We start from the raw sequence: 72,089 nt of genomic DNA, 5'->3' as shown, positions 1-72,089 counted from the left end.
TCTTTTCAAAACGCGCTAAATTACAATAAACTGAATGTAACTATTTAAACAATCTATACCTAATTTGATCCGACTTTTACTTCTCTATAATGTTACATGTTCAATATCCTAGTGTTCATGTCAATTAAAAAATTTAATATAAATCGAGAAGGAAAAAAGGAAAATACTCCGCAGCAAAAATGAGCTTAAATCCAACTTTACATATCTACATTTTAAGCCACAGTGCATCTCTTATCGTAATTATTGTTCTCGCTTATACGAAGTAACATTTAGTCCATATGCGTTGAATGTCAGGAGTTAATTAATTCCCCCATTTATGAGTTATCCAATCGTGAAATCGGCCGCAGATTCAAATGTGATGAGAAAACGGTACAAAAAAAAACTGTGCAAAAGCAGCCATACACCGGCTATGTTCATGATGCCTCAAAATCTGGTCATCCTAGAGTTACTTTTTACAGGAAAGACAATGCTATCAAAGCCTGCGGCCTCAGAAACAGATAAAAAAACGGCTCCCCAAATACAACAATAGTTCAAATTTGTTTAAAAGCGCTATCTTTCTACAGTTAAAAACAGATAAAAGGAATTTAATTTGCGAGATTGTGTTGCAAAATGCAAACCAAGAACAGAAAATGGTATATGGATTCATCAGATGCAATGAAGATTATAACTCTTAATATTGGTCGCAAGTGACTTTTTAACGGCGAAATCAAGGTCAATAGGCTGGGCAGTGGTGGTATGCAATACGCCCATTGAAGGAACGACAAAGAATTTAATCCTAAGTGCACAGTTTCAACGCTGCAAGGCAGTGGTCGTTCAGTTTTATTGTGGGGCGTTATTAGTGCCAATGGTCCAGTGCTTATAGTACGCTTGCAAGTACAGCTATGTGATGACTGAACATTTTCTATCCTACGTTAGCCAGAATTTGGAGAATAACCTATCTTCCTGAAAGATAATTTTCTCATTCACACAGCTGGCAACGTCAAGAGGTTCCATGAAGAGCATACTATTCCGTGTTTGGGTTAGCCTAATAATCTTGCTTGCTTTGAACACGTCAGCATCCCCCACTCCCAGTGAAGGGGAGGGAACAGCTATTAAGCCGTCCGTCTTCTTCAAAGCCCAAATCCAGTCTCACTGATCTAGGCAACCTGACCACGTCACTCATACGTAATCTGGTCAGCTGACCCTCGGTTCTGGTAAACGTGTCTACACTCCACATTTACTCACCTCTCTCTCTCTCTCTCTCTCTTTATCTCTCAAAATCTATTCTGTAACAAATAGACTTGGTTTTAACTCGATACAAACAACTTCCACAACAATAAAACAGATATTAAAAACTACCAAGCACTCTCCCCAAACCCTCACATCCGACGCCGGTATATATTCCATCCCATGTAACAACTGTCAACAAGCGTACATAGGTGAGACACAGCGTAAATTTAAACTAAGACTTTACGAACACAGAAGATATATAAGGAATGATAACGCCCTAAATGCACCCTTTTGCTATTGTGCAGAACACGATTATTCATTTAATTTAGATCATGGCTTTGTTATTGTTATTCTATTATTTATATTGTTTAAAACATTTTGTGACCTGCTCTTTCGCGCGAGGACTAATATATGATGTTACTCTAGTCTTTTTTCTTACAACTTTCCCAGAACTGTGATCATCAACCGTTCTGTCTCCATTGAGATATTCCGAGAACAGTTGTCTCCATCAAAGCAAACACAAACTTTAATAAACCATTATGTACCTCTCGATCGTACTATATATCAATACTCTACGGCTGATTTTGATAACTTCCGAAGATTAGCATGATATATACCTCTGTATTCCATGTTTAAAACAGAACGTGTCCTCCATAGTACCAGACCTGACTGAATGGTTAAATGTCAGTGTAGACCACTTCATACCTAGCCAAAATCCGGCCCAAACTAAACACCAAGACTACTTCACTTCAGAATGTGCCGCTGCCATTGCACACTGAATCACTATTTCCATTGGTATTAACCTTATAACTGTTGTGAAAATACCGCCATTTTGCGGACTATCAGCAACGATTGTAAACTACTAATAAAGAATGCAAGAGATTCGTATGCTTAGTATGTCCACTATTGGATTAGCTGAACAGCGGCTTGGTTCCGACTAGTTTTGGCGAATAACAAACAGGGTCTCGAATAGAAGCGTGTCTTCTATCTGGACTATCATCAACAGACCTGAGTTAACGTCGTTAGCATCTAACAAAGAAATCTCTTTGACAAGAACTCAGCAGTAAATTCTACCTTTTCCATCATTGCTGTTTCTTTAAAAATAAGTTCAATTTCTTTGACTTTAGATATTTAAGTTATACCTTAAAACTTTCTCTGTGTTCCTAAAAGTACAGAATTTTGAAAAATTTGAAAAAAAACTGTCTCATCAAGCCATTTAAGCAATCTATATTAAACTCTTATTGAGGTCCCAATACTAGTCTATGCATTTGGATGTTTTTGTCATCAGCTTCTTTAAAATCACGTAAATTCTGTCAACTTTAGACATTTTACCTAGACCTTTATAGTTAAACCGTTACTAGTATATAAGCGGCCCACCAGATTTGAAAAGAAATGCTATTTTTTATGCATTCAGAGTGGATTTTTTGTTATTGTTTCCAGCCTTCTAATTACGACGGACATGCATTTACAAGTGTGCATATCTATAATCTAACTATCAATATAATCTAATTCATTATAATTTTAGATCTTAATATTTATTCTTATTCAAGACTTTTCTAATTCTACTGTAATATTCCATGAGCAGACTAGGTAAATGATTTGTTAAGTTCTTATGTTTTATATTGAATGGTGAAGGTCAATTAAATTTGCAATGTCTCCAAAAGTTTTTCATACTTTATCTTGTCACGGGTATTCATATTGTCGTGCTAGCTAAAACCATTTTGATAGAATATCAGTTAAGGTTTTTTTTCTTTTTCACAATCTGCACGTCAGTACTTTTGCAGTTTTGTCAATCTAGTACTTGACACATATAGTGTGAATAGTTCCCTTTTAAGTTAATATTAATGTTCTTTCGGAAAGTTTCTAAAGCCCCACTGACAACATAATTCCAGCTTTGATTGTCTATCAATTCAATAATTTTAACGATGCACTGTGTGAATTCTTTATCGCCTCTTTTTGTAAATTTTGAAACTCACGTTCTTCATATTTATTCCGATTTTCTAATTTAGTAACATTATTTCATTACATAAATTAGATAGACAAGGATCCTCTATATTCAAAGCATCAGTAACATTAAGTTAACTATGATTACCGCCGTTTCTATGAAGGCGTACTCGATTTTCATCTATTTTATTTGCTAAAGCTTCATAAATTGAAAGCCTATTTTGTGTTCTGATGTCGAAATATTTTATTTCATCTGCATCTCACTCAAGTATATCAACAGTGTATCAAATGATATCTACTACTCTGCTATTGATAGCATACATTTTTATCGACTATTCAGGTACGATGTAAGAATAAAACTTATTTTTCTGTTGTACTCGTCTCTGATATGGCTTTTCATTTTGTTTTGTTTTTAATCCTATTAGCGTCTAATATTCTCAAGTATTTTTAGCCCCTCTTACTCAAAACCTTTTTCATCATATTTGTTGCAGCGAGTTAAAGACAATCTAGATATATGAGTTTACGTTATTAGATAACAAGAATAAAACATTATGTGATTCTAAATTCATGAATTAATTAATGTATATCTTACCATTCATATTATTATTATTATCATTATTATTTACTTACTTACTAAGTGTTCTCACACGCGTTTACATTATATATTGCTCACTGCCAACAATCGATGTTCCCTGTAGTGTGTGAGAAAAATTATCTCCAGATTTCCAGCACTGTTCAATAACATTTACAAATGAATTTGTATCATCGTTATATCCGCATGCTTATCAGATAAATCAATGTAGCGATAATTTCTCTAAAGGTTAAGTTAGTTTATTACACGCATCGAGCAGAGAGTAAGTTATTGCTCTCTTTCCTCATTTTTCCATCGATCTGATCTCGATCCTTCAACTAGTATGTGTGTGGGTCAGTCAATGCCTACTAAATTTTTGAATGCAGTGATTAATTTGCATTGTTTTGGACAAGTTTACCTGGTTTCATATGAACTTCCTCAGGATTATATTTTACTTCTGTTGAAGTTTCCTCATGGGCAGCTATTTTTTGCAGCCTATCTTAATTAGTTTATGTATTTGAAAGACTTCAGCCGACTTTAATACTGTTATCTGTTATATTTTCACCAATCCGCCTGATTCCAATTTTGGGGTTTATTTTATTGCAGTTTCTAGTTCTTTTACGATTAATTGTGTTGTATTTGTTTTCTTCAAGCTCCACATAACTTCTATATCTTTGCCTACTTTCTTGTATTTTTTCGCTTCTCCGTCTATAGCGTTCGTCATGTGAACTGCTAGCACGGCGAAATCTACGATCTAGCAGGAGTTTGCATACTTGTTTACATATATGGAATCCGATCTTCTTGCTTGAATGCGTTTATGTTTGAACATCCATGGCTCATATAATTCGATGATTTCAGTTTTTCAGATTTGTTACCGATTTTTATATGTATTGTTTGTCTGTGAGTTCAAGATATATTTGCATAGTTAAGAGTTTATCATGTTCTTCGCTTGCTGTAGTGTATGTTTAGGTTCTCTTCGGGCTAGTTGATTGCATTAACATATCATATGAATTATTATGTCTGTATTTACAGTTATATTGTGTCTTGTCCGATTTGATTTGATATAGCTGTTCTTAAATTGTATTATCTTGTGTGGCTATTATTGTGAATTTAGTTTCTAGATTTATGTGTCCTTTTCGATAATATATTCATGTGTTACGTAGGAGCCATCATTTGTTATTTTTTTTTAATCATCCGCGGAGCTATTTCTTGTTGGGTTTTCCTTTCATTCCTCCTAGTGCCTCTCCGCTCCGTTTATTTTATAGCATTTTGGGTACGGTTATTAGCCTTTCTCTGGTTTGCTTCTGTAAATGTTTTATTATGTGTGTGTCTTTCACGTGGTTTCCAATAATAACCAACTCTATTTATCTTCCTTTCCTGTTTTGGTAGTCGATCAATCATTTTTTTATGTAGAGCACTGTGCATAGTAATACTTTTCCAGGTACTCTGTTATTCCCAGTTCTTATTTTGTCCAGGGTACAGAGTATCGTTCTAGTGTTACTGCACATCTTTCTATGCAATTTTTCAGTTGTCACTCTAAAATATACTTTTTTAGTATTCTCCTACTCTTCTTAAACATGTTATTGAAAATTTCTTTTTAATTTCTGTTTAATTGCTGTATCTGCTTTCAGAACGTTTGAATATTTATTTATTGCATGATACGCATAATTTTATGTGCATTAACATTCTTCAACATTTTTGTTTAATTTCGTTTTCTGTATATTGCTTTCGTTCTAAAATCGTATGTATTCAGTATTAATTACAGATAAAATGAAAAAAAAATTTTTTTTTCATTTTGGGTGAATTTACATGAATAAACATTGTTTTTTCTCCTGATTTATTTTCTAATGTCAACCGCATTGTTAACTTCTAATGAGCATTTTCCTTTGTTACCGCTTGATATTCATGCAACATTTAATTGTTCCATCGATAAAACTGCTTTGCTGTCTGAAGCAATTATTTACACAGTCTGCTAAATTTTTTTACACATAACAAATGAGTCATGTTTTATATATTTTTATATTTTTATTCAAAAGTTTATTATATGAACTAATGCACACGTCGTTGTGATTGTTCTAACACATAGTCTTGGTGTAAATATGGAGCGAATGGGTAATATTTCATTTAAATGTATGCAGAATGAAGAACAAGCTCGATGTGCTTCTAAAAAATTCAGATAAATATGTATGAAAATTTAACAATACGTATTAGAAATCAAATAAGTGGTATTCCATAAAGTAATTACGTTTAATTATTTAAAGGAGCTTTTAAAGGAATAATAGTAGGCAGATCTTTACGTTTAAAAATGATAAAAAAAGATTTTGAGTAAATTTAATTAATTGCTATCAAACAGTAACTGAGGAAAACCCCCTAAATTTAAAATTCTTCGTGAACAAATTTCATTTTAATTTGCGTCTGTGTGCATCTATCATTTACCTTCGCTAACTTATTTTAAAACAGAGATGAGGAGTTTACGTGTAGATATATTTTTTTACATTTATTCACTTTCATATAATTGTATACAACAGAGACACATGGGGAAAAGCTTTGCGTATATAGCAATCTTTATTTGTCATCAATTAATGATCATTCTCTAAATTTAATTAATTTTTTTTATTTTAAATGCATTAAAATAAAATATGGTGAAACAACCTTCCATTTAATAATTGCGAATTTGAAAATTTTAAATTATAGCTGTTACAAAAATAAAATTTGATTTCATTAATTTCACTTTTTTATTCGTGAGGTGTTCTAAATGTAATGCCTTCTAGTTTATTTGCGTCGTAACAGATCAAAAGGGAATGTAAATTGTATTGTTATGATGACTCCACTTATACATTCATGTCCTGAAAACTTTATCTCCTTCTTGTAGGTACTGGCCGTGCAGGACTATAATAAAGCAACCTCTGAACATATGTAAGAAACAGATGTGCGTCATTAAAATTCATGGCAAAAATGTGCATTGCGAATTACAGTGACTAAGTAGAAGAATAATATCGGAGCAGAAACGTTAACTCGTTTTAATTGTCCAACTTTCGGCTTCGTAGCTCTAATTTTTTTTAGTTAAAAAAGCTCTACTATTGGTATAACCTTTGTAAATTTGATATTTGTGCGCGTTCACGGCACGACGCTTGATCGTCCATTGATTGTAAACATGTGAATAACATGATCGATTCTAACACCTGTCACTGTGTAAACTATGTAAACTTTGTGGTCTCTGTCACTCTATAAAATAATCCCTCACCTGGGGAAAACAGTGACGATGTTTTATGCTACATTTTATGCGTACAATGATATTTTTCAACCAAACGACTGATCGAAATTCCAAACACGATAAACTAAAAAATAAGTCCAACGAAAAAAGAATATTAGCATTGTGTCAAGAAAATAATCTGTCATACGAGGGGCGTACAATAAGTAATGCCCCTGGCCCACTTCCAGTTGCTTATATACCTGAAGTTTTGCATGTGCAATGATTTATATCTATACGGGTTATGTGGCAAATTACAGCTCAGAACTAATTGCGGTTTCTGTTTTGCAGGTTTTTGAACTGAGTCAGGTGGGAAATGGAGCCTGTTGAATGTCGAACAGTGATCCGGTTTTTGTATTTGAAAGGACACACACCACAGGAGACATTTGATGAAATAAAAGAAACGTATTGTGTCAATGCCTCATCACATGACCTTGTAAAACGCTGGTATCGTGAATTCAAACATGGCCTGAAGTCTGTAGAAAAACCTCCCAGACCTGCCCCCCTTCGGCCATTGATGAGGCATCTGTCCGTCAAGTTGAGGCTGCCATTTTGGAAGATCGGCACATTACTATTCGCCAAATAGCCCAAGATATCATGATTAGTACAGGGTCCGTGGAAACTATCATTCATGACCATTTCCATATGCATAAAGTGTCTGCCAGATAGATTCCCAGGTTGCTCACACCATTCCAGAAGCGAGAACGCGTCGAGTGCTCGAGGATTAATTTGGGGATGTGCCAAGATGATGAAGTTTTTCAAAAGACGGATTACACGGGGTTAAAAGTGCGTCATTACTATGATCCAAAGACCAAAGACCAGTCAATGCAGTAAAAGCACTTGGACTCATGACCTCCAAAGAAGGGAAGTCTGCAGCCCTCCACATTCTTCTGGGACAAAGACGGAGTAACGATGACAGATTTCATGGCAAAGGGTACCACAATTACAGGAGCCTAGTATGCTTCACTTTTGAGGAAATAAAGAGAAGCTATCAAAATCAAGAGGCGGGACAAGATCTGCAAATGACCCCTCCTCCTGCAGGACAACAGTCCGGTCCACAACTCGCATGTCGCCAGTTCAGAAGCACGGGCGTGCGGTTATGAAATCCTCTCCTATCCTCCCTACTCTCCTGACCTTGAACCCTCTGACTTTCACCTATTTCCATCGCTGAAGTTGTTTTTGAAAGGAAAGAGTTTCCCAGATGATGCAGCCTTGATTTCTGAAGTCATGAAGTCATGTCGTGGTTGGAGGACTAACCTGGGGTGGTCTACATAAACGGTCTTTAGTGCTGCATCAAACGATAGGATAAATGCATAACTCTGGGTGGGTCCTATGTAGAGAAAGACTAATAACTGTGCCAAGTTTTTTTGCTCTAATCCGATGGGAAGTCGGTCAGAGGCATTACTTATTGCACGACCCTCGTAGAGGATACAGAATACAACTAGCTGTTTTACCAATCAGTTCGAATATACATAGATACTTGTGCCATTTTAAGAACAGACAATACAGTCAGCCACTTTCAAACGTTAATCTGCTTTATTCAATATATAACACTTTTTTATGAGGATTCTAAAAGATAAGCATAGTTATGCTATATATTTATATTAGCGGAGGTACCCGGCGTTGCCCGGGTGTGATGAGGTGTGGGCTAAAACTTTGTTTTAATCCGTAAAACAAAAACAAAAACAACAGTCAACGTGATGGAAAGATATAAAAAACGAACAAAAAAATGGCAGTAATAACGTTGTTTCAATATTAAAACTCAAAATCAAAAAAAAAAATATATCTGATATCTCGGCTCACACGTGCAATCTTAAGATAACGATGCTGCTACGATAAGGACTGATCTATCATCGCGTGTGCAAAGTTAGGTCGTTGTTTTTATTAAAACGAATTCAAGAAAGAACTTTTTTTCGGATGCGTGTTTAGCTAAATTGTCATAAAGGAACGTTTTTTACTTCCCCTCCTTGTAGAAATGTGTCCAGTTGAGGATGAAGGAATTAATGTTTTAACGAAGTCTACGATATTTTTCACCCGATGCCAATTTCGTGGAAATCCGTCATTTTTGTCGAAAGTTTTCAGCAGACATACAAACACATACATTTAAACAGTTGTTTGCCGTTTTAATTAATATTGATAAGGAGAGAAAATAGCAACACAAAGCAGTTTTGTTCGTCCAATGTATTTCCCCATTCATAGGACGGGTATTCTTCTAGCATATATACGCGAAAGTCGCTCAAAAAATAAAACATCTTATGTATTTACTAAACGACTTAAACATCTACGAAGACAGACGTGATACCAGTAAAAAATCGACCGTCTTTTTCATCTAGAATTTAGTTTTCTACTAAGTCACTAGCATTCTTAATGCAGTTTGTATGGAATTCAATGATGCAGCCATGTTTCTGACGTATTTCTACAACATCAATATCTGCAACAGAGAGATAAAACTTTAAAGTCTCATAAGATTTTCGATTTAATTTCATACGAATAAGATCTTTATTATTCAACAAAGTTGTAGTATTAATAATGCCAGCAACATTATTATATTAACTAAGGTTGTCATTACTGGGATTTTTCTATAAAAATAATTCTTATTAAATTTCCCTGCTATTCTTTCAGTGATTCCGTCGAGAATATATACAATCTTTAAAATTTATATTTTCTTTCTATTATTACTATAATTATTGCAAACGAAGTAATAAATATGTATTCTCCAATAAATAGCATCATCCTTACCATTTCTGTCTTTATTATTGTTGTTGTCGTCAATACCAATGCTATTGTTACCTGGATTAGTATTATAGTCGCTGGCGTGTGTTCGCAGCAGTTGAATGGTACGTATCACAATTGCCAAGCTTGTGCGTGACGTGATGTCTCAAAAGAAAAAGAAAGGTAATTGGGAGAGAAAATTAATGTTAGGACTGAGGTAATGAGTGAAGAATGTCGTGGTATTTGATGAGTGAAGAATGTCGTGGTTTGTGATGCATGAGAAAATTAAAAAAACATGCATAGGAAAATGGGAGAGAATCCATGAGAAAATGCAAAAAAAATGCATAAGAAAATGAGAAAGACTGTATAGGAAAATTAGACAACATTCATAAGAAAATGAGAAAGAATGCATAAGACAATGAGAAAAGAATGGATAAAAACATGAGATAGACATCATCCAAAAATGAAAGAATGCATGAGAAAATGAAGAAAGAATGCATCCAAAGATGAGAAAGAATGCATAAGAAAATAAGAAAGAATGCATTAGATAATGTGAACGAATGTATGAGAAAATGTGAAAGAAAGCATAAAGAATGAGAAAGAAGGCATCAGAAAATGCGAAAGAATGCATAAGAACATACGAAAGAATGCATAAGAAAATGAGAAAGAATGCATGTGAAAACGAGAAAAGAATGCATGAGAAAATTAGAAAGAATGCATAACAACATCAGAAAAAGAAATCAAAAATGTGAAATAATGCATGAGAAAATAAGAAAGAATGCATAAAAAATGAGAAATGGTGCATAAAAAAATGAGAAAGAATGCATAAGAAAATTAGAAAGAATGCATGAGAAAATGGGAATAACTGCTTCAGAAAATGAGGGAGAATATATAATAAAATGCGAAAAAATTCATATAAAAATGAGTAAAAATTATTAAGAAAACGAGAGACAAAAAATGAATGCATAAGAAAATGAAAAAATGCATAAAAATGAGAAAACTGCAAAGGAAAATTAAAAAAAATGCAAAAGAAAATGTGACAGAATGCATACCACAATGAGAAAGAATGCATAAATAAATGAGAAAGAATGTATGAGAAAATGAAACAGAATGCATCAGAGAATTAGTAAGAATGCATAAAAAATTGGAGAACTGCATATGAAAATGAGAAAGAATGCAACCAAGAATGAGAACAAATGTATAGGAAAATTAGAAAGAACGCGTCTGAAGATGAAAAATAACTCATCCAAACATGAGGAGCAATCCATATGAAAATGAAAAATTATGCATCAAGAATTAAAAAGAATGCATCAGAAATTGAGAAAAATTGCATAGGAAAATGAGAAAGAATGCATCAGTAAATAAGAAAGAATGCATAGAATATGAAAAAGAATGCATCAGAAAATAAGAAAAAATGCATCACACATTGAGTAGGAATGTATTAGAAAATGAGAAAGATTACATAAGAACATGAAAAAGTATGCATGAGAAAATGAGGAAGAATGCATAAATATGAGAAAAAAAATATGAAAAAATGAGAAAGAATGCAGGAAAACATAAGAAGGACAGCGTGAGAAAATGAGAAAGAAGGGATAAAAAATGACAAAGAACGCATAAAACATTGAGAAAGTATGCATAACTTTATGAGAAAGAATTCATAAGAAAATGAGAAAGAATGCATAATACATTGAGAAAGAATGCATAAGAAAATGGGAAAGAATGCATAAGAATATGAGTAAGAATGCATTAGAAAATGAGAAAACATGAAAAAAAATGAAAAACTGTACAGGAAAATTAGAAAAAATGCAAAAGAAAATAAGAAAGAATGCACCAGAATATGAGAAAAATGCACATGGCAATCAGAAAGAATGCATAAGAAAATTAGAAAGAATGAATAACAAAAAAATGAGAAAGAATGCATGAAAAATGAGAAATCATCCATTAAAATTAGAAACACTGCAAAAGAAAATGAGACAGAATGCCTCAGAAAATGAGTAAATGCATAACACAATGAGAAAGCATGCATCAATAAATGAGAAAGAATGCATCAATAAATGAGAAAGAATGCATCAATAAATGAGAAAGAACGCATCAGAAAATGAGAAAAATTTATAAAAAATCAGAAAATATGCATAAGAAAATTAGAATTAATGCATAAGAGCATGACAAAAAATGCAAAAAAAATTAGAAAGAATGCATCAGAAAATCAGAAAGAATGCATAAAAAAATGAGAAAAAATGCGGGGGGAAAGGAGAAAGAATGCCTAAAAAATGAGAAAAATGACAAATGAATGCATTAAACATTGAGAAAGAATACATGAGAAAACGTGGAAGAAGGCATCAAACATTCAGAATGAATGCATGAGAAAATTTGAAAAAATGCATAGAAAATGAGAATAATGCATAAGAAAATGAGAAAAATGCATATGACAATAAGCAAGAATAAATAATAAATGAAAAACAATGCATATGACAATTAAAAAGAATGTATGACAAAATAGGAAGGAAGGCATACGATAATATGAAAGAATGCATGAGAAAATTAGTAAGAACGCATAAGAAAATTAGAAACAATGGATCAAAAATGAGAAAATTTCATATAAAAATGAGAAAGAATGCATAAAAAATGAGAAATAATGCAATAAAAAATGGGAAACAATGCCTACGGTAATTAGAGAGAATCAAAATTGGAAAGAATGCATCAAACATTGAGGAAGAATGCATAAGACAATGAGAAAGAATGAATAAGAAAAGGAGAAAGAATGCATAAGAAAATGAGAAAGAATGCATAAGAAAATGAGAAAGAATGCATGAGAAAATGAGAAAGAATGCATCAGAAAATGAGAAAGAATGCATAAGAAAATGAGAAAGTAAGTATAAGAAAATGAGAAAGAATGCATAAGAAAATGAGAAAGAATGCATAAGAACATGAGAAAGTAAGTATGAGAAAATGAGAAAGAATGAATAAGAAAATGAGAAAGAATGCATGAGAAAATGAGAAAGAATGCATAAGAAAATGAGTAAGAATGCATAAGAAAATGAGAAAGTAAGTATAAGAAAATGAGAAAGAATGCATAAGAAAATGAGAAAGAATGCATAAGAACATGAGAAAGAATGCATAAGAAAATGAGAAAGTAAGTATAAGAAAATGAGAAAGAATGCATAAGAAAATAAGAAAGAATGCATAAGAAAATGAGAAAGAAAGCTTAAATAAATGAGAAAGAATGCATAAGAAAATGAGAAAGAATGCATAAGAAACAAAGAAAGAATGCATAAGAAAATGAGAAAGAATTCATAAGAAAATGAGAAAGAATGCAAAAGAAAATGAGAAAGAATGCATAAGAAAATGAGAAAGAATGCATAAGAAAATGAGAAAGAAATCATAAGAAAATGAGAAAGAATGCATAAGAAAATAAAAAAGAATGCATAAGAAAATGAGAAAGAATTCATAAGAAAATGAAAAAGAATGCATAAGAAAATGAGAAAGTAAGTATAAGAAAATGAGAAAGAATTTATAAGAAAATGAGAAAGAATTCATAAGAAAATGAAAAAGAATGCATAAGAAAATGAGAAAGAATGCATGAGAAAATGAGAAAGAATTCATAAGAAAATGAGAAAGAATGCATGAGAAAATGAGAAAGAATGCATAAGAAAATGAGAAAGAATGTATGAGAAAATGAGAAAGAATGCATCAGAAAATGAGACAGAATGCATAAGAAAATGACAAAGAATTCATAAGAAAATGAGAAAGAATGCATAAGAAAATGAAAAAGAATGCATAAGAACATGAGAAAGAATGTATAAGAAAATGAGAAAGAATGCATAAGAAAATGAGAAAGAATGTATGAGAAAATGAGAAAGAATGCATAAGAAAATGAGACAGAATGCATAAGAAAATGACAAAGAATTCATACGAACATGAGAAAGAATGCATAAGAAAAGGAGAAAGAATGCATAAGAACATGAGAAAGAATGTAAAAGAAAATGAGAAAGAATGCATAAGCAAATGATAAAGAATGCATGAGAAAATGAGAAAGAATGCATAAGAAAATGAGAAAGAATGCATAAGAAAATGAAAAAGAATGCATAAGAAAATGAGACAGAATGTATAAGAAAATGAGAAAGAATGCATAAGAAAATGAGAAAGAATGCATAAGAAAATGAGAAAGAAAGCTTAAATAAATGAAAAAGAACACATAAGAAAATTAAAAAGAATGAATAAGAAAATGAGAAAGAATGCATAAGAAAATGAGAAAGAAAGCTTAAATTAATGAGAAAGAATGCATAAGAAAATGAGAAAGAATGCATAAGAAAATGAGATAGAATGCATAAGAAAATAAGAAAGAAAGCTTAAATAAATGAGAAAGAATGCATAAGAAAATGAGAAAACATGCATAAGAAAATGAGAAAGAATGCATAAGAAAATGAGCAAGAAATCTTAAGTAAATGAAAAAGAACACATAAGAAAATGAGAAAGAATGAATAAGAAAATGAGAAAGAATGCATAAGAAAATGAGAAAGAAAGCTTAAATTAATGAGAAAGAATGCATAAGAAAATGAGAAAGAATGCATAAGAAAATGAGAAAGAATGCATAAGAAAATAAGAAAGAAAGCTTAAATAAATGAGAAAGAATGCATAAGAAAATGAGAAAGAATGCATAAGAAAATGAGAAAGAATGCATAAGAAAATGAGAAAGAATGTATAAGAAAATGAGAAAGAATGCATAAGAAAATGAGAAAGAATGCATAACACAATGAGAAAGAATGCATAAGAAAATGAGAAAGAATGCATAAGAAAATGAGAAAGAATGCAAAAAAAAATGAGAAAGAAAGCTTAAATAAATGAGAAAGAATGCACAAGAAAATGAGAAAGAATGCATAAGAAAATGTGAAAGAACACATAAGAAAATGAGAAAGATTGCATAAGAAAATGAGAAAGAATTCAAAAGAAAATGAGAAAGAATGCATAAGAAAATGACGAAGAATGCATAAGATAATGAGAAAGAATGCATAAGACAATGAGAAAGTAAGCTAAAATAAATGAGAAAGAATGCATAAGAAAATGAGGAAGAATGCATGAGAAAATTAGAAAGAATGCATGAGAAAATGAGAAAGAAAGCTTAAATAAATGAGAAAGAATGCATAAGAAAATGAGAAAGACATCTTAAATAAATGAAAAAGAATGCATAAGAAAATGAGAAAGAATGCATAAGAAAATGAGAAAGAATGCATAAGAAAATTAGTAAGAATGCATAAGAAAATGACGAAAAATGCCTAAGAAAATGAGAAAGAAAGCTTAAATAAATGAGAAAGAATGCATAAGAAAATGAGGAAGACTGCATGAGAAAATGAGAAAGAAATCTAAAATAAATGAGACAGAATGAATAAGAAAATGAGAAAGAATGCATAAGAAAATGAGAAAGAATGCATAAGAAAATGAGAAAGAATTCATAAGAAAATGAGAAAGAATGCATAAGAAAATGAGGAAGAATGCATGAGAAAATGAGTAAGAATGCATAAGGAAAGTAGAAAGTATGCAAAAGAAAATGAGAAAGAATGTATAAGAAAATGAGAAAGAACGCATAAGAAAATGAGAAAGAATGCATAAGAACATGAGAAAGAATGCATAAGAAAATGAAAAAGAATGCATAAGAAAATGAGAAAGAATGCATAAGAAAATGAGAAAGAATGCATAAGACAATGAGAGAGAATGCATGAGACGATTAGAAAGAATTCATAAGAAAATAAGAAAGACCGCAAAAGAAAATGAAAAAGAATGCATAAGAAAATGAGCCATAATGTATAAGAAAATGAGAAAGAATGCATAAGAAAATGAGAAAGAATGCATGAGAAAATGAGAAAGAATTCATAAGAAAATGAGAAAGAATGCATAAGAAAATGGAGAAGAATGCATAAGAAAATGAGGAAGAATGTATAAGAAAATGAGAAAGATTGCATAAGAAAATTAGACAGAATGCATAAGAAAATGAGAAAGAATGCATAAGAAAATGAGAAAGAATGCATCAGAAAATGAGAAAGAATGCATAACAAAATGAGAAAGAATGCATGAGAAAATGAGAAAGAATTCATAAGAAAATGAGAAAGAATGCATAAGAAAATGAAAAAGAATATATAAGAAAATTAGACAGAATGTATAAGAAAATGAGAAAGAATGAATCAGAAAATGAGAAAGAATGCATAAGAAAATGTGAAAGAACGCATAAGAAAATTCGAAAGAATGCATAAGAAAATGAGAAAGAATTAAAAAAAAAATGAGAAAGAATGCATAAGAAAATGACTAAGAATGCATAAGATAATGAGAAAGAATGCATAAGACAATGAGAAAGTAAGCTTAAATAAATGAGAAAGAATGCATAAGAAAATGAGGAAGAATGCATGAGAAAATTAGAAAGAATGCATGAGAAAATGAGAAAGAAAGCTTAAATAAATGAGAAAGAATGCATAAGAAAATGAGAAAGACATCTAAAATAAATGAAAAAGAATGCATAAGAAAATGAGAAAGAATGCATAAGAAAATGAGAAAGAATGCATAAGAAAATGAGAAAGAATGCATAAGAAAATCACGAAAAATGCCTAAGAAAATGAGAAAGAAAGCTTAAATAAATGAGAAAGAATGCATAAGAAAATGAGGAAGAATGCATGAGAAAATGAGAAAGAAATCTAAAATAAATGAGACAGAATGAATAAGAAAATGAGAAAGAATGCATAAGAAAATGAGAAAGAATGCATAAGAAAATGAGAAAGAATGCATAAGAAAATGAGAAAGAATTCATTAGAAAATGAGAAAGAATGCATAAGACAATGAGAAAGAAACCTTAAATAAATGAGAAAGAATGCATAAGAAAATGAGAAAGAATGCATAAGACAATGAGAAAAAATTCATACGAAAATGAGAAAGAATGCATAAGAAAATGAGAAAGAATTCATAAGAAAATGAGAAAGAAAGCTTAAATAAATGAGAAAGAATGCATAAGAAAATGAGAAAGAAATCTAATATAAATGAGACAGAATGAATAAGAAAATGAGAAAGAATGCATAAGAAAATGAGAAAGAATGCATAAGAAAATGAGAAAGAATGTATGAGAAAATGAGAAAGAATGCATAAGAAAATGAGACAGAATGCATAAGAAAATGACAAAGAATTCATACGAACATGAGAAAGAATGCATAAGAAAATGAGAAAGAATGCATAAGAACATGAGAAAGAATGTAAAAGAAAATGAGAAAGAATGCATAAGCAAATGATAAAGAATGCATGAGAAAATGAGAAAGAATGCATAAGAAAATGAGAAAGAATGCATAAGAAAATGAAAAAGAATGCATAAGAAAATGAGACAGAATGTATAAGAAAATGAGAAAGAATGCATAAGAAAATGAGAAAGAATGCAAAAGAAAATGAGAAAGAAAGCTTAAATAAATGAAAAAGAACACATAAGAAAATGAGAAAGAATGAATAAGAAAATGAGAAAGAATGCATAAGAAAATGAGAAAGAAAGCTTAAATTAATGAGAAAGAATGCATAAGAAAATGAGAAAGAATGCATAAGAAAATGAGATAGAATGCATAAGAAAATAAGAAAGAAAGCTTAAATAAATGAGAAAGAATGCATAAGAAAATGAGAAAACATGCATAAGAAAATGAGAAAGAATGCATAAGAAAATGAGAAAGAAATCTTAAGTAAATGAAAAAGAACACATAAGAAAATGAGAAAGAATGAATAAGAAAATGAGAAAGAATGCATAAGAAAATGAGAAAGAAAGCTTAAATTAATGAGAAAGAATGCATAAGAAAATGAGAAAGAATGCATAAGAAAATGAGAAAGAATGCATAAGAAAATAAGAAAGAAAGCTTAAATAAATGAGAAAGAATGCATAAGAAAATGAGAAAGAATGCATAAGAAAATGAGAAAGAATGCATAAGAAAATGAGAAAGAATGTATAAGAAAATGAGAAAGAATGCATAAGAAAATGAGAAAGAATGCATAACACAATGAGAAAGAATGCATAAGAAAATGAGAAAGAATGCATAAGAAAATGAGAAAGAATGCAAAAAAAAATGAGAAAGAAAGCTTAAATAAATGAGAAAGAATGCACAAGAAAATGAGAAAGAATGCATAAGAAAATGTGAAAGAACACATAAGAAAATGAGAAAGATTGCATAAGAAAATGAGAAAGAATTCAAAAGAAAATGAGAAAGAATGCATAAGAAAATGACGAAGAATGCATAAGATAATGAGAAAGAATGCATAAGACAATGAGAAAGTAAGCTAAAATAAATGAGAAAGAATGCATAAGAAAATGAGGAAGAATGCATGAGAAAATTAGAAAGAATGCATGAGAAAATGAGAAAGAAAGCTTAAATAAATGAGAAAGAATGCATAAGAAAATGAGAAAGACATCTTAAATAAATGAAAAAGAATGCATAAGAAAATGAGAAAGAATGCATAAGAAAATGAGAAAGAATGCATAAGAAAATTAGAAAGAATGCATAAGAAAATGACGAAAAATGCCTAAGAAAATGAGAAAGAAAGCTTAAATAAATGAGAAAGAATGCATAAGAAAATGAGGAAGACTGCATGAGAAAATGAGAAAGAAATCTAAAATAAATGAGACAGAATGAATAAGAAAATGAGAAAGAATGCATAAGAAAATGAGAAAGAATGCATAAGAAAATGAGAAAGAATTCATAAGAAAATGAGAAAGAATGCATAAGAAAATGAGGAAGAATGCATGAGAAAATGAGTAAGAATGCATAAGGAAAGTAGAAAGTATGCAAAAGAAAATGAGAAAGAATGTATAAGAAAATGAGAAAGAACGCATAAGAAAATGAGAAAGAATGCATAAGAACATGAGAAAGAATGCATAAGAAAATGAAAAAGAATGCATAAGAAAATGAGAAAGAATGCATAAGAAAATGAGAAAGAATGCATAAGACAATGAGAGAGAATGCATGAGACGATTAGAATGAATTCATAAGAAAACAAGAAAGACCGCAAAAGAAAATGAAAAATAATGCATAAGAAAATGAGCCAGAATGTATAAGAAAATGAGAAAGAATGCATAAGAAAATGAGAAAGAATGCATGAGAAAATGAGAAAGAATTCATAAGAAAATGAGAAAGAATGCATAAGAAAATGGAGAAGAATGCATAAGAAAATGAGGAAGAATGTATAAGAAAATGAGAAAGATTGCATAAGAAAATTAGACAGAATGCATAAGAAAATGAGAAAGAATGCATAAGAAAATGAGAAAGAATGCATCAGAAAATGAGAAAGAATGCATAACAAAATGAGAAAGAATGCATGAGAAAATGAGAAAGAATTCATAAGAAAATGAGAAAGAATGCATAAGAAAATGAAAAAGAATATATAAGAAAATTAGACAGAATGTATAAGAAAATGAGAAAGAATGAATCAGAAAATGAGAAAGAATGCATAAGAAAATGTGAAAGAACGCATAAGAAAATGCGAAAGAATGCATAAGAAAATGAGAAAGAATTCAAAAGAAAATGAGAAAGAATGCATAAGAAAATGACGAAGAATGCATAAGATAATGAGAAAGAATGCATAAGACAATGAGAAAGTAAGCTTAAATAAATGAGAAAGAATGCATAAGAAAATGAGGAAGAATGCATGAGAAAATTAGAAAGAATGCATGAGAAAATGAGAAAGAAAGCTTAAATAAATGAGAAAGAATGCATAAGAAAATGAGAAAGACATCTAAAATAAATGAAAAAGAATGCATAAGAAAATGAGAAAGAATGCATAAGAAAATGAGAAAGAATGCATAAGAAAATGAGAAAGAATGCATAAGAAAATGACGAAAAATGCCTAAGAAAATGAGAAAGAAAGCTTAAATAAATGAGAAAGAATGCATAAGAAAATGAGGAAGAATGCATGAGAAAATGAGAAAGAAATCTAAAATAAATGAGACAGAATGAATAAGAAAATGAGAAAGAATGCATGAGAAAATGAGAAAGAATGCATAAGAAAATGAGAAAGAATGCATAAGAAAATGAGAAAGAATTCATTAGAAAATGAGAAAGAATGCATAAGACAATGAGAAAGAAACCTTTAATAAATGAGAAAGAATGCATAAGAAAATGAGAAAGAATGCATAAGACAATGAGAAAAAATTCATACGAAAATGAGAAAGAATGCATAAGAAAATGAGAAAGAATTCATAAGAAAATGAGAAAGAAAGCTTAAATAAATGAGAAAGAATGCATAAGAAAATGAGAAAGAAATCTAATATAAATGAGACAGAATGAATAAGAAAATGAGAAAGAATGCATAAGAAAATGAGAAAGAATGCATCAGAAAATGAGAAAGAATTCATAAGAAAATGAGAAAGAATTTATAAGAAAATGAGAAAGAATGCATAAGAAAATGAGAAAGAATGTATAAGAAAATGAGAAAGAATGCATAAGAAAATGAGAAAGAATTCATAAGAAAATGAGAAAGAAAGCTTAAATAAATGAGAAAGAATGCATAAGAAAATGAGAAAGAAAGCTTAAATAAATGAGAAAGAATGAATAAGAAAATGAGAAAAGAATGCATAAGAAAATGAGAAAGAATGCATAAGAAAATGAGAAAGAATGCATAAGAAAATGAGAAAGAATTCATAAGAAAATGAGAAAGAATGCATAAGAAAATGAGAAAGAATGCATAACCAAATGAGAAAAATGCATACTAAAATGAGAAAGAATTCATAAGAAAATGAGAAAGAATGCATAAGAAAATGAGAAAGAATTCATAAGAAAATGAGAAAGAATGCATAATAAAATGAGAAAGAATGCATAAGAAAATGGGAAAGAATGCATGAGAAAATGAGAAAGAATTCATAAGAAAATGAGAAAGAATGCATGAGAAAATGAGAAAGAATGCAACCAAGAATGAGAACAAATGTATAGGAAAATTAGAAAGAACGCGTCTGAAGATGAAAAATAACTCATCCAAACATGAGGAGCAATCCATATGAAAATGAAAAAGTATGCATCAAGAATTAAAAAGAATGCTATAGAAATTGAGAAAAATTGCATAGGAAAATGAGAAAGAATGCATCAGTAAATAAGAAAGAATGCATAGAATATGAAAAAGAATGCATCAGAAAATAAGAAAAAATGCATTACACATTGAGTAGGAATGTATTAGAAAATGAGAAAGATTACATAAGAACATGAAAAAGTATGCATGAGAAAATGAGGAAGAATGCATAAATATGAGAAAAAAAATTATGAAAAAATGAGAAAGAATGCAGGAAAACATAAGAATGACAGCGTAAGAAAATAAGAAAGAAGGGATAAAAAATGACAAAGAACGCATCAAACATTGAGAAAGTATGCATAACTTTATGAGAAAGAATTCATAAGAAAATGAGAAAGAATGCATCAGAAAATGAGAAAGAATGCATCAAACATTGAGAAAGAATGCATAAGAAAATGGGAAAGAATGCATAAGAATATGAGTAAGAATGCATTAGAAAATGAGAAAACATGAAAAAAAATGAAAAACTGTACAGGAAAATTAGAAAAAATGCAAAAGAAAATAAGAAAGAATGCACCAGAATATGAGAAAAATGCACATGGCAATCAGAAAGAATGTATAAGAAAATTAGAAAGAATGAATAACAAAAAAATGAGAAAGAATGCATGAAAAATGAGAAATCATCCATTAAAATTAGAAACACTGCAAAAGAAAATGAGACAGAATGCCTCAGAAAATGAGTAAATGCATAACACAATGAGAAAGCATGCATCAATAAATGAGAAAGAATGCATCAATAAATGAGAAAGAATGCATCAATAAATGAGAAAGAACGCATCAGAAAATGAGAAAAATTTATAAAAACTCAGAAAATATGCATAAGAAAATTAGAATTAATGCATAAGAGCATGACAAAAAATGCAAAAAAAATTAGAAAGAATGCATCAGAAAATCAGAAAGAATGCATAAAAAAATGAGAAAAAATGCGGGGGGAAGGGAGAAAGAATGCCTAAAAAATGAGAACAATGACAACGAATGCATTAAACATTGAGAAAGAATACATGAGAAAACGTGGAAGAAGGCATCAAACATTCAGAATGAATGCATGAGAAAATTTGAAAAAATGCATAGAAAATGAGAATAATGCATAAGAAAATGAGAAAAATGCATATGACAATAAGCAAGAATAAATAATAAATGAAAAACAATGCATATGACAATTAAAAAGAATGTATGACAAAATAGGAAGGAAGGCATACGATAATATGAAAGAATGCATGAGAAAATTAGTAAGAACGCATAAGAAAATTAGAAACAATGGATAAAAAATGAGAAAATTTCATATAAAAATGAGAAAGAATGCATAAAAAATGAGAAATAATGCAATAAAAAATGGAAAACAATGCCTACGGTAATTAGAAAGAATCAAAATTAGAAAGAATGCATCAAACATTGAGGAAGAATGCATAAGACAATGAGAAAGAATGAATAAGAAAAGGAGAAAGAATGCATAAGAAAATGAGAAAGAATGCATGAGAAAATGAGAAAGAATGCATGAGAAAATGAGAAAGAATGCATAAGAAAATAAGAAAGAATGCATAAGAAAATGAGAAAGTAAGTATAAGAAAATGAGAAAGAATGCACAAGAAAAGGAGAAAGAATGCATAAGAACATGAGAAAGTAAGTATAAGAAAATGAGAAAGAATGCATAAGAAAATGAGAAAGAATGCATGAGAAAATGAGAAAGAATGCATAAGAAAATGAGAAAGAATGCATAAGAAAATGAGAAAGTAAGTATAAGAAAATGAGAAAGAATGCATAAGAAAAGGAGAAAGAATGCATAAGAACATGAGAAAGAATGCATAAGAAAATGAGAAAGTAAGTATAAGAAAATGAGAAAGAATGCATAAGAAAATAAGAAAGAATGCATAAGAAAATGAGAAAGAAAGCTTAAATAAATGAGAAAGAGTGCATAAGAAAATGAGAAAGAATGCATAAGAAACAAAGAAAGAATGCATAAGAAAATGAGAAAGCATTCATAAGAAAATGAGAAAGTATGCAATAGAAAATGAGAAAGAATGCATAAGAAAATGAGAAAGAATGCATAAGAAAATGAGAAAGAAATCATAAGAAAATTAGAAAGAATGCATAAGAAAATAAAAAAGAATGCATAAGAAAATGAGAAAGAATTCATAAGAAAATGAAAAAGAATACATAAGAAAATGAGAAAGTAAGTATAAGAAAATGAGAAAGAATTTATAAGAAAATGAGAAAGAATTCATAAGAAAATGAAAAAGAATGCATAAGAAAATGAGAAAGAATGCATGAGAAAATGAGAAAGACTTCATAAGAAAATGAGAAAGAATGCATGAGAAAATGAGAAAGAATGCATAAGAAAATGAGAAAGAATGTATGAGAAAATGAGAAAGAATGCATCAGAAAATGAGACAGAATGCATAAGAAAATGAGAAAGAATTCATAAGAAAATGAGAAAGAATGCATAAGAAAATGAAAAAGAATGTATAAGAAAATGAGAAAGAATGTATAAGAAAATGAGAAAGAATGCATAAGAAAATGAGAAAGAATGTATGAGAAAATGAGAAAGAATGCATAAGAAAATGAGACAGAATGCATAAGAAAATGACAAAGAATTCATAAGAACATGAGAAAGAATGCATAAGAAAATGAAAAAGAATGCATAAGAACATGAGAAAGAATGTATTAGAAAATGAGAAAGAATGCATAAGCAAATGATAAAGAATGCATGAGAAAATGAGAAAGAATGCATAAGAAAATGAGAAAGAATGCATAAGAAAATGAAAAAGAATGCATAAGAAAATGAGACAGAATGTATAAGAAAATGAGAAAGAATGCATAAGAAAATGAGAAAGAATGCATAAGAAAATGAGAAAGAAAGCTTAAATAAATGAAAAAGAACACATAAGAAAATGAGAAAGAATGAATAAGAAAATGAGAAAGAATGCATAAGAAAATGAGAAAGAAAGCTTAAATTAATGAGAAAGAATGCATAAGAAAATGAGAAAGAATGCATAAGAAAATGAGAAAGAATGCATAAGAAAATAAGAAAGAAAGCTTAAATAAATGAGAAAGAATGCATAAGAAAATGAGAAAGAATGCATAAGAAAATGAGAAAGAATGCATAAGAAAATGAGAAAGAAATCTAAAGTAAATGAAAAAGAACACATAAGAAAATGAGAAAGAATGAATAAGAAAATGAGAAAGAATGCATAAGAAAATGAGAAAGAAAGCTTAAATTAATGAGAAAGAATGCATAAGAAAATGAGAAAGAATGCATAAGAAAATGAGAAAGAATGCATAAGAAAATAAGAAAGAAAGCTTAAATAAATGAGAAAGAATGCATAAGAAAATGAGAAAGAATGCATAAGAAAATGAGAAAGAATGCATAAGATAATGAGAAAGAAATCTTAAGTAAATGAAAAAGAACACATAAGAAAATGAGAAAGAATGAATAAGAAAATGAGACAGAATGTATAAGAAAATGAGAAAGAATGCATAAGAAAATGAGAAAGAATGCATAAGAAAATGAGAAAGAAATCTCAAGTAAATGAAAAAGAACACATAAGAAAATGAGAAAGAATGAATAAGAAAATGAGAAAGAATGCATAAGACAATGAGAAAGAATGAATAAGAAAATGAGAAAGAATGCATAAGAAAATGAGAAAGAATGAATAAGAAAATGAGAAAGAATGAATAAGAAAATGAGAAAGAATGCATAAGAAAATGAGAAAGAAAGCTTAAATTAATGAGAAAGAATGCATAAGAAAATGAGAAAGAATGCCTAAGAAAATGAGAAAGAATGCATAAGAAAATAAGAAAGAAAGCTTAAATAAATGAGAAAGAATGCATAAGAAAATGAGAAAGAATGCATAAGAAAATGAGAAAGAATGCATAAGAAAATGAGAAAGAAATCTTAAGTAAATGAAAAAGAACACATAAGAAAATGAGAAAGAATGAATAAGAAAATGAGAAAGAATGCATAAGAAAATGAGAAAGAAAGCTTAAATTAATGAGAAAGAATGCATAAGAAAATGAGAAAGAATGCATAAGAAAATGAGAAAGAATGCATAAGAAAATAAGAAAGAAAGCTTAAATAAATGAGAAAGAATGCATAAGACAATGAGAGAGAATGCATAAGAAAATGAGAAAGAATGCATAAGAAAATGAGAAAGAAATCTTAAGTAAATGAAAAAGAACTCATAAGAAAATGAGAAAGAATGAATAAGAAAATGAGAAAGAATGCATAAGAAAATGAGAAAGAAAGCTTAAATTAATGAGAAAGAATGCATAAGAAAATGAGAAAGAATGCATAAGAAAATGAGAAAGAATGCATAAGAAAATAAGAAAGAAAGCTTAAATAAATGAGAAAGAATGCATAAGAAAATGAGAAAGAATGCATAAGAAAATAAGAAAGAATGCATAAGAAAATGAGAAAGAATGTATAAGAAAATGAGAAAGAATGCATAAGAAAATGAGAAAGAATGCATAACACAATGAGAAAGAATGCATAATAAAATGAGAAAGAATGCATAAGAAAATGAGAAAGAATGCAAAAAAATGAGAAAGAAAGCTTAAATAAATGAGAAAGAATGCACAAGAAAATGAGAAAGAATGCATAAGAAAATGTGAAAGAACGCATAAGAAAATGAGAAAGAATTCATAAGAAAATGAGAAAGAATTCAAAAGAAAATGAGAAAGAATGCATAAGAAAATGACGAAGAATGCATAAGATAATGAGAAAGAATGCATAAGACAATGAGAATGTAAGCTTAAATAAATGAGAAAGAATGCATAAGAAAATGAGGAAGAATGCATGAGAAAATTAGAAAGAATGCATGAGAAAATGAGAAAGAAAGCTTAAATAAATGAGAAAGAATGCATAAGAAAATGAGAAAGGCATCTTAAATAAATGAAAAAGTATGCATAAGAAAATGAGAAAGAATGCATAAGAAAATGAGAAAGAATGCATAAGAAAATGAGAAAGAATGCATAAGAAAATGACGGAAAATGCCTAAGAAAATGAGAAAGAAAGCTTAAATAAATGAGAAAGAATGCATAAGAAAATGAGGAAGAATTCATGAGAAAATGAGAAAGAAATCTAAAATAAATGAGACAGAATGAATAAGAAAATGAGAAAGAATGCATAAGAAAATGAGAAAGAATGCATAAGAAAATGAGAAAGAATTCATAAGAAAATGAGAAAAATTCATAAGAAAATGAGGAAGAATGCATGAGAAAATGAGTAAGAATGCATAAGGAAAGTAGAAAGAATGCATAAGAAAATGAGAAAGAATGTATAAGAACATGAGAAAGAACGCATAAGAAAATGAGAAAGAATGCATAAGAACATGAGAAAGAATGCATAAGAAAATGAAAAAGAATGCATAAGAAAATGAGAAAGAATGCATAAGAAAATGAGAAAGAATGCATAAGACAATGAGAGAGAATGCATGAGACGATTAGAAAGAATTCATAAGAAAATGAGAAAGACCGCAAAAGAAAATGAAAAAGAATGCATAAGAAAATGAGCCAGAATGTATAAGAAAATGAGAAAGAATGCATAAGAAAATGAGAAAGAATGCATGAGAAAATGAGAAAGACTTCATAAGAAAATGAGAAAGAATGCATAAGAAAATGGAGAAGAATGCATAAGAAAATGAGGAAGAATGTATAAGAAAATGAGAAAGAATGCATAAGAAAATTAGACAGAATGCATAAGAAAATGAGAAAGAATGCATAAGAAAATGAGAAAGAATGCATCAGAAAATGAGAAAGAATGCATAACAATATGAGAAAGAATGCATGAGAAAATGAGAAAGAATTCATAAGAAAATGAGAAAGAATCCATAAGAAAATGAAAAAGAATGCATAAGAAAATTAGAGAGAATGTATAAGAAAATGAGAAATAATGAATAAGAAAATGAGAAAGAATGCATAAGAAAATGAGAAAGAATGCATAAGAAAATAAGAAAGAAAGCTTAAATACATGAGAAAGTACGCATAAGAAAATTAGACAGAATGTATAAGAAAATGAGAAAGAATGAATAAGAAAATTAGAAAGAATGCATAAGAAAATGAGAAAGAATGCATAAGAAAATGAGAAAGAAAGCTTAAATAAATGAGAAAGATTGCACAAGAAAATGAGAAAGAATGCATAAGAAAATGTGAAAGAACGCATAAGAAAATGAGAAACAATGCATAAGAAAATGAGAAAGAATTCAAAAGAAAATGAGAAAGAATGCATAAGAAAATGACGAAGAATGCATAAGATAATGAGAAAGAATGCATAAGACAATGAGAAAGTAAGCTTAAATAAATGAGAAAGAATGCATAAGAAAATGAGGAAGAATGCATGAGAAAATTAGAAAGAATGCATGAGAAAATGAGAAAGAAAGCTTTAATAAATGAGAAAGAATGCATAAGAAAATGAGAAAGACATCTTAAATAAATGAAAAAGAATGCATAAGAAAATGAGAAAGAATGCATAAGAAAATGAGAAAGAATGCATAAGAAAATGAGAAAGAATGCATAAGAAAATGAGAAAGAATGCATAAGAAAATGACGAAAAATGCCTAAGAAAATGAGAAAGAAAGCTTAAATAAATGAGAAAGAATGCATAAGAAAATGAGGAAGAATGCATGAGAAAATGAAAAAGAAATCTAAAATAAATGAGACAGAATTAATAAGAAAATGAGAAAGAATGCATTAGAAAATGAGAAAGAATGCATAAGAAAATGAGAAAGAATTCATAAGAAAATGAGAAAAATTCATAAGAAAATGAGGAAGAATGCATGAGAAAATGAGTAAGAATGCATAAGGAAAGTAGAAAGAATGCATAAGAAAATGAGAAAGAATGTATAAGAAAATGAGAAAGAACGCATAAGAAAATGAGAAAGAATGCATAAGAACATGAGAAAGAATGCATAAGAAAATGAAAAAGAATGCATAAGAAAATGAGAAAGAATGCAAAAGAAAATGAGAAAGAATGCATAAGACAATGAGAGAGAATGCATGAGACGATTAGAAAGAATTCATAAGAAAATGAGAAAGACCGCAAAAGAAAATGAAAAAGAATGCATAAGAAAATGAGCCAGAATGTATAAGAAAATGGGAAAGAATGCATAAGAAAATGAGAAAGAATGCATGAGAAAATGAGAAAGAATTCATAAGAAAATGAGAAAGAATGCATAAGAAAATGGAGAAGAATGCATAAGAAAATGAGAAAGAATGTATAAGAAAATGAGAAAGAATGCATAAGAAAATTAGACAGAATGCATAAGAAAATGAGAAAGAATGCATAAGACAATGAGAAAGAATGCATAAGAAAATGAGAAAAAATGCATAAGAAAATGAGAAAGAATGCATGAGAAAATGAGAAAGAATTCATAAGAAAATGAGAAAGAATGCATAAGAAAATGAAAAAGAATGCATAAGAAAATTAGACAGAATGTATAAGAAACTGAGAAAGAATGAATAAGAAAATGAGAAAGAATGCATAAGAAAATGAGAAAGAATGCATAAGAAAATAAGAAAGAAAGCTTAAATAAATGAGAAAGAACGCATAAGAAAATGAGAAAGAATGCATAAGAAAATGAGAAAGAAAGCTTAAATAAATGAGAAAGAATGCATAAGAAAATGAGAAAGAATGCATGAGAAAATGAGAAAGAAATCTAAAATAAATGAGACAGAATGAATAAGAAAATGAGAAAGAATGCATAAGAAAATGAGAAAGAATGCATAAGAAAATGAGAAAGAATTCATAAGAAAATGAGAAAAATTCATAAGAAAATGAGGAAGAATGCATGAGAAAATGAGTAAGAATGCATAAGGAAAGTAGAAAGAATGCATAAGAAAATGAGAAAGAATGTATAAGAAAATGAGAAAGAACGCATAAGAAAATGAGAAAGAATGCATAAGAACATGAGAAAGAATGCATAAGAAAATGAAAAAGAATGCATGAGAAAATGAGAAAGAATGCAAAAGAAAATGAGAAAGAATGCATAAGACAATGAGAGAGAATGCATGAGACGATTAGAAATAATTCATAAGAAAATGAGAAAGACCGCAAAAGAAAATGAAAAAGAATGCATAAGAAAATGAGCCAGAATGTATAAGAAAATGGGAAAGAATGCATAAGAAAATGAGAAAGAATGCATGAGAAAATGAGAAAGAATTCATAAGAAAATGAGAAAGAATGCATAAGAAAATGGAGAAGAATGCATAAGAAAATGAGAAAGAATGTATAAGAAAATGAGAAAGAACGCATAAGAAAATTAGACAGAATGCATAAGAAAATGAGAAAGAATGCATAAGAAAATGAGAAAGAATGTATAAGAAAATGAGAAAGAATGCATAACAAAATGAGAAAGAATGCATGAGAAAATGAGAAAGAATTCATAAGAAAATGAGAAAGAATGCATAAGAAAATGAAAAAGAATGCATAAGAAAATTAGACAGAATGTATAAGAAAATGAGAAAGAATGCATAAGAAAATGAGAAAGAATGCATAAGAAAATGAGAAAGAATGCATAAGAAAATAAGAAAGAAAGCTTAAATAAATGAGAAAGGACGCATAAGAAAATGAGAAAGAATGCATAAGAAAATGAGAAAGAAAGCTTAAATAAATGAGAAAGAATGCATAAGAAAATGAGAAAGAATGCATGAGAAAATGAGAAAGAATGCATAAGAAAATGAGAAAGAATGTATAAGAAAATGAGAAAGAATGCATAAGAAAATGAGAAAGAATGTATGAGAAAATGAGAAAGAATGCATAAGAAAATGAGAACAAATGCATTACAAAATGAGAAAAAATGCATAAGAAAATGAGAAAGAATGCATAAGAAAATGAGAAAGAATGCAAAAAAATGAGAAAGAAAGCTTAAATAAATGACAAAGGATGCATAAGTAAATGAGAAAGAATGCATAAGAAAATGTGAAAGAATGCAGAAGAAAATGAGAAAGAATGCATAAGAAAATGAGAAAGAATTCAAAAGAAAATGAGAAAGAATGCATAAGAAAATGACGAAGAATGCATAAGAAAATGAGAAAGAACGCATAAGACAATGAGAAAGAAAGCTTAAATAAATGAGAAAGAATGCATAAGAAAATGAGAAAAAAGACATAAGAAAATGACGAAAAATGCATAAGAAAGTGAGAAAGAATGTATAAGAAAATGAGAAAAAATGTATGAGAAAATGAGAAAGAATGCATGAGAAAATTAGAAAGAATGCATGAGAAAATGAGAAAGAAAGCTTAAATAAATTAGAAAGAATGCATAAGAAAATGAGAAAGAAATCTTAAATAAATGAGAAAGAATGCATAAGAACATGAGAAAGAATGCATAAGAAAATGAGAAAAAAGACATAAGAAAATGACGAAAAATGCATAAGAAAGTGAGAAAGAATGTATAAGAAAATAAGAAAGACAGCTTAAATAAATGAGAAAGAATGCATAAGAAAATGAGAAAGAATGCATAAGAAAATGACGGAAAATGCATAAGAAAATGAGAAAGAATGTATAAGAAAATGAGAAAGAAAGCTTAAATAAATGAGAAAGAATGCATAAGTTAATGAGGACGAATGCATGAGAAAATAAGAAAGAATGCATAAGAAAATGAGAAAGAAAGCTTAAATAAATGAGAAAGAATGAATAAATAAATGAGAACGAATGCATAAGAAAATGAGGAAGAATGCATAAGAAAATGAGAAAGAAAGCTTAAATAAATGAGAAAGAATGAATAAATAAATGAGAACGAATGCATAAGAAAATGAGAAAGAATGCATAAGAAAATAAGAAAGAAAGCTTAAATAAATGAGAAAGAATTAATAAATAAATGAGAACGAATGCATAAGAAAATGAGAAAGAATGCATAAGAAAATAAGAAAGAAAGCTTAAATAAATGAGAAAGAATGAATAAATAAATGAGAACGAATGCATAAGAAAATGAGGAAGAATGCATAAGAAAATGAGAAAGAAAGCTTAAATAAATGAGAAAGAATGAATAAATAAATGAGAACGAATGCATAAGAAAATGAGAAAGAATGCATAAAAAATAAGAAAGAAAGCTTAAATAAATGAGAAAGAATGAATAAATAAATGAGAACGAATGCATAAGAAAATGAGGAAGAATGCATAAGAAAATGAGAAAGAAAGCTTAAATAAATGAGAAAGAATGAATAAATAAATGAGAACGAATGCATAAGAAAATGAGAAAGAATGCATAAGAAAATAAGAAAGAATTCATAAGAAAATGAGAAAGAAAGCTTAAATAAATGAGAAAGAATGCATAAGAAAATGAGAAAGAAATCTAATATAAATGAGACAGAATGAATAAGAAAATGAGAAAGAATGCATAAGAAAATGAGAAAGAATGCATAAGAAAATGAGAAAGAATGCATAAGAAAATGAGAAAGAATTCATAAGAAAATGAGAAAGAATTCATAAGAAAATGAGAAAGAATGCATAAGAAAATGAGAAAGAATGTATAAGAAAATGAGAAAGAATGCATAAGAAAATGAGAAAGAAAGCTTAAATAAATGAGAAAGAATGAATAAGAAAATGAGAAAAGAATGCATAAGAAAATGAGAAAGAATGCATAAGGAAATGAGAAAGAATGCATAAGAAAATGAGAAAGAATTCATAAGAAAATGAGAAAGAATGCATAAGAAAATGAGAAAGAATGCATGACCAAATGAGAAAAATGCATACTAAAATGGGAAAGAATGCATAAGAAAATGAGGAAGAATGCATAAGAAAATGAGAAAGAATGTATACGAAAATGAGAAAGAATTCAAAAGAAAATGAGAAAGAATGCATTAGAAAATGAGAAAGAATGTATGAGAAAATGAGAAAGAAAGCTTAAATAAATGAGAAAGAATGCATAATAAAATGAGGAAGAATGCATAAGAAAATGAGAAAGAATGCATGAGATAATTAGAAAGAATGCATAAGACAATGAGGAAGAATGCATGACAAAATGAGAAAGAATGCATGAGAAAATTAGAAAGAATGCATAAGAAAATGAGGAAGAATGCATGAGAAAATGAGAAAGAATGCATGAGAAAATGAGAAAGAATGTATAAGAAAATGAGAAAGAATGCATAAGAAAATGAGAAAAATGCATTAGAAAATGAGGAAGAATTCATAAGAAAATGAGGAAGAATGCATTAGAAAATGAGAAAGAATGCATGAGAAAATAAGGAAGAATGTATAAGAAAATGAGAAAGAATTCATAAGAAAATGAGAAAAATGCATTAGAAAATGAGGAAGAATTCATAAGAAAATGAGGAAGAATGCATTAGAAAATGAGAAAGAATTCATAAGAAAATAAGGAAGAATGTATAAGAAAATGAGAAAGAAAGTTTAAATAAATGAGAAAGAATGCATAACAAAATGAGAAAAATGCATAAAAAATGAGAACATTTCATATAAAAATGAGAAAGAATGCAATAAAAAAAGTGGAACAATGCATACGACAATTAGAGAGAATCAAAATTAGAAAGAATGCATCAAACAATTAAAAAATATTCATAAGAAAACGAGTAACAATGCATGAGAAAATGAGAAAGAAAGCATGAGAAAATGAAAAAAATGCATCAATAAATGAGAAAGACTACATAAGAAAATGAGAAAGAATGGATACAAAATGAAAAAGAATGCATAGCAAAATTAGAGAGAATGCATGGGAGAATAAGAAACAATGAATATGGCAATTAGAAAGAATGTATAAGAAAATGAGAAATAATGCATCAGAAAATGTGAAAAAATGCATAAGAAAATGAGAAAGAATGCATAAGAAAATGAGAAAGAATGCATAAGAAAATGAGAAAGAATGCATAAATTATTAGAAGGAATCCATATGAAAATGAGAAAGTAAGTATAAGAAAATGAGAAAGAATGCATCAGAAAATGAGAAAGAATGCATAAGAAAATGAGAAAGAATGCATAAATTATTAGAAGGAATCCATATGAAAATGAGAAAGTAAGTATAAGAAAATGAGAAAGAATGCATCAGAACATGAGAAGGAATCCATATGAAAATAAGAAAGAATGCATAAGAAAATGAGAAAGAATTCATAAGAAATTGACAAAGAATGCATAAGAAAATGAGAAAGAATGCGGAAAAAATGAGAAAGAATGTAAAAGAAAATGAGAAAGACTGTATATGAAAAGGAGGAAGAATGCATAAGAAAATGAGGAAGAATTCATAAGGAAATGAGGAAGGATGCATAAGAAAATGTGAAAGAATGCGAAAGAAAATGAGAAAGACTGGATAGGAAAACGAGGAAGAATGCATAAGAAAATGAGAAAGAATGCATGAGAAAATGGGAAAGAATGCATAAGAAAATGAGAAAGAATGCATGAGATAATGGGAAAGAATGCATAAGAAAATGAGAAAGAATGCATAAGAAAATGGGAAAGAATGCATAGGAAAATGCGAAAGAATGCATAAGAAAATGAGAAAGAAAGTATAAGAAAATGAGAAAGAATGCATAAGAAAATGAGAAAGAATGCATGAGATAATGGGAAAGAATGCATAAGAAAATGAGAAAGAATGCATAAGAAAATGGGAAAGAATGCATAGGAAAATGCGAAAGAATGCATAAGAAAATGAGAAAGAATGCATTATTAAAATATATATCCAGGAGTTTTGAGAAGATTTATTACTTTCAATATCCAATATCGAGTATTCAAACTTATAATTGGTTGGATTAAAAATATTCTCCTTACTAAGTTATCTTAAATAAGCACAATAAAAGCATTACGCTATGATGATTACAACTATATTTAAAACATGATGATGGTTGAAAAACCGACACAGATATTGGTGAATTATATTTAAACTTTCAATTTCAATCATCAAAATTATTGCCCGACTTTGCATACAGTGGATTCTTTTTAATCTGGTATCCGAATTACCGAAACTGAATGTAATGAAAAAATACCAAAGCCGCATTATAAATTATGTGTGGGAATGCAACGAGATTTTGATTTTCAATTCGCAGAGATCGCATTTCAATTCCATTCTTTAATTATTTAGGTTCATTTTTGGAATGATATGAAATGTTTGTTTGTGTGAGCATCACTCCTAATAACTGGATGCGGAAACACCGAGTAACCTGATTTGATTATGAGTTTCCATCTAGCTCGCAAAAACCTAGCGTCATGGCAGCGATCCATCAATTCTCATTGATCACAAGATCTCCATTTTGAACAAAATTGCCGCTCGTTCCGTTCACTTTCAATTTTTTTGTCGCCTGAATTCAAAATGACCGTTTTAATGGCCGTCATGAATAATCTTTTTAATGAAATGCTCTGTTTTGTTATTCTATGGTCATTTTTTTTTCAATATTTATCGATTTTCCCAATTTTTATCCAATGAAAATAATTGACATAAGAAGGCATTAAAGGATTTCTTTTTAAAAAAGTATTTGAAAAAACGACAATTTATTTCCATTCTGCTTCAATTTCCCAAGTCAGGTGTTCATTTAACCTTCTGGATCACTGATTCGATGTACTAAGTTATAGCATGTTCTATTTCATATTGTTTTACAATCATTTTTTAAAAACAAAAAAAAACGAACACAATTTTACGATGTGTCAACAAATTATCCTTTTTACAATGGCGATTATATTTTAAAAATAAATATGACAGGTCAAAAACAATTATATTTGAACATAGCATGAATGATTAACAAAAACGTCATTTTCTGCGTTAATAAAATTACACAACAATTATTTCAAACGTATGACAGTCGACGCATTACACTAAAACAATAATGATATTCCAACATTAAGTGGGGCATACGAAGAAAATTATATAGATGTATATTTTGCGAGGCAAACATTCGTTCTAATATCGTGAGGGCTTGTCCTGAATAAATAAAGGCACAAAAGTAAAAATAATAATAGATCGACTGATGTTACGTTGGTGAACATGTTTTAATGTTCGTTTTGTATTTGTTGATTATTAATGAGAATGATAGAAAAGTATTAATGTCTGTTAATATGCTTAAAAGTATTAACATTTGTTAAGTTGTGTATGCTTTAATAAATATCCTCTTACTTGAGAATACTCTTTTCGGACACGAATAACAAATATGTAAAAATGCAGTATATGCTATGTATTTTTGACAATCGTAGCTTTAGTATTAAGCAATGAAACACTACTTGCATTCACGAAACATTAAACTATGTCTCGAAAACTTTTAAATTTCATATTTGCATTGCCCATTAATGAACGCCTTAACGAAGCGTGTAGGTCGGAAGAAAACGCAGTTTTTATTAACCCAAAGAAACATACTCTCGATGAATAATATTTGGACTAGTGAAATGACGTTAGTCGATTTTAAAGTATGACAAACTTTCTATCCATTGTAAGAAAACTGAAAAAATGTAGCAAAGATGGAAATTTATTATCGGTTAATCTAGAGCAGCATTTGTTATTACAGATGTACCTGAATTCGAACTATTAATACGTTTACTATACACTTTAATGCTATTATCTATTATGATATAAAATGGAAGTTTGTGGATGTATGTGTGTAAGTTCATTTCCTTAACGACTCGAAAACGGCTTGGCTAATTCTTATGAAATTTTACACAAAGGTGCTCAATGTTACTGGCAGTATTCTTTGTTAGATTTTGAATGTCCTCGAAAATTATCCATGATCGATAATCGAAATAAGACGACGAGAAAAGGAACATGCGATTTATAACACTTTACACAGTCTAATATCGCAAGTGCATCGGTAGGTGTATCAGAAATTTGGAAGAATTTTTGACACCCCTGACAGAAAACTGCGAATAAAATGTAAAAAAGAAAAAAAACTCGTAAGTTTTCTTTTTAAAGTGGCTTCTTTATTTTCTGTATGGAATATACTTCCAAAATAAACTAATAAATTTGTTTAAAAAATAATATTTCTATTATTTTTTATTTTAAAAAGCAGTGTTTACAAAATGTTTACAAAATGCCGGCGTGCCGTCATGCAGCCATTTTTTACGTAATGAAATTAACTGAATTTTACGAGTAAAAATGTTTTAATTCTTAAACTTTAAAATGCGATCCAAATTTTTCTATTGGTTCAATCTTTACAATATTTGTAGGATCAATGTGAAATTGTATGCTCTTTCCAATAAACCAAATATAATATTTTAGACAAACGTTTTATTTTCAAATTTACCCCCCACCCCATTTTGAAATGTCTATTAAAATTTTAATAATTAATTTATGTACCGAAGTTTTATATATCACAAATTGATGCCAAAAGATCAATAAAGAAAATATTCTAATTTAAAACAAAAAAAGAATAGTTTTGGGGGGAAATTTACATGTAAAGTCCAAAGTGTAATACCTTTGTTTTTTCAAACCACGTTGATTTTTTTAATGAAATCTCGCATTATGCTTATATCCTCAAGTAAATACCGGATGCTGACGGATTTTTTTCTATTTCATTAAATGTTTTCTTTTTTTAGATATTTAAAAAAAATCAGTCGATAAATAAGTATTAAAATATAACAATCAAAAAATCGTGTATTTCATTAAGAGAATTTTTAAAAATCGGTGAACTGATTTTTTGTTTTAGGAATAAACTTATAAGTGAATGTGCGTTTCTTTTTAACTACGGAGTACGAAAAATACTAATTTTGGTTGACACACGCAATAAAAAAGAGACATTATTTATGTCCCTTTGACGAATCCATATTTGATAAATTTCATATTAGCAGGAGGATCTCTTTTAAGCTTCGCGCAAAGTACTTTACGAAAATGCGATTTTCTACTACCGTCGCTTTAAAAAATCCTTGTATCAAAAAATACATGGAATTTAAAATATAAATATGGATAAATTCTTAACAATGAAGAATGGAACTACCAATTTTACAGTATTTTTTAAGTAAGTGATTTTTTGGCATTTATATATATACATATATTTATAAGCAAGTCAAAATATGTTGATTTTCTTTATATTTTTTAAAGGTTGCATAATTTGTTATTTAACCTGTTATTTTTTTAAACATTTGGTCTTTGCTCCTTTAATTGAAAAAAGTTAGGGTTTGAATTACATTTTTCAAGTAGTTATAAGCTTCGAAAAATAGTAAGTTGAATTTTTAAAGTGCTGATCATCATTTTTAATGACCACTTTCTGATACACCTAGTGTATCTGACAAGTTTGATTACCACACAAGCGGAACAAACCGACGTATGAAATCAACAAGCGTTACTGATATTACAAGGGGCATCTGAAATGAGTGTTTCTGTTCAAATTGAAACGTGATATTTGCCATTTTCATTTCAAACCAAAATCCAATCTATTATCACCGCTCAACAGTAAGTTTTTTTTTATGACAGGTGCGTTCGAAATAAACGTGTCTGTTTAGAGCACAAATCAAGTTTAATACTTGACTTTTGTATTTAAAACTTTTCAACAATCTCTACCTTTTCGACGATGGTCGACTACCAAATGTATAACGTCCTGTGTCAGAAAATACGCTATCCGACATACAGATACCTCTCCGTTATGTTGCCAAGCTTATCAAACACTTTGATTCCAGTGAAGCAACAGGCCCCAACGGCATTTTAATCATAGTGATAAAAAAGCTCCAACCAGAACTAGCTCTCATACTTACAAAGCTGTTTAAGCATTTCTACCCACGAGCCTGGAAAACTTCATCAGTATGCCCCGTATTTAAATATACTTTAGATCGACCATCAGCCTCTCAATACACACCAATCAGTCTCATGTGTGTTATGAGTAAATCATACGTGATAAATAGTCAACCCCTCTCAGCAAAAATAATTTACACAGTGACATGTTGTATAATTTCCATACTTGTAGACTACAACTAATGTGGTAACTGTAATATATCACAAGATTAGGGCTTTGTTTCTAGAGTAATAGCTCTTGACATACCCAAGGCGTTTGATAGATTATGGCATAAAGGTATACTTGAAAGAATTTCCAGTTATAGAAAAGCTGAAAATGTCCTCCTAATTATTAAATCCTTCTACTCTGATAGTTTTATAAAAGTATTCCTCGATGAGTAGAAATCATTTTACGTTTTTACGCTGGCGTCCCTCAGTGTTCAATCTTGGGCCCAACTCTCTTTTTGATCTTCATAAACGATCTCATAAACCTTATTTATAGATTAATTTAGATCTTTATTACAGATGATACCACAATCTAGGCAACACTTCAAAAGCCAACAATGGCAAAGACCACCTAATTCTCTATGATCTTAAGCACGAAGTGCAATGGAGAAAAATGTGGCTGATTAAGTGTAATGCAGCTAAAACCAAGCTTCTTTTATTTTATCATAATAGCTTTGTTCTCCAACTAGCCCGAATTAAAATGAGTGTCTCTCGGTTTAGAGAAGCATCACGTATTGACAATCTTCTCTAATTGATATTCACTCTTGGTCTGAAATAGAACATATATATATATATATCAACTCTCTTGCCGAGATCGCTGGAAAAATAGTGGATTATTTTTACTGATACAGTAGCTTCGATGCGTTTTGCTTTTCTAAGCAACCCCTTTTTCTGCAGAAGAGACGTTGCGAGCCTAGCTCTGCTCCTTCGTTATTTTCGTAGCAAGTGTTTGACTGGGCTCCAATCTATGTTCTTTTCTCTTGCAAAACTTTCACAAAAAACACCTGATTAGCTATAAACACTAGGAAGAACTTTCCCCACTTCGTATGTCTGCTTAAATCAAAACGCAGACTCTATGAACAAAGTTTTTTTCCTAGAACTGCCTGCATTGTAGGAGCCTGATCTATTTGCCTGCTTCTCGCTTGATTACATTATGGTCGCCTTCAAGTACAATGTAAACAAGTTTTTGTTGCGCCATCTCCTATAATAATCAAAAATTCTACCCAATCTACAATATTAACTACCAGGTTTAGTTCACTAAATGTTATGTTCGAATGACCTACGACCCTCAATAAGTAGTGACTCTCTTTTACAAAAACACTTTAATTCAAGCCATTATATTGAAGAATAATTTTATAGAATCAAGAGTAGGTTTTCTGTAATGCAACGTAAACTTCAATGTACTTTTAACTAACTTATAGCAAAGGTGATTTCAACAGTTTCGATGACAATAAAAATATGCGAGTGTAAAATTTTAATTGATCATAATTCAATTCTGGGTAACGTCAGCTCACCCTATCAATGTAATATATTGCAATGCCTATTTTAGAGAGAAGGTGCGTAATATCTCTTTTTCCTGTCATGAATAAGTATGGAGACAATGTAATACTTATTCTGATATCAGGATGACATCGTCCCAAGCACTATCTCGTGCTTTAGGGGGGAGGGCGTGTGTAGTACATATGCTATTGTTATTAGACACTCATGACTTGGATTAGGATTTTTTGTAAGAATTATTGTCGTTTATTCGATGAAGAAAATAATCTTTAGAGCTCAGCCTTCACCTTTGCAAATTATGATATACTTAGTATCTGATCTGTTTCCATAAGTATACTCCAGATATAATTTATACGTCTACGAAACTGTGTAGTGTCTTGTTTCATCATAATTGCAGACCCCTATTTTGTGAGATTAGTGTAATACATATTTATTTGTCGTGCTTACCTTCGTTATTATTTGACAGAAAATTTTAGACTACATGCGCAATGTCTAATTACAAGGAGATGAAACCTTTACTATATTAGCTTAAATTCCTTTCTAAAACTATTAAATACTTTCACTTATAGAGCGACTATAGTCTTTAGTTTCGATGTTAGGTGGTGTGCGAAAGCTGGTTTATACAGGAGACTTTAAAACTGTAAGTAAAATATAATGATGCGAAAAAGAAACATTTAAACCAGTAAAAATCTAGTAAATCAGTAAGGAAAAATAAAAACAAAATTGATAAAAAATAAAGTGGTACAAAAACCAAAAATAAAATTAAAGCAAAAAGACGATTTGTTGGTTGTTTTTGTTTTACGGCATATCAACCCTTTGCAGGTTATTTAATGCCGACTCCAAAGATTTTGAAGAAAAATTTTTTAATAGAATATATTCGTTGTTTTCAAGTCGGTTTCTATTTAATCCATAGTTGGAACCCTAACAGGTACTACCACTCCGGGTCGGAGTGGACCTGGGAGCAATGGCCATTAAAGGGTGGCTTCACACTCCCCAAAGCCCGCAAGCTTGGTACTCACCACTTCATATAGTTTAAGGTCATATCCAGGACCGTAAAAATATCAACCGAATAATTTGCAACAATATAATACATTCGGTGTTTTTATTAAAAACAAAACAAAGTTTACTTTCAATTTCAACGTTTGGTCATTAAATGTGTATTTTATTCAGTTTGTTATTAAAGTGACGTCGACGGACCGGTTTCCATTACATCACATGAGTTACGAAGCTCAGTATATCTTAATATAAGTAAGCGCTGTATATCATCTATGATTGGAGTATAGTAACAACTCAAGACCGCATGCGAATTTCTTATTTTCTTAAACCTCTTTCCTCGCATATTTTTTCGGCTTGCTTATGCTGAATACTTACCGGATAATCTTAAATAATGTTAATTCAATATTCAATTCTAAACTTTTAATATAAAAATATTTCGTGTAATTTCATGAGAGATACATTCTTCGATAAACAATCAAGCCTGTTACTATTTAGTTACACCCCCAGAGAGTGAGAGATAAAGTAAAAATGTTGGATTTTTATATGAGGAACATTTGGATTCAGAGAAAATTTTTTAAAAACCTCTTAATGATTGTTGTTTTCTGACCGAGTTCAAACAAGATATAATTCTCCGAATACATCATATGTTCTAGCATCTAGTTTGTCCTATTGCATATTTGAATAATATGTTCATCTATTAATGTACAGATTACATTACAGTGTATATTTTTCATTGGTTTATTATTTTAATAACTTCAAATATTTCAGGATGTTATTACTATTAGTAGAGTTATTTTTTAATTATATGTCTTTTAAATTATTACTAGTAATGCTTCTAATACAAGTTTTCGTATTTTATTGATATGTTCAAGTATAGATGTGCTCTCAACATAAATCTTCAGTTTGGACAGAGGACAAGAATGTTGAGTAGTCAATTTGTTAATTAATCCAAAAATATTGGTAAGTACTCGATCTGACGAGAAATATGGAGATTACATAAACCAGTTCGTTGTAGAAGTGAAGACTGTTTTTCGGAAGTTAAAATTATTAAGAAAATTGAATTAATAGACAGAAACGTCTATTTTAATTAAGAAAAAAAATCCTACCTAAATATATATATATTTATGCACGCATATATATATATATATATATATATATATATATATATATATATATATATATATATATATAAACTGTGTGAATTGCTTTACCGCAGACTACTATATTATCAATATTTCACTTAATATACGTCACACGAATATTAAAATTGTATAATTAAATGACTTTTTCAAGGTTAGATATTTCCCCAAATTTTATTCAAATCCATGCGATATTCACGAAGTTATTACATTAACTTATCAAGTAATTTATACTGTTCATCGCTTTATTGCAGGTCTTTTAAAATGTCAAAAGGGGGATATTAATGGTTATCGAAAAGGAAAGGATTGCTGCTGGACTCGCAGAAGGATTGTTCATCAATGAATTAGCTATAGAGCTGGAAAAGGGATCCAGGAAAATTGGCTCCATTCGTGAACAACCCAACACCAAATCCAAAAAGTATAAGGGCACCAGGAGAAACCTTTCACATCGGAAAAATTAGTAGGGAAGTATTTTGACATTTTTGCTAGAGCTGAAATCGCTCCAAGATCCAGACAGGTCCGATGTAATGTGTTGACTGAGATTGCAAGAAACATCAATACTATTCCAAGGCCTCCATTGAGCAAACAATACAGGGAAAAACGAAAGACTTGGACACAGAATTACATGAACATGGATTTCCAACGTGTTCCATTTACAGATGAGACCCATGCTACTCTTGACGGTCAGGATGGATGGGCCAAAATTTAGTACTCGAAAAGAACTTCAACCCCTTACAGAGTTCATTTCCAACGAAGACCTGGAGTCATTATTTTTTTGGCGGGAGTCATTAGAAATTAGTTGGTTGAAACATTCCGAGTTCCAGAGACTAACCAGCAATGCGTACACGACCTTTTTAAATAGTCATTTGTCACCAGGGCTAGATGACCTACCTTTGTCAGGTTGATTGCAGATGATTTTATGCATTATAATGCAGCATCCCATTCTGCTATGGCGACTGCAGCCTTCCTTGAATCTATGGGCTTCTTTGGAGAAATTCTCATGACTTGACCCCCGTGTTGTCCAGACTTTAACCCCATTGAATAAATCTGGTTAATATTTAAAAGAGGAATTCATGAGAGAAGAGAGCAATTTACTTCCAAAGATGGCTTGTGGAGAACATAGTTTATATTGAGACCAAACAATTGACTTCCCTGGGGGACAAAACGTTGTTGGAAGTTATAAATAAATGGTGGATATGTCGATAAATAATTCATTTATTTGAGGCTTAGGACCTAAGACATTTTTTTTTCTCATTATACTTTGACAGAGAAATATAATCAAAATAAACTTTGCATGGTAAGACATTGTATTTTTACCCTATGTTACGGATTTGTTCCTAGTGTTGGTGTATCGGAATATCAATAAAAAGAGAAAAAAAGATAATTTGAAAAGAAAAACAATTTTTTTATTAAAAAAGAAAAAGAAAAACAAAATCAAAAATAGTAACGAAAAACGAATGTCTAACAAGCTGATTATAATCGATTGTGTAAGGAAAATACTTCTGTTTTCTAGTAATTTCCCTTTTCATAGAAGTCAATGTGTTATAGTAATATTTGTTTTTATCGTTAGCCATGAATGCTTCTGAGCAAATATGATTCAGAAAAATCTATATTTACCAGTTTTTGATGAACTAGAGTTGTCTCTGTATCTAGTTAGGTTAATCTGTTATTTTAACGACTCGAGTAGTTTTGTCTTTTCCTTGGGTCGGAGTTATAATAGGCAGTCGCCTCTCATTGCACCCACGCGTGGTGTTATAACTCTGGTTAGAAATAACGATCGTTTGCTATCTATACCTATCGCTACAGAAGGTTCGGGAACAAAACGGTTTAGAATAGTTTTTTTTCCATCTTTTAAAAATCTCCAGAGACGCAAAAACCGTTTTACATTCAAATTCTGAAGCTATGCATTTATATTATTTTATATAAACTTTTATAGTTTTCCCATTAAATTAAATATTTTATTATTTTCATTATTATTATAAAATATGTTACATATTTTTATTTTGTTAAAATTAGTATTATTATTAATAATTATTTTTATTAAATTTTATTTTTATTATGTATTATTATTTGGATAATTAACATTATCTTTTGTTTAATAAATATAATAATGATTTATTCATATCGTAAGAGGAATATGTATTATCCATGACACCCTAAAACTACATTTTAAAAGACACGCAATAAAGCGACGGACAGTGGAAATTCCAGGAATAAAAGTCATAACATCGTGAATATAGAATAAATTGAAATAAAATTTTGGAAAATAACTGACCTTAAAGCAGTCGGTTGATGATATGATTTTCATGTTCTTGTGACGTATATTTAGTGAAATATTGATATTTTACTAATCTGCAAGAGAGCGATTGGCGCAGTTTATTTATATATATATATATATATAATTATATATAAATATATATATATATTCATTTATATTTATGTACTTATATTATCATTAATCTAACAATTCATCCATACACACACACACACACACACACACACACATATATATCGAAAGATATGGTTGCGTATTATGTGGCTTTAAAAAAGTAATGATACTTGAGAAACCATATTATTCATTCGGGTAGATAAATAATAAATCATTTATCTTATAGAAAAAAAATCGCTGCAACGTTATTGGCTTTAACATTTTTGATTCAAATAAAGTAAAATGTTTCCCATGTGTCATGACGTTTCTATTAACACTAGAAGAGTTTACCGGCGTTGCCCGGGTGGACAAGGAAAAGATTTGGTAGGGAGGCAGGCTCGACCCGAAGCCTTGAGCCGAATAGCCTAACAACTTACCACGACGCTAAGCATGTGGTTGTCTAGGTCAAACATGACCCCAGAGTAGTAGAGAAAATTAAATCACAGCGCGGAATTTGTAACATAACAAAAAGTTCAGACGACCTTGTTTGGTAGACAGTACATAACATGTTGTAAGATTCATTCCCCTCCCCGGAATGCCCCCCAAAGCCTTTGACGGACATACAAAAAAAGGCACCCACCGACACAAACACACACATTTTTGCTTTTATATTATAGATAACACGAATGTATATGTGGCAGAATTCATGACATTTTAAAAAACCGTGAATAAAATATCACTGGAACTTTATTCACAGGAGATTTATATCGCAAACAGAAAAGATGATTACTTAAAAATTCGAAAATTTGTTTATTCCCAAAGATAAATAAATAATTTATTTTAGATAAAAACCACACAAATGTAGCCATTTGGCTTTCTACTTTCTATAATTTTTTACAAAGGAGTCACCACTGATCAAGGCCCAGACACTACTCGAGGATATGTGTTAATTATTGTACAGTAGCCGATGAGGCAATACCGTAGTAATGGTTATTAGTGGAAAATTTGTAAAGTGTATTACTAAAGTGACGGCTCATGAAAAACGTGTTTACGATTTAATTGAAAACAACTATATGTAGTCAGCTGGAAAGCATTGAAAGGAAAGAGGGTTCCACAGGCGTGCAGTTCATGCAATCTACGTTTAGGTTTTGGCACAGATAAAGAGTGGGGAGAATTATTGATAGTGGTTCCAGTTAGATGATGTTTTTCGTAGAAGTTTGGCGAGGGAGACCATACATTGAAACTCAAATGCCATGAAAATTATGTCTCGCAACGTCTCCACAGTTGCAAGAGACAGGAAACGGCATCCCTCACTACCCTTAAATTTTGAAAATTGTCAAGCCAGAATATGTGCTACTTTCAGCTCCTGCCCAGATATAGCAACAGTACTCCATCCTTGACTATTATACAAGTAGAGAATGGTATCAGCAGTGAGATATATACTGGATTCCACCATTTCCCCATCAATCTTGACAACGGATTTTATGTACGTGCATCATTTCAGATCAGGAGTAAAGTTCAGACACAGAAGCTTATCAAAACAGGAAGCCTCCCCAAGACGAAGACGTGTGCCTAAACCTAAACGTAGATTCTATGGACAAAGTTTCTTAATTAGAACTGCACGCCTGTGGAACTGTTTTCCGTTTGCCTGTTATTCAGCTGACTAAAATACGGTTGTCTTAAAGTACTACGTAATCAAATTCTTGATTAGCCGTTCCACTAAAGTTAACAAATTTACCGAATTTCCATTTCTAACGATTATTATATTGTCCAATAGACTGATGTACACACTTTAACCCTTATCCTCGAATAGTCTATGGGTCTTGATAAGTGGTGATCCCTATGTAAATAAACATATATTGCATGTTACTAAAGAGGTTATTTTTGCTGAAGCGATTGACTATTTCTCTAACACAGTTTCTAGCAACTTACTTATTACGCACTGGTGATTAATTGTCTATAATGTGAGGGAGATGAGCGATCACTTGAATTCCTAAATACGGGGAATACTGAGGAGATTTTTCAGAGTGTTGGGAAGCAATTCTCTTTAAAAAAAAAGCAGTAAAACTGCTTTGCAGGTATGGGAGCTAGTTCTGGTTTGAATTTTTCAGTACTAAAATTGGAATGCTGTTACAAAATAGATACGGTCAATATATATACCTTGTCTTGCCTCTATTATGCTCATCCTATACATAACCGTTTATTTTGTTCATTGTTATCTTTATTATGCATATATTAAATCTTGTGCAAGAAACCCCCATTATCCCATTACGCTTATTTATACTACTATCTTTATGCGTTAATATCTTTCCGACTCAATGATACATAGGTTACATTTTCTCTATTATGAGTGTATTTAAATAAAATTATCTATTTCATGTATGTTTTCTTTATGTTTTCATGATTCTTTACGTATAATGATAATGATATTTTTAACTAACCTACATGTTTTTATTGCAGCCATATATTTGTTATATCTGAATTTTTAAAGTACTTTTGTATAAACAATATATATTGCGCACTACTTACCTACTATATATATATATATATATATATATATATATATATATATATATATATATATATATATATATATATAATATAATATAAACTTTTGTTGAAAATTCAAAGACTCACATTTTCTTTTTATAACCTCCGTTTATTTCCAGGATTTTTTCCATTACAGCTGTTTCATTGATGAGTAAGCAATTTTACGATTTATGTTTCCATAAAAATATCCTGTCTTCATCAACTTCTTCAGATTTTTATCCATTAGATTTTTACAACAAAAGGTATATTTTAACATGCTGAACATCGTATTTGGGTAAAAGGTTTTCCAAAGCCACGCCTCCTAACTTCCTCCATCTTTTGGGGTTGTGTGAAGATAGTTTTTCGTTTAAACTTGTAGTTTCATGCTTTCCCCTTTCTCAGTTATCATATAATTATATATAATTTAAATTTTATATTTATGCGTGTTTATTTTAATAGTCTTTTTTTACTTGGTGTTTGAATTCGCATTATTACCCGATCCTTCTGTTTAAAGGGAGGTCACACTAATGGTATCATTTTTTTTATATCTAGGATTACCTCCCTTGCATCTTTTTCTTTCCTTATGTTATACGTTTCGTTTTTACTATTTTTCCCTAATCTGCTCTAATTCGTGAAATTAAATATCTGTTGATCTGTTGTGGATTACATCTAGTCGTTTCTTTAATAATGTTTCTTTTGATATAAATATATGGTAATATTGTGACCTTGGAACGTGTGACCTTACAAGTCCTTGACCCCTGATCGCGGCCCAGTTATGATCTGCACCCTGGTCGGTACAGTTATAATATGTCGACTGGGCAACCAGGTCTGCCAACCGTTAGTACGTCGCGTAACCCAGTGAGTTTTTCGTTAAGGCGTTGGGGATTCTTCTCGGATGTTCGGTCCTCAAGGCCTGTTCTCCGTGGATCGTCTAGTTATTCTGGGTGTTCGTTGACGGATACGGTGTCACAAATGGCAAATAAAGAAATATACACATATAGGGTTCAACGCACATCAGCAACAAAACTCCGGAAGTTGGTTAATATAATATATATTTCGGAAATTCATAAAAGAAGTATTTACAGCATATACATATAGTTGACAATTAATTCAAGCAAGCAGTTAGTTCTACAACTGAGCTTCTGTTGTTGAAATCCCTGATCGGTATCGCGGACTTTGCGTAATTCTCGTTAAGTGATCGACACGTTATAAGCGTTGAGTTATCAGGCAACAAGCGAGGGGGAGAGAGAGAGAGAGGAGAGGTGATTCTGCCGAGACTTAGCTCTCTTTGACTCTGATTCCGGACTCTCTCTCTTCTTCTCTTTTGTTCTGACTTACTCTCTGATTTTTCATTTCTTTTATAATACAATTATGGAATGATGACGACACCCATGTTCGTCATCGACCAATCAAATTGCTTGATTATGATTCGACGGGGCCTTTTCTCATTGGTTGATTATACTTCGACAGGGCCCTTTTTCATTGGTCCATTTCCAAAATTGGATTGACTCCTCCTTTAATTAACGCCCAACTTACACGTTGTATTATGTAACTCCTCCCTGGCTTACTAATGGATTTTTTTCCATATCCAGGAAAATTATTTTTCCTTTGACTTAAAGCAAATCACGCGATTTTATTTGTTTTAAAATTAACTATTGATCTCATTTTTCACTTTGATAATTCAAAGGAATTATAGTTTATCTTTGAATTAAGTTCTGGTTGTCGGCCATTCCATTATATCAGACATTTTGTTTACGTCAAAAGACCAAGAATGAATTTGTCGCTTTGAACTTATCGGACAACGCATTTTCCCATCCGAGCAAAAGTATTTCATAACTTCAATTTTCGTTCGACCTGATTCACCAAATGACAATTCTCGATACGTCATATTATTGTTTTGAAATTTCGGACAATTGATTTTTTTCTATTCTTTGTTCTAAAACATAATGCCGAGTCACTGCGTGTGTTTCTCTCAGATCAAAAACAACCCGACTTTTCAGCTTGTCAAATTCACAGATCAACTTGGCTCATAGTTTTGCGAATTGCAGGTGTAAAATCCCCAACCCTCCGGCTACTGCACAACTATGATTTCGGCCATTGTAGATCAAACGCCTATGTATTTTGGCTAAAATATTTTATGCATTCTTTTTCGCTTTTGAAATCTAGTATGTGATTTAACCTCTCGCTACAAAGGCACTCTTGCCGCCGCCATCTCAACAACAGACTAAGCTAAGAATTTATTCACAAAAAAAAATTAATAATAATTTTTATTCCTTCAACCCGATCATCGTCCGGGAACAAAAAAATACTTTTAACCACAAGAACGTAACATCAAACCTACAGGTCGGATGTGGCCTCTCTTTAGTAATACAATATTCTAATGCACATAGGTTGCATCTTTTCGATTTGCTAGGTTTATATTTTCCCCTTTGTCAATTATTGACCATCTTAATTTATATTCAGTTCTTTTTTTCCTTTAATTCCTTAATCCATACTGCTAGAGTGGTTGAGTTTTTCTTTGTTTTTTTTCGGTTGTTTTCTTTATTACTATTGGTTCTGTTTCTATTTTCGTTATAGTAATTGTAATTGTCACTATTGTTATGATCCTTTCTACTGTTGTTTTCATGTTTGTCCACATTGTTGTTGTCGTCGTTATTTGTGGTGTTCTTTTCTTTCTCAGTTTCATTTTTAAACGATGCTAGGTGTTTACAATATCTGTCCTTAAAGCAAGTTCTGCTGTTCCCCAGATAAACTTTAGTTTCATTATTTGTTATAATTTTACATTTGTATACTATGTTTGTAAGTTAAAGAGTTCACCCCATTGGACATTCATTAGGGTCCCGGCAATTTTTCCTTGTATGCCTTTATATACGAAATGAACTATATGAAAAGATTCCAGTACTAAAAGGAGGACTATACCGGGATGATGCATTATTCTACTTGAACTCAACAAATAGGCTATTTGAAAAAAACAAACAAAATATTAAACAATGCTTTAGTAAACTGAATCTAGATATAACAATTGACCCAAACCATAAATGTGTAAACTTCTTAGACATAACCCGGAAGCTAAACAACAACTCCTATGAACCCTAACATACACCCAACAAAACGCTATTCTACATAGATCACAAGTCCAACCATCCAAAAAGTATAAAAAAGCACTTATACCTAGCATCTCAAAGAGAATATCCAAAATATAACTAAATGAAGAAATATTTCTATAAAAACAAGGACTATTATAACCAAGCCGTAGTTATATCAGGATATAAAGAACAAATTAAATTTGTTAAGGAAACTCAAAACAATAACATAGGTACAGAAAGAACAATAAACAATGCAAATGTAATATCTTACAACATGTCGATGAGGAAATATTAAAAAGGAAAAAAAGAGCAAAAACAAAGGAAAAAAGAAAACCTACAATAAACACAAAAATGAAAAATGAAAAGATAGACCATAATAAAACTGAAAGAGTAGTTAAAAACAAAAATAGAAAGAAGAGCCAGACGTGGTGTAATTCACCGTTCAGCCGCCATATAAAAAACATTCCAAGAGAATTTTACCAAATTATAGACAAAAATTTCCCACAAGATAGTAAACTAAGTAAGATGATTAATAAAAACACTGTAAAGCTATCCTTCTCAACGTCTGCTAACTTAAGGAATACCACAATAGGCTCAAATGAGACAAAATTAAACAAATTTTTGAAAAAAAGAGATATAGCAGAAAATGAATCTAACAATGTAAAAGACTGTAACTGCCGGGACTCTAATTAATGTCTAATGGGGGGACATAAACGTAGCAACTCGAAAAGATGCAACCTATGCTTATTAGAATATTACCATATATCAATATCAAAGGAAAAATTATTAAACAAACGACTAGATGTAATCCAGCGTGTTTGAACAGAAACAGATATTGAATTTCACGAACTAGAGCAGATTAGGAAAGAAATAGTAAAAACGAAACGTATAACATAAGGAAAGAAAAAGATGCAAGGGAGGTAATCCTAGATATAAAAAAATGATACCATGAGAGTGATCTCCCTTTAAACAGAAGGATCGGGTAATAATGCGAATTCAAACACCAAGCAAAAAAAAGAATATTAAAATAAACACGCATAAATATAAAAATAAGATTATATACAATTATATGATAATTGAGAAAGGCGAAGTACGAAACTACAGGTTAAAACGGAAAACTATCTTCACATAACACCAAAAGATCGAGGAAGTGAGGAGGCATAGCTTTGGAAAACTTTTTACCCAAATACGATGTTCAGCATGTTTAAATATACCTTTTGTTGTAAAAACCTAATGGATAAACACCTGAAGAAGTAGATGGGGACATGATATTTTTATGGAAACATAAATCGTAAAATTGCTTACTCATCAATGAAATAGCTGTAATGGAAAAATCCTGGAAATAAACGGAGGTTATAAAAAGAAAACGCGAGTCTTTTAATTTTCAACAAAATTTTACACTATATCTGCTCTGCAACTATTTAATAAGTTCATTGAGCTTAATTCAAAATTAACGGTGACTTGTTTTTAAAATGACAATCTAGACCCGTTAAACGAAAGCGAAAACGTTATACATTGAAAGTAACGACATTTCAAAAACAAACTTTAATATATATATATATATATATATATATATATGGATATATATACACATATATATATTTAATTATAAATTATGCATAATTATCGTTATGCCTAGAGACACTATTGTGTCATACTTTCGCAGTCATCAGTGTAGAAGGTGACGATTGCCGCCGGTCAACGTTTCGAACCCCGTCACGACGCCCTCTTTAACTATTAGCAAAAACGTTACTCGTAAATTACCGTTAACCGCTACGAAAAATCAATATAAATGTAACATTTATGAAGCCAAATACAGACGTGACGTTATTAAGAAAATATATAGTGATCGAGTGCCTAGAAGTCGCGATCTCGAACAAGGCTTTTTCACCCCAAAACAATGCTCAACATTTAAATAAATAATTCTTAAAAGAGCACAGTAATTAAAAATTACAAATAATTATTTTTAAATCTACGGACACAAGTTATTCATGAGTTCGTAATAATTAGCGCATGAAGTGAAGATTGACGCTGATCGAAGGATTCGAACCCCTCCAGGACACAATCTTTGACTTCATTAGAAAGGAAGGTTACCCCTGCCATATCGTCAATCGCCACAAATTTCAAAATTAATTTTACATTTATAAAGAAAAATAGAGGTATAACGTTATTGCCGAGCGATCTTTTTAATTTCAGCAGGCATATATTATATAGAATAGCGCCCAGAAATTGGTTGGCGGCCATATTTTCTCAAGGGCTTTCTATTGGGCATACAATTATCGTTAGGAGCAATTGTTGTTGTCTTCTTTTCATATTCTTTTCCTTTGAGGCTTTGTGTGTATATATATATATATATATATATATATATATATATATATATATATATATATATATCTTAATTGGCTATAAAAGGTGGGTGCAGGAGTGTAAGGGTTAGTTATTTTTATTTTATTTTCTGTCTCGATTTTCCTATTTATAGTTTATTAATTTAGTTTTATGTTAGTTATTAAAGACAGTTAGTATATTTGTCCCGGTGTAAAATGAGATCCGGTTTAAAAAGGGGTGTATTTTTTTATAAGTACAGCTTCTAGAAATTTTAGTCATCGTGTGCAATTGTTAATGAGATGTTAGATTCTGTTTTATGGCTCTATTTTCAGCTAAGTGATAAGTTAGTCGTCGAGAGAGTGTTGTTGTTGGCCAATGTATGCGTTGTATGAGTTTTTAGAGTGGGTTCGGAGACATTCTTCGAAGTGGCAAATAAATTCATACACTGCAGTAGTTAGGTTTAGTGTGGTGTTAGTATTGTTATTGTTTTTAATCATTAAATTGCAACTTTTAAATTTAGTATAATATATCATTAGATTAATCTTTTTGTTTTAGTCAGTGGGTTTGATGTATCTTTTAGGTGTGTTATTATTTTTTTGCATTTTTTTCATCTGTTTTTTTTGTGGTTTTCATCTGTATATATATATACATATTTACATATATATATACATGCATACATACACACACACACATATGTATATATATATATATATATATATATATATATATATATATATTAGGCACCGCCAAAAATGGCCGCAAAATCAAGTTGTTATTGTTTTTTAAAACGAAATTACATTTATTAAAATCCATTATTTCTGAGTAACTTTTTTTTTCCAGAAAGATAAAACCCTGAATTTTATCATATAGAAAACAGAATAATGTAAAACTTTTTCTACTATTTTAATTCAATTTTAAATGTTAAATTTTCCCAAAAAGTTAACAATTGACATTTTTTGTCTTGCACAAAAAACGTACTTAAATATTAAAAAAAAGGGTTTTTGAAATAATTAATTAATTTATTTATTGTCTAACTAAGATTTAGGATGATTTTCTAAGAGAATATGCAAAAATATTATAATATAAGTACCTGAATTTCAAATAATTCCACTTATTCATATAGGTAACCAGATATTTCGCATCGTCGTAGAGTTCAGATCGACTCTGTTTACGTTTTCTTTTGATGGGAAGAAAACTATGGAAGACCAAACAGGCCAAAAAAACTTATTTTTCAGTGACGAAAATTTCAATGTATTATTAAGCTGAGGCTGGCCAGTACCAGATGGGTGACCATTTGTATGAGTTTGGTTTTTAATGTGTATGTGTGTGGGGGCCAGGCTCCCCAAAATGGGGGGGGGGGCAATTTAAAGCAGAATAAAAAAAAATTATTTCAGCGCGTTTGGTCCACCGTAGTCGAAAGGCGGCAAACGTTTTCAAACGAGATCGATAAAAATGATGCTATTTTTAACACAAAGGGCACAATATTTATCGAATTTTTTTTTGGTATCGATTATTCAAAGCATGCCCTGTTTAATAATGGTCATGCATTATTCGGCTCGCTAAAAAAAAATTGTTAATTTATTTATCAAAAATTTTGAAATGGCTTTTTTCGTATAAATATTAAAAAATTTTTTTTTTTGTTTTGCTTAACTTAAATTAATTATTTTACTTAACATATTCACCGAATTTCACACTTCAAAACTCAAAAGCGGGATAATTAAACACAATCGAAGTTCTGATATTCAGACGTCAAAATAAGGTATGCAAACGAATTTTTTTTTTTTTTTTTTAATTTATAATTCTGTCCCTTACAACAACACAATATGTTTTATTCAGTTTCAGATGATTATTTTAAGCATATTTGTTCCCACTTCAAAACAAGGGGGGGATTTGTAAGCAAAAAAATATATATATATAAATATCGTTTATGAAAAATAAGTACACTGTTATAAAGTTCATTCTTCTCCTAATAATCGCTGAAAATTTCGTATTGATCGGATAATTACCTGATTTTTGGTAGATTTTTAAAAAGACGGTCCGTCAAAAAGTACTGACCTGCCCCCCCCCCAGTTTTGGCGGTGCCTAATATATATATATATATATATATATATATATATATATATATATATAAGCGTAAGGGTTATTGATTATCTCCGTTATATTACAAGGTGTTTAATACCAAAGCGACAAAGATTTTTCACCTCTCTTTACTTATGGACTACGCATTTTATTATCAATACCATCAGCGTAGCGCGACATTTGCATATAATCATGTATTCCTATCGAACACGATGTAAATATATTTTTATCACTTTCACTTTTTTGATGGTTGGTAATTTTATCGGCTGTCTGCTTGATTTAATGTTCGATCTGGAGTGATATAATAAATTAGTGTTGATTGAACCGGCGTATCTCGATATTCGACGCCATGTCACTGTCTTTTAATAGATTGTCGGGTCGGTATCTTCACTAGTTAGTGAGATCATGAGTGGCGTCAGTCGTTATTTGGAACTTCCGTTGTGGTCAGCATGTGTCTCGCCGTTTGGTTTGTTATCAAAAATATAACTTAATTATTGCCTACCTCTACTCAATTTAAAGAACAGGTTCATATTTGTTACATATCGTGATTAAGAAATTTTTTATCCTCTTTTTCCTTTTAATATATATATATATATATATATATATATATATATATATATATGCGTGTGTATATATATATATGCGTGTATATATATATGCATATATATATGCGTGTATATATATACATATATATATGCGTGTATATATATACATATATATATGCGTGTATATATATACATATATATATGCGTGTATATATATACATATATATATATATATATATATATATATTTCAGATACAGACAGAACTCGTTAACAAAGACTTCTATTTCTTGATTTTGCTCTTGTGTTCGTCCCAGATTGCAGCGGGATCTTATAGATTACTAGCCTGTCTGTATTGGCAAGATTACGAGTTTAGTCAACAGATAGGCGGGTACTACTGAGATCATTGTGTAAAGCAGCTTACCATCTCATATCGAACTTACTTTTGGTCATCTCCAAATTGGGCAAATTTTTAACCTAATTTCACAAATATGCTATCGTCGTCGCGCAGCACATGTCGAAACAAGTAATATTCTACAGGTACACATAATCCTTGCCTGTTAATTTCTCATAACATTTTCTAGTACTATTACCTCATGCTTTCTCTAGCATCGTGTGAAAAACTACTGTTTTCTATATTATGTTTGATTAACGATTTTAATTTTGTTACACCTGGCGTTCATAAATAGTGACACAATAGAAAAAAAGTAAACTATAATAACTGGTAAAAATTGAGAAAGCTACGAGAAAGAAAACATTGATAACTGTGATTTTAATTAAATTACAAGTCGACATGAACCTATCGAGAAAAGTTACCCGTTAAATTTCTGAGTCTAATTCGGTTTACATATATAAGTAAGTAATATATAATAAGTAAGAGGCACGTTATTTTTATATAAGGCGGCTGGAATCCGTTAAATTTTTTTTTAAACAAAAACAAAAAATACAAGGAGTGTACATTGTACAGATCCGCCCTAAACTTTTTGTATCTGTGTGTGTTAACAGCCTTAAAAATATCAGCAAATAATAATTAAGCGATTAAGCCAACCCCCAATATTTCCTCCTGTATCAGAAAACACACTATGTGATATACAAATATCTGTATGTGTCAACAGCCTTAAAAATATCAGCAAATAATAATTAACTGATTAAGCCAACCCCCAATATTTCCTCCTGTATCAGAAAACACACTATGTGATATACAAATATCTGTATGTGTCAACAGCCTTAAAAATATCAGCAAATAATAATTAAGCGATTAAGCCAACCCCCAATATTTCCTCCTGTATCAGAAAACACACTATGTGATATACAAATATCTGTATGTGTCAACAGCCTTAAAAATATCAGCAAATAATAATTAACTGATTAAGCCAACCCCCAATATTTCCTCCTGTATCAGAAAACACACTATGTGATATACAAATATCTGTATGTGTCAACAGCCTTAAAAATATCAGCAAATAATAATTAAGCGATTAAGCCAACCCCCAATATTTCCTCCTGTATCAGAAAACACACTATGTGATATACAAATATCTGTATGTGTCAACAGCCTTAAAAATATCAGCAAATAATAATTAACTGATTAAGCCAACCCCCAATATTTCCTCCTGTATCAGAAAACACACTATGTGATATACAAATATCTGTATGTGTCAACAGCCTAAAAAATATCAGCAAATAATAATTAACTGATTAAGCCAACCCCCAATATTTCCTCCTGTATCAGAAAACACACTATGTGATATACAAATATCTGTATGTGTCAACAGCCTAAAAAATATCAGCAAATAATAATTAACTGATTAAGCCAACCCCCAATATTTCCTCCTGTATCAGAAAACACACTATGTGATATACAAATATCGGTATGTGTCAACAGCCTTAAAAATATCAGCAAATAATAATTAACCGATTAAGCCAACCCCCAATATTTCCTCCTGTATCAGAAAACACACTATGTGATATACAAATATCTGTATGTGTCAACAGCCTTAAAAATATCAGCAAATAATAATTAACCGATTAAGCAAACCCCCAATATTTCCCCCTGTATCAGAAAACACACTATGTGATATACAAATATCTGTATGTGTCAACAGCCTTAAAAATATCAGCAAATAATAATTAACCGATTAAGCAAACCCCCAATATTTCCTCCTGTATCAGAAAACACACTATGTGATATACAAACATCTGTATGTGTCAACAGCCTTAAAAATATCAGCAAATAATAATTAACTGATTAAGCCAACCCCCAATATTTCCTCCTGTATCAGAAAACACACTATGTGATATACAAATATCTGTATGTGTCAACAGCCTTAAAAATATCAGCAAATAATAATTAACCGATTAAGCCAACCCCCAATATTTCCTCCTGTATCAGAAAACACACTATGTGATATACAAATATCTGTATGTGTCAACAGCCTAAAAAATATCAGCAAATAATAATTAACCGATTAAGCCAACCCCCAATATTTCCTCCTGTATCAGAAAACACACTATGTGATATACAAATATCTGTATGTGTCAACAGCCTTAAAAATATCAGCAAATAATAATTAACCGATTAAGCCAACCCCCAATATTTCCTCCTGTATCAGAAAACACACTATGTGATATACAAACATCTGTATGTGTCAACAGCCTTAAAAATATCAGCAAATAATAATTAACTGATTAAGCCAACCCCCAATATTTCCTCCTGTATCAGAAAACACACTATGTGATATACAAATATCTGTATGTGTCAACAGCCTTAAAAATATCAGCAAATAATAATTAACTGATTAAGCCAACCCCCAATATTTCCTCCTGTATCAGAAAACACACTATGTGATATACAAATATCTGTATGTGTCAACAGCCTTAAAAATATCAGCAAATAATAATTAACTAATTAAGCCAACCCCCAATATTTCCTCCTGTATCAGAAAACACACTATGTGATATACAAATATCTGTATGTGTCAACAGCCTTAAAAATATCAGCAAATAATAATTAACCGATTAAGCCAACCCCCAATATTTCCTCCTGTATCAGAAAACACACTATGTGATATACAAACATCTGTATGTGTCAACAGCCTTAAAAATATCAGCAAATAATAATTAACTGATTAAGCCAACCCCCAATATTTCCTCCTGTATCAGAAAACACACTATGTGATATACAAATATCTGTATGTGTCAACAGCCTTAAAAATATCAGCAAATAATAATTAACCGATTAAGCAAACCCCCAATATTTCCTCCTGTATCAGAAAACACACTATGTGATATACAAATATCTGTATGTGTCAACAGCCTTAAAAATATCAGCAAATAATAATTAACTGATTAAGCCAACCCCCAATATTTCCTCCTGTATCAGAAAACACACTATGTGATATACAAATATCTGTATGTGTCAACAGCCTTAAAAATATCAGCAAATAATAATTAACTGATTAAGCCAACCCCCAATATTTCCTCCTGTATCAGAAAACACACTATGTGATATACAAATATATGTATGTGATGTTGCCAAGCTAATCAAATACCTTGATTCCAGTAAAGCAACCGGCCCTGACGGTATTCCAATCATAGTACTAAAAAAACTTCCACCAGAACTAGCACCCATACTTACAAAACTGTTTAAACGTTGTCTTAAGGAAAATTGCTTCCCATAACCCTGGAAATCTCATAAGTATGCGCTGTATTTAAGAATTCAGGTGATCGTTCATCTCCCTCTCAGAAAAGGGCAATAAGTCTCCTGTGCGTTATGAGTAAGTTGCTGGAATCTGTGTTAAATAGAGAAGTAATCAACCATCTCAGCAAAAATAACCTCCTTGGTGACATACAATATGGTTTCCGTTCTGCTAGATCGACAGCAGATGTGCTTACAGTTATATTTCATAGGATTAGCGAATCTCTCGACAGAGGAAACCTTTCTATGGCAATTGCTCTTGACATATCAAAGGCCTTTGATAGGGTATGGCATAAAGGTTTACTTCACAAGATCTCCAGCTATGGTATAGCTGGAAATGTCTTCTCAATTATTAAATCATTTCTCTCTGATAGGCTCATAAGAGTAGTAGTTGGTGGGAAAAAATCAGAAGCTCACAGTATAAATGCTGGAATCCCTTAGGGGTCGATCCTGGGTCACACTTTTTTCCTGATCTACATTAATGATCTTCTAAATTACACCCTTACATCATTCGTAGATATTTTTGCTGACGACACTACCATCTATGGTAGCACATCTAAGACAGTAAACGACTAAGTTCTCTCCGATTCTCTTTCCTCTGATCTTGATCACGTTGTACAATGGAGAAAAGACTGGCTGGTTACTTTTAATGAATCTAAAACTTAGCTTCTATCTTTACATCATCAACGTTCTGATCCCCATCTGGCATCAATTAAAATGAATAGCTCTCGTCTTGGGGAGGCCTCAAGTTTTGACAGGCTTCTGGGCTTGACCTTTACTCCTGATCTTAAATGGAATACGTACACCAAATCTGTTGCCAAGGCCGCTGGAAAAATGGTCGGATCCTTCTATCGACCCAGTAGATATCTCATTGCTGATGCAATTCTCTATCTATATAAGAGCCAGATACGTCCAAGGATGGAATACTGTTGTCACATATGGGCAGGAGCTGCTAGAAAAGACTTGTCCTGCCTTGATATGGTTAAAAATAGACTTCGTGGTCTGGTGGGAGATGTCCTTTTCTCTTCGCTGCAACCTCTATCTCACAGAAGAGATGTTGCGAGTTTGTCTCTGCTTTATCGTTATTTTCATGGAAAGTGTTCGACTGAGCTTCAATCTATGGTCTCCCCTCGCCAAACTTTCACAAGAAACACTAGACTAGCTGAAAACATTATCAATAATTTTCCCCACTCTCTATCTGTGCCTAAACCTAAACATAGATTCCATGATCAAAGCTTCTTTCTTAGAACTGCACGCATGTGGAATTGTCTTCTGTTTTCCTGCTTTCCAGCTGTCTATAATATGGTTGTCTTCAAGTCCAACGTGAACAAGTTTCTGATGAGCCGTTCCGCTTAAGTTAACAAATTTACCGAACTTCCATTACTATCGATTACTATATTGTCGTTTTGACTCCTCTACACTCTTTAACCCTTATCCTTGAGTGGCCGATCGGCCTTGATAAGTGGTGACGCCTATGTAAAAAAAATAATATGAGACCTTTTCAAAGCAAATCTTTTAAGAAAAAATGAAACGTCATCCCACACCCACGTTTTGAAATGTTTCTACGTATTTTAAAAATGTTTAGAACTTATGACACCACCGCCATCTGATATCCCCTTTCCGACCCCAACTCGCCACCACAACTGAAAAAATGCTTACATACTCGCTTCGTCGCCAAGAAGTGAGGTCTCATTTTACGTTAAATTTATAAAGGAGATAATACCCAACGCTAAAATCTTAATTTTAATTATTTAAAATAAATTCCATTTTTTTATATTATCTTTAGAAACCGTCAAAACGTATTAGCCAAAAAAAGTAGATTTTGATTTCTTTTTAGGGGTTACACTGGGTTAGCTCGTAAAGAAAACATTTTTTTAATGTGTAAATTAATCAAGTGTTTTTTTTTTAAACTAAAAAAAACATACTTGTTTGTTTATTTTTATTTGGAAACAATACTGACTTGTAATGAAAAATACAAATATAATAATCTTAAATAAATATTTTTGGAGAGAAAAAAACGTAGGTTTTTAATCAAGTTCTTGTTTTAATCATAGACAAGTTGTGTAAAGAAAATATTTTTTTAAATATGTAGCTGCACGTGAAAAATCAGGCTCCTCATATGTTTCCTTTTTCTCTATTTTTATACTATTTCTGCGGATTATTGGGCACTAAGCTACAAGATTACAAAAAGATTAAAATACTCAATATTTTAAGGTTTAGAAGAGGGTCCCGTTTTTACCTACAATGTTCTATTAAGTCGATCCCCCATTTCAGAACCGATTTAAAGCCTAGATCTGATGTTCGCTCAATAAACCTGCCATTATTATTATTGCGTTTTCTTATTTTTGCGACTTTTCACTTTGAGAAAATTTCGGTCTCCCCACCATCGCTATTTTTTAGTCTGCCCGTTGGCCCTTAAAGGGTAAGATGAATAAGGTTCAAAATAGAAAGTGTCTTTGAGATTATATTGTCGTTTCTTGTGGGTATAATGAGAAAATAAAATCCAGGAAGGCTCCAGAGCACTCTTGTAAGCACTGCTTAACATTAAGGAGGCCGTACTTACAGCACTACAAAAAACAATTTTCTAACCTTCTCTTTGAAGAGAAAATATTTTTTAAGTAAGGCCTGAAAAAATAAATTTTCAGAATCCACAGAAGCGCTACAAAAAGCAGTGAATATGGTTATAAATATGATTATAAATGTGATTATATATTGTAAATTTATATTTAAATCCGTTTTTTAGATATCAACAGGGTAAGGTTCCTTTTTATTTGTAACAAAAACACGTTAATATAAGTTAAAACAAAAATATATTATTGGTCTTGTGTTGACTTTAAATAGCAGCAGTGGCATTTAATATCAGATTTAAGACACAGCGGTAATGAAATAGGTAAGTAGACGAATTTTTTGAAGCCGGAAATCGCAAACACGATGGACGGTTTAAACGCCCAAGCAAGCAAGCTGATCTGAGTTTTATAATTTTATAGATAGATATAGCAAGCCTAGGTTGAATAAAAATATACAGGTAATATCCATAAAAAATATGTCATGTCCCTGACGTTGCGTTCATTTCGCTGTAGACATTGCAGAGAACGTAACGTTTTTTTTGTTGTTATTGTTGTAATATGTGTTTTTAGACAAACTTGAAAATAAGTTGATAGATGCTTTTCTTCATGTCAGGCTGAGGCATCGTTCTGTTCAGTCGTAGACTACCATTATTAGTTTTACTTTCACTCTCAGAAGAGGTGAGTTTATTGTTAATCCCTTTGCGCGCTCCTATTAGAAAAACTTAGCGGGCTGCCCAGGCATTTGCAAAAGGTGAACCAGAGAAGATAATAACGATACACGCAGACACATTGTTGTCTTAAAGGAAAAACTAAATGGCGCTATTTATTGTGAAATATATTCACAATTATGCACTTATATTCAATATCGTCTGTCGCCAAAGTAACGGATAGAATGGTGGGAGATATCTTCTTGTTATCGAAAGTCTATAAATACATTCGACCTTTACTGTTTGGAACATTTACTCGCGATGACGAGGTCTTTGGCTGACCTTTCAACAATGAAGTCTATACTTCGTTTATCAGTTTATCGTAGTAAGCACAGATACGAGAATAGAAACATTATTGGATGAATTGTAAAATTCTGCAGATTTTTATATGGGTTTTCTTTTATTTTAGATGTACTTTTTTAATGGTGTGTGAAGACATTTAATGTTACTTCTATTCATTTATATATATATACCAATTGTGTTCTTGTTTAGAATAATCCCAAGAGGATATGTAAACAATAAGACTCTACTTGTTTGAATCCGTAGTGTAAATTATGAAAACTCCACAGTTGCATTATTACTTTATATTGCTTCTATTTTTGAACAACGTGGAACAATAATATTGTAGGAGCCATTCCAATCTTGAGAGTGAAGTAGCTCCTACAATATTATGGTTACACGTTGGTCAAAAAGAAAGATACTTTGCAGGGTGTTCTGGTTAACATAGTTTCAGAGTGTATCCGGTTAGAGGAATTTATCTTTATAACGTTTCTAAGTGTTTGTAACATTCTCAATTGTCAGTGCGAACAAATATCAACCAACAAATATTGTATAATCATTTGATAGATTTGGAATTACATTGCCATCGTCGTTCAAAGGTCAACAAAGTGCATTTTAATTCCAGTTAAGTTCTGTGCATCAGCTTCATCAGAGTAAGTTTTTTAATAAAGGTTTGGCATTTCACATGCAGCGATTAGAAACCCCTATATGTTTTACAGTAACAAACAGTGAAAAGTGCGTACGAATATTAATTAGCCTTAATGGTTTATGCAAATTACTGTTCTCATATTGAATATTATTCTCACACAATTTCGGTCCGTGTTTCCTCTAGCTTTTTCAAGTGCATTTTACTTTGATTTCCTATTTTTTTTCTTTTTGAACTCAAGTATTTGTACTGAATTTAAAACATAAGATTTTATTAAAACAACCGGACTAAATTTCTCTGGTTTCTTCAACGTGAACGACTCTTACAGAAGTATGATGCATATTATCTTTATCGTCTGTATTCAGCATTAATCGTGAAACTCTCAAAAGATTGATTAGTACTGAGCACTTCATAAGTTATATCACGGGCGAAATATTAGTAAAAGAGATGTAATTACAAAAATAATTGAAACTATCAATCTTAATAATAATAATTTTCAAATATCATATTATTTCTTAAATGGTCTTGATGGAGGTATATTTATTACAATAGTTAATTAATTTTCGGATTTCAAATAGTGGCAGCAGTCAAGTGGTAACTGGTGTAAACTTCGACGCGCGAGGTTTAAACCCTATTCCTACCATAGCGCAACTCTGAATCTCTGCAATCGACATGCCTTTTATCAAAAGTTCAATTGTAAGAAGAAAACTTGAACTATGGAAAGGTTATCGTCGCTGATATTCCAAAGGAGCTAAACAATCGTTTCCATCGCTGATTAGATACATTAAGCGATGAGGTTTCCCTAGAATATTCTTGATTTATAAAATATAACTATACAGTGGACCTGTTTCACTGTTTATCTTCTCTCTCACACATATATATATATATATATATAAATATATATACTCATATATATGCGTGTGTATATATATGTATATATATTATTATTATTATTATTATTATTATTATTATTATTATTATTATTATTTATTAATTTTAACGGAGACACTTTGCTTTATGATTCTTTTATTTTAAGTTTTAAATTTTCTGTATAATCTTTTTTTTATCAAAATCAAAAATTTTAATAAAAGTTCCATAGTTGTCGCTATCACGAGCGCTTTAGGGTGGTCCTTGGACCGACCCTAAGTGAATTCTGCATGCTGATTTAGAGAAGAAGATATTAAATATAATATAACGCCTCCTATATATGTACGCTATATGGACGACATTCTTATTTTAGCTGATAATAATGAAACGATATACCAACTAGAGAACCTAGTTAAAAAAAAAATTAGCCTTAAATTTACAGTACAGTTTACTAATAATAATAAAATTTAATTTCTTGATGTCTTTATTGACACGCCTAATAATACGTTTAACACCTGTGTATATAAAAACAACGAACATAAACTCCAGCCGTCTGAACTTTAAAAGTGAGTGCCTACAAAAGTACAAAAAAGCCATGATAAAAAATGTATTAAACTTCGCCAAAATGATATCATCCACAAGAAGCACTACTCATTGAAATAAAAACATTAAACAAGTACTCATCAATATTCATTTTCTTACTTACATTGTTGATGAACAAATTCGACGAATGCTAAAATCGTTTACAAACCCTAATAATAATATTATCTAGCACAGCAATGCAAACTCCATTAATATATTTTATCAAAATCAAATGACACCTACCTTAAATGATGGAAGAAAATGCGATTAAAAATATCGTACGTCGGTACTTGACGCCTATTGACAGTAACTCAAAATTTAAATTCATTGTTTACTACAAGACGTTTAGAACACAAAATCTTTTAGTTGGAAACAACTCATCACCGGCTATAAAACCGCTGGCACAATCAATGTAGTGTATAGATTCAAATGCTCTATGGGAGAATGTAACTGAAAATAATACATATATTGGTCATACAACGACAACGTTGTCCCGGCGAATAACCATGCATCTAAATAATACTAGTTCTATATATACACATTTGATACAGTAACATAGCTGCCCCCTCCAATCATAGAAAGGTCCTCGTTGAAAACAGAAAAATTGTTCAACATGAAAATAATATTTAAATATTAAAAAATCTTGAAGCGTCATATTATTGCATTCGAGAAAAGAGTAATGTTATAAAATGTCTTGCGTAGTACATAATGGATGGACTTCGTTACTAGTGTTCGCGAACTTGCGAATTTTTAATCGAACTATATTTTTAATCGACTTTTCATCGACTATATATATTGTTCGTTGTTTTGTTTGTTTACAAACAGGCACTGTAAGAGTGGCGGTGGATTTTTACTTAAATAGACATTCCGACGAGTTATTTGCGGGCGTTCCTTCTGTGGTGGAGTGGGAGAACTGCAGCCTGTCAACACGACGGGTCTAGGTTCAATCTTTGGCTTGGAAGAGATGCTAGTCTAGCGGCACTGATGAGTTGTGATACAACGAAACACGACTGTATGTCGATGACTGCATATATATATATATATATATATATATATATATATATATATATATATATATATATATATTTAAACTGATCACCTAAGGCCGTTTACTGCATATTTTAAGTTTCACTTTTAATACGTATTTCCGCTCCTTCGCACTTTTACTTCAACACTTGAAGATGATCCGTGGACAAATTGAAAGCGCTCGTGAGAGCAAGAGCTATGGAACTTTTATCAATATGTTTTATTTTGATGCAAAAAGAGTATACGGAAAATCGAAATATTAAAAAAGAATCATAAAGAAAAGTTTCTCCGTTGTATTTAATAATATTTGCTTGAATATATATATATATATATATATATATATATATATATATATGAGTGTGTGTATGTGTGTGTGCATATATGTAGTCATCCAGGTACAGTTATGTTTCGTTGTATCACAACTTATCAGTTCGACTAGACTAGCACCCTTCCCAAGCCAACGATTTAACCTTGAACCATCGCGTTGACAGTCGGCAGTTCTACTCATCCTCTCAGGGGAGGGGTGCCCGTAAATAAATTCCACAAATGCCCATTTTAAGCAAACATTCGTCCAATACTCATATAGTGCTCAAGCCGCTAGTGTACAAAAACAAAGCAGAAAGCCTCGCATTTTTCAGCCAATAAAAAAGCGATGAGATTATTTACTACAGTACTCTACCAAAAGAAGGGAGGTTAATTCATAAATGTATATATATATATATATATATATATATATATATATATATATATATATAATTCTTGGTTCATTAGTTATCAATAAAACGATATTTCTACATTACCAATTTAATATAAATTTTCAGAAAATCTATCTTTAGAGTCGAGGAATGTTTTTATGTTATTAAAATAAATTAATATTGTAAATATGCAAATTATAAACTTAATAAAAATAAAAATATTTGCCTTAAGTCGATTCTGCGTGACTGCCTGGTTTTTACTTCCGGTAGGTTGCCATTTAGTTGTACGAATAGCCTCGAATACTGTTGGCTTGACACCGGTATAAACAGAAGTTTGTTTATATTTACGTGGTTATTGAAAATGTGATATGTGATTTAATTAAAATTAACCACGTTATTTACAAATTAAACAAAGAGAAATAATGTGAGATGATGTTTTAAATTGATTAAATGTTTTTATTTCATAATTTAAAAATAAAAACATTAAACGATATAAATAAAATGTTTTTTTTCTCGAAAAGAAATAATGAAAGATGAAGAATTCTCGTGGATATGCAGGAACAAGGAAGCAGTGTTTCCGCGCATTTTTTTTTTTACCGTAAATTGTTTGGGGTAAAGTTTTTTGTTTTTATCAAGGAAACTTTATTAACAAAATTGAAATACACATTTTATTTTATAGAAGTAATTTTTAGCCATTATTTCTTCACCCATTCTTACCATGGGGAGGGGGATTGTGTTTTGTAACTATTCTGTGCTTTCAACTAACAATTTATTAAAAACAACAAAAGGTAAATTTTCCTATTAGGTCCACCGCCACAATTCTGAACATAGGTAGGTTGGTTGTGTTTATTCCTAAAGCCGCTCTTAACATGGGAAGAATGGTGGTGTTTATTCCAAAAGCCGTTTTTAACAATGGGAGATAAGGGGTGTTTATTCCGAAAGCCGTCCTTAATATGGGGAGGTTGGAGTGTTTAGTCATGGCCGCCAGTGAAGTATAGTGCATATTCCAGGTCTTTATATCTCGAAAACAACTTGCCTCTGACAATTTTAATGAGAATTTCTAATTCAGCATAAGCGAAAACTTTTAAAAGTAGTCATTTTAAAGAAAATTGTGAATGTGGACCTGGTGTATTAAAAATACAAAAAAAAAAAAGAAATTTAAATTTAACTTGGAAAAATATTTTTAAATAGCGCGGTACTAAAATATAAAATACTTTTTATATTTTTTATTATATAAAAAAAAGACAGAAAAATACTCCCTTCGGGTTTGTACTGGCACAAAGATTTGAAAAAACTTGTCACTAAAAACAAATTTATAACAAGTAAATGCTTTCAAAGGCAAGATAAGTCGCTTTTCTACCGAACTGGATAATTTTTAGTGTTTTTATTGGGTTTGTATTTGTAGTGTCAAGAATCGTATATCTCTCTCTATGTATATATTTATATATATTAATATATATATCAATAATATAAAGCCGAATGTCTGTATGTGTGTGACTGATCAAAAAAGGGCCCTATATGGTTGCGTATTTTAAAAAAACTGATTACATATAATGATAGATGTATCGAGACACAGGAATGGTTATGTTTGATCTGGCAGAACGGTGGTTCATTAAAATTGGGAGTCTGCGTTCGCGCCTGGTCCACAAAGTATGGAAATAAAAAATTGAAAAATTAACAAAAAAACGTTTACAAATGTTGTTATATAGATGTACATAAGAATACTTTGATAAGTATGTTTTAACTTAAATAGGGATGGCATAATAAACTTGCGGGGTCTGCGTACGCGTCTGGCCTTCATAGAATGGAAATAAGGGCAGACTTTAATAAAGACTTTTCATATATATCTGCGTAAGTAAACTTTGATAATTATATTTCAGTTTGAAGAAATATGGTATAATAAAATTATGGGATGTTCGTTGGCACCTGACCTCCATAGAATGGAAATACATCACAAAGTTTAACAAGGTTTTTTTAATATAGATCCACAGAATATTGTGATAAGTGTTTCAGTGTGAACAGGTATGGTATGATACATAATATGGTTTATCTATTTTATTTTTACTTTTATAATAATTTGCTTTGGTTTTGATACCCCAAAATTCGAAGCTATCTCTTTACAACCCTTCCTTTTAATAACCTATCATACTTTCATAAATGAATCCAATTTCTGTAGGCTGTTTTTGAACCCAGTCAACGACGGGTACTTTTGCTAGTATATATATATATTTATATATATATATATATATGTGTGTGTGTGTGTGTGTATATATATATATGTGTGTGTAATGCTCCCTATGATATACAATCTGGCATTAACGTATAAAGCGACGCTCTTTGTGTAAAAAAAAAAATCGAGCAGAGGAAATTGGCCGATGTCAAATCATCGTTTATTCATTACCCATACAGCAGCATCTGTTATATAGCGTAATGGTGAGAAGCCTTGATTGTCATTTGAGCGGTCGGGTTTCGATCCTGGCTTGAGGCAGTTGCATGTCTATCCGCATTGATAAATATATATATGTATATTTGTAAATATATGTATATATGAATATATATTTTTAATAAAAATAAAGGGATTTAGTGATTACCTGAGATACGCAATGGTAAACTTCAAACTAATAACAGTATTTATATATAGAAATTTTAATCCCAACCGAATTAACAAAGCTCAATACGCAATAAAGAGTAGATCTTATAAATACACACACACATATATATACATATATATATATATATATCAATATATATAATATATATAGAGATATATATATGAATAAATATATATATAAATGTAGTTAAAATATATGTGTATATAAATATATGTATGCCTTATAAAGATATATATATATATATATATATATATATGTATATGTATAGACATTAATTGTTTTTAAGTATTCCAAGAACAATGAAACCATTACTCTTGTCTATCTTTCATTCTATATATTAACATATATATATATACATATATATATATCGAGAGAGAGAGAGTGAGAGAGAGAAAGAGGGAGAGAGAGACAGACAGACAGGCATACAGACAGACAGGCAGAGACAGTGGCATAAATAAAGAGACTTGCAGCCATCCTATGATTTGAAATTAGGGAATACATTTTAAGGTTGATTAAAACTCGTTGTTTAGAGAACAATTCAAAAGACATCCGGTGTTTTGTAGAAAATACCCTGATTAAAACGGTTTCATTTTGTTTAGCGATGAAAAAATAGTAACGGAAATTTAAAATATATAACTTCTAATGGTGTTAAATATTTTCTATAAAAATTTGTTAATCCACTCGTTTATATTTACAGACATCATATCTATTTAGACACAACTGTCTTATTCTTAGAAAAGTAAATTCCCAACCGGAGCAATGTATACGCCAATTACGTTTTTTAGAAGATTTAAAGTAAAATGTAATACTGCTTAATATTATGTGTAATTTAAAAAAAAAATTAATAAATTGTTCTAAAGGACATTGATTCTACAATATTCCTCAACTTTAAATGTAAACTCTTCTTAAGAGGCATTTTAAATTAGGTAATATTTATTAATCTGTACTCTAATAAATATGGATAAAAATGTATGCAAATTAAGAACATTTTAATTCTCATAAAAAATCTACCATCTGCAACTTAATGTGAAGACATATTTTTTCAAGTCACAATTACCACTGCAACGCAACTTTTTTGTTGAATTATAGATGAATCAATTGTCAACGAGTTAAAGTGTGAATGCATATTAGCTGTAGTGTGTCGCTGTTTTTCATGAATACCGTTTGTTATATATATATATATATATATATATATATATATATATATATGTACATGCATGTATATATACATACATGTATATATACATATATACATATATATACATGTATATATACATACATGTATATATATACATACATGTATATATACATACATGTATATATATACATAGATATACATATATACATACATATATATACATACATATATATATATATATGCATATATATTTAAAAGTTTTCAAAGATTAAATCATTAACAAAGCAAAAATAATCAAGATAAGAAAAGCTCAACATCATTAAGAGGGGCAAACAATAATATTAAAATAGGAGAAGGTTATATATAACTTTATATCATCAGAACAATAAGCTAAAGTTTATTTTTTAAACTGTTCAGGCCCAAGCATTTCGAAGCTAAATGATTTACATGAAAAGGGCTAGAATTGTACTAAATGCAAATGTAGAACAACTGTCTTAATGACTGTTAGATATAAAATATAAATGAAGGAAAATGATTAAATGTTAATAATTAAATCAAAAGTAGGTACATCATATAAGGGCTAATATAAGGAATTGTATATATGTAGGTAATAGTACAAAAATAAATATGCTGCCACACACACAAACACACACACGCACACACACACACACACACACACACACACACACATATATATATATATATATATATATATATATATATATATATATATATATATATGGGGGACAAAATTTTCATTTTCATTATTTTTTCTGTCAATTTATGGGAAATATCAAGTTCAGAAATATAAACAGCTTACTGCAATTCAAGTTCTGCCCTTGGTTTGAATTCTTGAGAACGTATACGATTTGTCTGGTTGTCACATGGCAATCTTTTTTCGATTATCGATTGCATTGAACACTCGGCTAGAGCAAGTGGCAACGGTTACTGCAAAATAACGTTTCGAAAATGTAAGATATTATCATGACGAGAGAATAAAGATTATACTACTAGATAAATAGTATAGGTAACAGGTGATTGGACACCCTCCTCTACATTGTAAGGTAATGCATGCTCGAAAATGTAGGACATAACCTACATTCTAAAAACAAAGATCGGCCTATGATAACAGAAGAGATATGTCATAACTCCATCCTTCAAAATATGATAGTTTGGAGGATTAATTATTCCCCTCAAAATGGCAGAACTTTTAGAAAGATTGTCCTATTGACAATGCCGATTAAAAATGCAACAATAATAGATTAAATTTGTTATTTTTGTCATTAATTTAAAAATGCTAAGTCATGGAAGCATTATTCGTAGGATTCTTTGGTTTTTGGTTTGAGATTAAATGTAGATTTTATTCGCATCAATTCAGCGACACCGGAAGTTTAGCAATCGTGTGCAACAAAAGTGTTTCATTTGTTTTAATCTACTTTAGTCGAAGTTCTCAGAAATCAAAGGGTCCATTTCCTGGGATTTGTTCGGCAGTACAGCAGATGAACACATACAGACAATTGTGCAATAAATATTAAAACATGATAAATGAAACGATCATTTCGTATTTGGTGTGACAGTGATGTAAGTTTTTGATGTTATTATAGTCATTTATAAACAATTAAATAGCAATAACGTGATTAATAAAATGCATTGATTAGTGTTCTAATAAAAAATATTTATTATGGTAGTATTGTAAATATGTGTTTAATGTATATTATCTGAGAAAATATCAAACTCGAATGAAGTGCTAATTCCTCCATATTGTGTACTCATGAATAGGAAGGAGTAAAAGCCAAACTTAAACGACGTTAAAATCCAGGTTACTCGAAAAATGTTACTCAGAAGACGGAAAAAACAATAAACTCTTTGTACATAAAAAAGCAAATGGTATAATCTCTAAACGATATGTTCTCAATTATGTAGTGAAGTTTTTTTGGTATTATTTTTGTGAATCAGATGCAGGTTAATCTATCAGTTTATATGCTATTTAAGTCTGAGCCTAAAAAGCCGGACAAGACAACTTGATAACCCACTCATCATTACAAAACATTTCATTTGCTTACAGCACCGAGACAAGATTAACTCATTCGCGCAAGCAAGTGCAATTAAAATTAATTTGTTTTCCTGGCTAAGTCCGTCCACTTGTTCGCTCTCTGAAATCAGTTTAGCTGACTGTCGACAAGATCTCGCCTGGAGTCTTGTTCATTGCCGAGATTTAACGATAACAATATCATCTCATCGAGTGTGAACACTTTAAAGATGCATTTCAAGGCGCCGGTAATGGAGCTGGTAATATGATGAAAGGCAAATTGGGCCTGTGGGTAAATGTGTTTCCAATGTGTAAACAGATCTGCAACTTTCAAATGTGGGCGTGCCTTCTCGTGTTTACGATGTTCCATTGTTGTCATTTTACTAAACAGTATAAACTAGACTAGTCGCAGTGAATTTGCCTGGCTTATGAAATACGGTCGTGTCAACAAGAGAAGAAATCTTTCAAAACCTTCGTCTTTGTTTACACAAATGATATTGATTACAATGTAAAAATGCACTTCCTTAGTTGCTGATGGCACTAAAATATTCAAGCCATTAATAAAAGAGGATGATATGAAAATACCTCAGGTAAAATTACAAAATTTTACTTCTGATAAATTCTATTCGATGACGACTAAATGCAAAATAATACAACATGAACATAACAACTGTCGTCAAATATAATTACGTTTAGGAATAGGTTAACGGAAAAATATCTTGTGCATTTGGTCGGATATATGCGTACATGTAAGAAAATAGGACAATACGAAATAATATATTCATGAAAAACCGTCATAACTTATTAGAACATGTTGCAGAAAATGCAAGACAAGTTAAGCTTACACTTATTGCTATTTCTATGTCAGGAATTACGTTATAAACAGTATTTTCAATTATCGTGTTGTCTGATCGAGTTGAATACAAAAAATGATTGTATTTATATACTTCGAATAATAGACAAAATATTTGCATTTATTCATTAAGATATGAATATAAAATTGTATTGATGCATCTAAATATAATTTGGTCCTTTTAGTATATATTTAATCTTAGAATTGTTGAAGGATTTAGTTTTGCAGTGGAACTTCTCTATATCCTCTGTTTTATGGTAAATTAATCGTGTATAATTATTGAATGATGCAATACGTAAAACATTAAATTACTAAAAATGAACGCTTTTTAAAAGTATTTATATTTTAAAATGAACGTTACCAAGTTACGTATGATTATCTTATACTATAAATAATTTTATCCATGTCAATAAAATAACACACAACACAGTAAACAAAGCGAATTTCTAAAT

This window comes from Euprymna scolopes, chromosome 37 (assembly GCF_053919585.1).
Source record: "Euprymna scolopes isolate OS-2025 chromosome 37, ASM5391958v1, whole genome shotgun sequence".
NCBI lineage: Eukaryota > Metazoa > Mollusca > Cephalopoda > Sepiida > Sepiolidae > Euprymna > Euprymna scolopes.
Note: the sequence above shows the minus strand (reverse complement) of the source record.